Source organism: Cannabis sativa, chromosome 1 (genome assembly GCF_029168945.1).
Source record: "Cannabis sativa cultivar Pink pepper isolate KNU-18-1 chromosome 1, ASM2916894v1, whole genome shotgun sequence".
NCBI classification, from domain to species: Eukaryota; Viridiplantae; Streptophyta; class Magnoliopsida; order Rosales; family Cannabaceae; genus Cannabis; species Cannabis sativa.
The window spans coordinates 2604287-2676375 of NC_083601.1; the positions used below are offsets into that span (position 1 = coordinate 2604287).

The 72089-nt window shown below is 30.7% G+C and overlaps 4 protein-coding genes across 4 annotated transcripts in view; 2 read left to right on the plus strand and 2 right to left on the minus strand.

Moving 5' to 3' along the window:
• Positions 1–138, plus strand: part of LOC115707544 (uncharacterized) — a 5248-nt gene extending 5110 nt beyond the window's left edge. The window contains exon 14 of the mRNA XM_061102491.1: positions 1–138. This exon is cut by the window's left edge and continues 302 nt beyond it. The gene's annotated coding sequence lies outside the window, so the exon portion shown is untranslated.
• A 32570-nt stretch (positions 139–32708) lies between these two features.
• LOC115705501 (leucine-rich repeat receptor-like protein kinase TDR) lies at positions 32709–37705 on the plus strand. The gene is made up of 2 exons (XM_030632844.2): positions 32709–35851; positions 37079–37705. The coding sequence occupies exons 1-2, from the start codon at positions 33139–33141 to the stop codon at positions 37543–37545; spliced, it is 3180 nt and encodes a 1059-aa protein (XP_030488704.2). The 5' UTR covers positions 32709–33138; the 3' UTR covers positions 37546–37705.
• Positions 37706–42251: 4546 nt separating this feature from the next.
• Positions 42252–48840, minus strand: LOC115703663 (QWRF motif-containing protein 7). Its single transcript, XM_030630903.2, has 5 exons — positions 47969–48840; positions 43271–43507; positions 43081–43170; positions 42891–42998; positions 42252–42422 (listed from the first exon to the last, which is right to left on the minus strand). Exons 1-5 carry the CDS (start codon positions 48566–48568, stop codon positions 42351–42353), a joined length of 1107 nt encoding a protein of 368 aa, XP_030486763.2. The 5' UTR covers positions 48569–48840; the 3' UTR covers positions 42252–42350.
• A 6294-nt stretch (positions 48841–55134) lies between these two features.
• LOC115703664 (zinc finger protein ZAT1-like) lies at positions 55135–56058 on the minus strand. The gene has a single exon (XM_030630904.2). It carries the CDS (start codon positions 56045–56047, stop codon positions 55223–55225), a length of 825 nt encoding a protein of 274 aa, XP_030486764.2. The 5' UTR covers positions 56048–56058; the 3' UTR covers positions 55135–55222.
• Between the last annotated feature and the right edge of the window lie 16031 nt (positions 56059–72089).

Below are 72089 nucleotides of genomic sequence, written 5' to 3' on the forward strand. Positions count from 1 at the left end.
GTTCTTATTTTAGGGATTTAACAGAGTTTTTTTTTTCTTACAGTACAGACGGTTTACTAATTAGGCTACACAGAGTGAGTTTTTTGTCCTCAATTTGAACTTCAATCATGCTATTTATTTTGAGGCCGGTTTGGCTTATATCTTGCTTACTGAGAACCAAATGAAGCACACAAGTTCATTAATAGCTTTTGACCATGAGAAAAAGAAATATGGTGACAATAAATTTCCCATATAAGTTCAACAATGACTTCATCTATTGGTTTTAGATTTGAACAATGTGGGAAAATATGGGGATTCAAGCCAAAGATTAAGGAATCAAGATGTTGTATTTGACTCTCTTACACCTTTCTCTCAAAAGCCAAAAGAAAACCAAAGCAAAGTTTAACGTTCACTTCTTAAAATGGGATTTTCTTTTTTAGGGGAATTTGCATTGCTGATTCTAATGATGATCTGTATATGTTTTGTGTTTCATGCTTCATCATTTTACTTTTCTAAAAGAGATTTTAGAGTGTTTACATTAGCAAGCATAGTATCCTTCCCACTTGAAAATATTAGAAGCTTAGCTTAGCTTAGTAAAAGAGTTAGGTGGATTGAATTAGAGGGCCAAAAAAGGGGTAAGGATGATGATTCATAGGACTCCCACGGGTGTATGGGTTGTCCTCCATTGTCACTAGAAATGACCTACAATGGTAATTATAACCTTTGAAAGCTTTGGCAAAGGGGAGTGGGAAAAAGGGGGGAAAAACTACTAAAAATTATGATTAAGTTGTAGACTATGGATTGGACAAGTGTCCAACAAACACATAAATTAAAGTGAACTTCCATCTTCCAAAACAAAATGATGGTATTTTTTTGTGATTTGTCTTAAGAGGTTGAATTTCTTGTCACTTATTGTCATGCTATTTATTAGTCTTTTGCTTCAAGTTGCATGAAGGTATATGCTTCCACTATGCAAACTTAAGAGAAATCAATTTTTTTCTTAAAAAAAAAAGGTGGATGGTTTATACACTAGGATTCCCAAGCTAAACAAACAAGTGTTTAGCATCTTTCTCCGTGTCATACTGTTATTAACGTAATTAAGTATCCGATCTTATGTAACTTAAAAAAATAACTTTTAAAAAATATTGCTAACTAATCGTGGAACACTACACAACGTATAAAAAGTACTGAACACCACTAATGGCCAATAAAAATACTCATATTTCCTTAACACAATACCTTTTCTTAATTTTCTTTTAGTATAAAGCTACACGCCTTGGCATTTACAAGCATAAATGATTATACTACTGGTGTTCAAATTACCACCAAGCCAAGCTACTCTTTTCAATTAATATTTACCTACATTTAATGACCTTCTAATGTCAATGTGTAGTTGATCTTCTCAGGATTTTTTTTTTTTTCTTGAGGAACTTATCAATTTAATTTGCCAAATTATTCTCATAAAACCAATTCCTGTCAAGTGCAAAGAAGACAAGGACTTCAGGAACTTTTCCCGATTCGAAGAAATATTATGAATTTATGTCACAAAAGATAATTTGAAACAAGTTTTCAAAAAGCATCAACCGACGATTTTCTTTATTATTCTTTTATCAAACCAAGTGTGTTGATGACAATGATGAGGGGATAAGTGAACATGTCTGCTTCTTTGAAGATATAGATAGTCTTGAACCCACAGAAATGTTAAAGGGCTTCTATGGTACTACTTAGCATCTTTGTAATGTGTAATATTATTTTTGGTGCAACTCAATTTTAATAAATATCATACAAAATTACTAACCAAACCAATTATATAATGAGCCTCCTAACAATACTTTATCAATAAAAGGAAAGACACATATAATCTCCTGATATATTGTTTCATTACTAGTCCTAGTACCTACTTCTACCGACTATAGTACTACTGCTATATCTACCCTTCATAATATAAGGTGGGAACAAAAATAAAAAAGAATTTTCTGAAAACATACCTTTACCCTTTCTAAAAGAATGAATTAGAAACTTACAAAACTTGCTCTATTTTTTAGGACCTAAAAGTTAAGTGATCGGAATTTCTTATTTGTTTTCGTTATTAGAACTTTATTTTGATGTAATTCTGTTTATTTTGGCCAGTGCTTTTCTTAAAAAAAGAATGAATTAGAAAATAGTTTACATAGTATTGGTTTTAGATAAAATCATATGAGCAAGCCATCAGGAAATGCAAATTAACTACTTATTTAAGCTAAACATTAAAGAATAATATATTATGGGGATGAAATAAATGAGTCAATGATATCAGGTGAAAATATTTTTGTTACTAGTTTTGGGAAATTTCCCAAAACCCTCCCCAACATTTAAGTTTACCTAACTTTTTCTTATCCTAAGCTTTAGAATGTCTACTAAATCATTTATTTTCTAAGTTTATATCACTCTTTCACATTCTCTCAGGATGTGTGGCAGTGCTTAGCTCTCAATATATCTTAAGCTTAAAGCATATAAATCTCTTTTAACAAACACCAATTGAAGAACATGGCATGCAATGATACTATGGGTCCCTTTTGTAGTAATCCACTTGTTATATCTTGGATAAGTTTCTCACTAAGGCACAAAACTTCATCAACGGCTTTCAAATTAGTGATTATTACATGTAAATAGTTCATTAATCACATGGATCCCTCTTAATTGTCTTGTTTTAATTGACCTTTTTTTACTGTAAAAAGCTTTATTAAAATCATTCTTTTTTACATTGTACTTTGATAATAAAGACAAAACTTTACCCCATCTTGTAATTTACTGACACCTACCTATATCTACATCTTTCTATTTACTAAAATCCAATAGATTATTAGACATATATAATAAGTTGTAAAATTTGTTTACCTTATTTTCCCTTTTAACTCATAAAGAGATCACCGGATCAAATGGTAAATTAATTGATATAATATCTCCAAATGGACCATACTAATTAAGATTTTGATTTTTTAATCCATTATAGTTAAACCACATTATGAAATTTGCATAGGCAAAAGTGACTTTTCTTTTCCCATCCCAACACAACAAATTCCAATTGAGTAAGAGACTAAAGACCATATTGGTGCGTGTAGATCACTCTCTCTTAATTGCATTTGTAACAACTGATATTTTATTGAAGATTTAATTAATGAATCTAAATCTTGACTTAAGAGGGAGGTCTCACATGCTCATATCACTCACCTTCAAAACTTAATAATGTTGTTCTCCACTTAATCAGAAAGTGTTATCTATCATGTGAAAAGAAAAGAAAAGAAAAAACAATCACTCCCAACATTTTTCTTCTCTATTTTTGTATCAACAATCTTGTTTTCTATATTCTAAATCAAACTTTTATTATATTACATCATTTATCGTTTATTCTATTTATTTTTCTAAATTATTTAAATATTATATCTTTTAATACCTTTGATTTATTTTCAATATTTTATAATATATAAATATATTATATATAAACTAATTAAGAAACTTATGAAATCAATTTAGTACAATGAATATCATAGGGAAATTTTAGACACCCACACCTTCGTATCCAAATAGATTAATCTTAATTGTTTTATAAATATTTAATACATTTTACAAAATTCTTGAAAACTTTTAAAAAAATTAACATGTGAAAAATAAAATTCACATAATTTGTTGTAGGCATTTTCTTAAATTATCTTATACAAGTATGAAATATACTATTTTAATCATACTTTTAGTAAATTATTTCAAAATATTAACTACAATATATACTAGACCAATTTACGGCCAAATTCTCTTATGCTTTGATTTTTATACACTTAACCTCTTATTTTTTTTAGTGATAAAACCCCCTTATGTTTTAATTTTTATACACTTAATTCCTTTATCTTTTTTTTTTTTTTGTGGCAAAACTCCCTTATGTTTTAATTTTTATACACTTAACCCCCCCTTTTTTTTGGTAGCAAAACTCCCTTATATTTATTTTTCTTTGCAAATTTGACACACTAGTTAAATATTACCGTTAAATATCAACTGGATGACTACTGTATATAACTGTGTATATGTAACAGTAAAACCTCGAAGTCGATACAGTAGTAATCCAGTTAGTATTTAACGGTAATATCTAACTAAAACTTTAAATTTACAAATAAAAGTAAACTTAAGGGGTTTCGCCACAAAAAAAAAAAATAATAAGGGGTTTAAGTGTATAAAACCTAAAACATAAGCGGATTTTGCCACAAAAAAAAAAAAAAGATAAGAAAATTAAGTGTATAAAAACTAAAACATAAGGGGGTTTTGCCACAAAAAAAAAAAAAATAAGAGGGTTAAGTGTATAAAAATTAAAACATAAGAGAATTTCGCCACAAATTAGTCTGTATACTATCATATACAAACATTAATATTAAAACTGTTCAATTATTAAAATATGAATAGTATCGGTACACCTTAGGAGGTACACTACACGGTAGAATTATTGGTATAAAATATAACATATGGCTAAGATATATTTTGAATAATAATATAATTCCTCTTATTTATTTTAGAGAAAACCAGTGGATTCATAATTGTTTAAGAGTTAATGAAAAATTGAAATATAAATACAAAAAAGGTGACTGTGAAGTCAAACACTAGTTAAGACTGTAAGATATAAACAGTGTCTTTTTCTGCAGAAAGAATGTGAGACCATGTCCTACCAATATATATGTCCCACTCTCTCCTATCTATCCAAACTTTTTTCAGTCACTCAAAAATCATATTCTCTAGTATCTTCAATTTTTCATCATTCTCTCACGACCCCACCTTTTTTTTTAGACTTTCACCAACTTGGATGGAGAGATTGGGGATCATTTTCTTCACATGTTATTAACATTTTTTTTAATGCCACGGCTTCAATTAGATTAGGTACTATAATTAACCATAGCTAAAGTTTTGGGAATGTTTGATGGTGTGTTATTACTAAGTAGTAAGTACTAACTCTAACTTTCCAACAAAACAAAACTAACTGCAACTTGAGCTTGCAGATAGTACTAGTAGTACTATTACTACGTACTATAGCTATAACTATAACTGTTTAGATTCAAATAATATATACTTTGTTTTGTGGTTGAAATGTTCTATATATTTATCTCTGTGCTGTGCACAACTGTAGAATGTGTCCTGAGACAGAGTACAAGTAATATTAATATAAATATATATAGGTATTTAAATGAAGTTTTGGGTTCATTGGAAAGGGAAGAAAAAATCATTAGAGAACAAATAGTTTATACTGTATGGTATTATACAATGCCAGAAGTAGAAAATTCAATGTGAAAATTCATTGACCCACCATCACTGCTGTCACTATTATGGGAATATTCAATGTTAATAATAGAGGTGTTTCTCTATAAGTAGACAAATTCAATGTGAGATAGCTCCAACAGCAAGAGCTATAGTCAGTTTCAATTCAAAATTAAAATGTTTATATATATAATGGTGCTATATTTATAAATATATATTAAAGGTAAAAGAGGTACAATAGTCATATTCATGCATGGCCATGACTTCTTTCTAAAATTATATATTTCAAAGTAAGATTTATGGGAGTGACAAGAAAGAGAGAGAAATGTCTCAATCTCATGTCCTGTAGATTCCATTATTATAAGATTTTATTTTTATTTTTTAAAAAAGAAACTCATATAAATATTACAAAGTGATATTTCAAAGTTGATGATATATACTTGACAAATGACATTGCAAACTTAAATAATGTTATAACAACGACCTTAAACTCTACTCTCTTGGATTATGCTAATTGGTGCATCTTGACATATTAAAATTAAAGCTATCTAAATATAGAAAATACGAATACATCAAACACTCTGATTTTCAGGGGTGCCTCATAATTTTTTTCAATAAATATGTACATATATTTATATAATTAGCCTAGTTAACAATAGAAAGCAATGATCACAAATAATGTGTTAGAATCTTCTTCTTATCGATCTCCAAAATGAATAGAAATTTTTTGTAGAGAGTACAACAGTGATCACCTAACTCATTCACTCACTCATGAGTCATGTAAATAGCTTTTCATTTTTACCCTAAAATATTTAATTTATTATATACCATGATGAATATCAAATTATATTATATTGCCCAAATCTTGTAGTTAATTAATATATCTAATTTTTTTTTGTCTCACTTTATATTAGAAGCTTTTTCAAAGTACATGTAAGCTGCATGAAAAGGATGAAGAAGTAAAATGAGAATTGGCAAAAAAAGAATAATGAAGAAGAAGTTTGATGAGAGGAAATCACGCGTTGGCGTGGGGTAATTTAAGAATGGGATGATGGCATTGGCTGTAATATATAATATTAATTATCAATAAAATAAAATATTATTTCTAAATTACTTCTTTTTTTTAAAAAAAAAAAATAAAATATCAACTTCATTAAAATAATTAGCATTCCGAATACATAAGATTTTTTAAGTCTTCTGTAACATGAAAAACAGAAATGCTACAACCAGTATTGAAACGGAAGTTCCTAACAACGTAATGTGTCACCCGATTCTCTGATCGTTTAATAAAGAGTAACTGAACATTAGGTAATGTAGAGAGTAGAGCTTTGTAATCCGCAACAATCAAACCAAAATTTGAAAACATTTTTTACTGACTGCGTATAGCTTGCACTGATAACAAGCTGTCTATCTCAATTATTACCCGTTCCTTGGCCTTTTACCCAACTGAGTGCCTCTTTGATTGCCATGACTTCAATGACTTCAGCAGCAAAGTTACCTCCATAACAGCTAGCGAGGGCAATTATAAGGTTGCCACGGTGATTACGAGCAACAATACCGAAGCCATATTTGTCCTCTTGTTCGAAAGTCGATGCATCAACATTTATCTTGATTGAGTTTTGTTCAGGTTTGGTCTATAGCTCAGCTCCATCACCCTTGTATTCGAGACACAGGGAATTTAGAGCAATTTTATCTTGAGCTTTTTTCCATTGATCAAGACCTGTTCTTGCCGATGCAATTACTTCCATAACAAATGTACTTTTCTTCTTCCAAACAGTTTTATTTCTTGCCATCCATAAAGACCAACATACCATTGCAACGCTACACACACTTTCCTCTGGAAGCGTTTGGAAAATCAACTCCAACCAGCTGCGAAAACTTCCACCAGGGTCAAAAACAAAATTAATCCTGAGTCTACGCCAGCAAGCAAGGGCGATTGGACAAGAAGTGAAGACGTGGCTTGTGGATTCAACTTGAGATGAGCACACAGGACACATCGTTGAGATCTCTACATACCGTACTCAAAAAAAAAAAAAAAAAAAAAATAGAACTACATCCCCACCACACATCATTTTTATCTAATAATACACTTGGGACCAAACAAATTATAATTTAATTAAAATGTTATAACTAAATAAAATTACACTAGAAAACAAAAATTAAAATACCAAAAAAATATCAATACAACAACCACAACAACCACAACAATAATAATAAACAATCATTAATACTATATCATAATAGAATTATTTTAAAGTAAATATAATGTTTCTACATGTATTACAATCAGGGTCGATCCTGAGTTGAAATAGGTCATAAACAAAAAAAAAATTTACTATAAAAATAAATAGTATTTTTAAAAATTATTAAAAATATATGTATACTTTTTAAAAGGTATTTTTTTTTATTTGGGCCTCTAAAATGAGTAAGCCCTAGGCGTGAGCCTAGCCCGCCTATGCCTAGGGCCGACTCTTATTATAATTGGAATAAAATTACTAATTTTATGTAATAAATTTACAAAATATATGTATGTATTTTATTAAGATGTAATTATTTTTATATAGAGGTACACTTTGTTAATATGAGACTTAGAAAATGTATAACTAATTACAATTTAGAGGTTATTCTTATTTATAACTAGCTCAAATTAAAACTTGATTTTTTTTATAACAAACTAGAGGTACGTTATTCTTTAAATAGAATATTCTTAGATAGAGGTTTCACTATATAAGTTAATAATTTAAGAGGTCTTTAAACCTTTTTATTTATAGTTATTTATCAAAAATTTTAAAAACTTAATATAAAAAAATAAAAGCTGAGAAAATGAATTAAATAAACAAAATAGAGAAAGAAATTTTTATGTGGTTGAGATATTAATGAACCCTAATCTATGAGTTAATTGTATTAGGCTAAGTAGCATTGAAGTATTACACCAATTTTCTTGACAAACTTAAGAACCCAAGATTTTTACTAGTAATAAATTTCCAACCTTTTGTATGAAGGTATAATGTAGTATTTATAGGCTAGGATCTAGGTATGGGTATACCCGAGACCCGCTAGGGTTTGCGTGTAAACTTGACCCACTGGGATAAATACATATAATACACTGACTTTGAGCCCACAAGCTGAGGCCCAGCCCATGGGACTGTGATCTTCTGTACGATGGGGGACCACTTTGATGTCAACAGGTGGCATGCGTTTGCCAACTCTTTGTGTTGTAGCTGTCAGAGTAGTGGTCGTTAGACAAAGCGTATGTTCCCTTTGATTGTGTGGGCACTCTTATGGACTAACGCATGGGAAAAAATCCTGACATTGTGGGATTCGGTGTTAGAAGATCGCCATGTCAACTTTAGCTTTCGAGACGTCTCTTGGAATGCTCATCCAAAGGGCCTCTATGATTTTTTTCTTTTTGGGCATGATGCCTTCTCGGAACCAGAGAGATCCAAATCAAGGTGTAAGCGGTCGGTATTCTGGATGAACTTGCAACCCATCCCTTTGTGTGGACTCAGCTCATTACCTCAATTAGGCCCATGTTTGGGCTTCAGTTGACTGTCTTTGATTTGGATGTTCCACGAGTCCTCCTTTCAAAAACACGAATAATATTTACCCACAAGCTTTCAGAACTTGAGAGTTGTGAAGGCTTGGAGTATTCCATCCAAATTATTATGGAAATGTGAGAAATCTTTGAAAAGGATAACATTTTTGACTTCTATACTTTTAATTGTGGACATCTATGAGTCTTTTGATTCCAACAGTTTAGGGAGGAAGATTAGAATTAGAGATTGATAAATATTCTAGAGCCAAAGATAGTTATTAAATCGTTAGCATCACATAAAAATATTCCTAGTCTATTGATTCCAACGGGTGGATTACATGTGGCCTTAGTTTCTTGGTCTGTGAACTTCATGCGTGTGATGCCTAGATCAGCACGATGACGACCGAATCATGTCAACGTGTACCAAGGTGAATATTTTTCATTGAAAGCACCTCGATCCAATGCTTGACATTTAATGCTAACTTTTTTATTCTCAGACCGTTATATTCTTGTATTTTCTTGGATGTAATCTGAACCATTGATTAAGGGGCATGAAAATCACCATTTTTCCTTATAAATAGAGTGAAAAACCTTCATTCACCACTTTTGCCCATTTAACATTTTGAATTTAAATTTTCTGAGAGAGAAAAGACGAAAAGTGTTTTTGCTAATGTCCAACCATTTTGACGTGTGCCTCCATCTTCTTCTTCACATTTGTGCACGATTAAATCCAGGAGCACCACTCCCAGACCTGACGTTTCCTCCTTCAGACCCATCAAAACTATTGGATTTCCAGGCAGAAATAGATAGACTTATAGCTCGTGCTTGCAAGATTCAGTCCAATCAATTGTATAGACAATATTTTTGTTGTTGTGTTGTTGTTGCATCCACCACACGACGTCCAAATTCCTTCCTTGAGTCCTTCGTCTTCTCCAAATTCTTCGCTTTCATCATGCAAGTATCTTTTACACTTCTGGAATTTTATAATACGTTTGAGATTTAGGTTAGAACGAACAATTTTTTTGAGAATGTATTTGACCAAATTTTATTGCTTGCATGTCTACTGTATGAGATAGTGAATAGGGTTTAGGCTTTCGGGGTTGTCTTGAACGTCCTTGAAATTAGAATTTTGATTTTCCCGAGTCCTGTTTGTAGACAATATTAGGTTCTATAAAATTTTATCTTTTTGGTGATTTTTTGCTTAAACACTGAACTAAGAAAAATGGTGTCGAGTATGGTAGAATTTTAATCTTCTATTAGTTCCAGATGAAATATTTCAAGAGTTTTCAATCAAATTCTTGTGTTCTCGATCTGATCATTCTGGCGGGGACCTCTCTAATTGTACATCAATGATGCTCAAATCTGCAAATGAGGGATCCTCTACCATTTTGGACAAAGATAAGAAGAATACTTAGAGCAAAATTTTTGTATGGGTATCAGAACCTTGCGCACCAGGTTGAATGTCAACCTAGGTGCTGAGACCAACCTTGGAAATGGCCCATGTTGACAAAGTGTCAACCTGTGCGTTGAAGCCTAGCCCTAGGTCAATTGGGAGCTAAGTCAGCTTCTTGGCCGCCAAACGGTTTTGTTTGTTTCTCGAAAGCACCCATGTCTTAATTGTTAATGAAAACAGAGAATATGCCTGGAAGACTTCGTTAGTATTTCTGTTGGAAGTGGTCCAGGTTAATGAAGTATTTGTAGACTCAGAAATATGGATAGAGATTCCTAAGTCACATCTACTCGCTAGATTGGCAAAAATGAGATATAAGTTACGTATAAATAGAGAGACACAAAAATAGCTACTTCTACTTCGAATTTTTATTCTCACGAGATGGAATTACAAAAAAATAGATAAGTGTTTAAGCTTTAATTTCTAGAGAGAAAAATTAGAGAGAGATGCTCTGACCTTATGGCTACTTTTCTGAATGTAAAAAATAAACTAGAGGAGCTCTTATTTTATACGTGAAGGAGATCCTTGAAAATAGGAATAAAATAATCCAAAAATATGAAAAAAAAAATACAAATCGAATATTTTTGACTGTATACGATGATCTAATGGTAAAAATTAACTTCTGAGGTTGATCGACAATTTTTGGAGCTCGGACCGCGACGACGGGACTTGCTCCGGGTTAGCTGTAGCTTAAATTCATAACTCTCTTAGAGTGAAATTTAGAGTCAATAACTTTAGAATTGTGATTGAAGTTCTAGACATTACTTAATAGAGCATTGAAATTGCTTCAAAAAACAAGTTTAATCGTGTCAATTGGATCACTATTGAGTGAGTTATGTCCATTTTACTGAAGGTTGTTCATGACCCAGCGCCCAGGTTGACGTATGATGTCAACCTGGATGTTGGGTGAGTGGAAAAACATCCTGGGAATGTACATTTGAATGTCTAAGTGATATTTTGACATCACTTAGTTTACTTCTGTGTTCTGGCAAAGCTAGTCACCAGTTCTCAAAGATGTCGCTGTTCTGCGAAGATAGGAGACTCGAAACTCCTAATTTCCAAGTAGTTTACCATGCTTGGAAACAAGAAATGCAAAGTTGTAAATTTGAATATGTTGACTTCATTGATCTTAGTTATTGTAAAAAACTAGACTAGCTTTCGAGACAAAATTAAAATCAAATAAGTGAAACCCAGCGCACTATTTATCAATCTGGGCGTTGGTTGCTCATTTTCGAGCTTCCAGGATGTAATTTTGATACTTCTAAGGTTCAAGAACTTAAGGTCTCCTACCCTATTTTTGACCATTTCAGAGAGAATGATCAAATCAGAATTGACATTTGAACGATCAAAACAACGCACCAAGTTGATTGCCAACGTAGGCGTTGGGCTTGACACCAGGTCAACCTGGGCGTTGGGCTCAGTTTCTAGGGCCTCGAGTTTGTGGTTTTCTCCCCAAGTTTTCTTGTATCTTTGATATTTTTTATGACAAAAAAAATTCCTAGAACACTTTTTCAAAAAAATGATTGGAAATGGCCCAGGTTGAATATATGTCAACCTTGGCGTTAGGTTCGAGTTTCGGCCTCCTAAAAGTTTTGTTAGTCCCAAAAAATAGTTAAATCTTAATATTTTCTAAAATCAAAGAATATTGCGATAAGATTTCTTAAAAAACATCATTAGAATTGGCTCAGTTTGACAAAATATCAACCTGGGCGCTGAATAGCCCTAGGTGTCAACCTGGGCGCTAGGCCTTGATCTTAGCACCTAGGAAGTGCTATTTTTTCCTCGACAGTACTTATTTCCCCATATTTGATAAAGGCGAAGAAGATGCATGAGTTGGATTGTTGATTTGATACTTGGAAGTTGCCCAAATTGATAAATTATCAGCCTAGGCGCTGGGTGCCTAGGCATCAGGTGCCCAGGTTGTTCAAAAATGAACTTTCTCTGAATCTGATTTTGATATCTCAAATATGTTCGTGGTATGTCTAGTTCATGTCCCAATTCAAATTTTAACCCATTTGCATTAAGAGAGTCCCAAAAATTGAAACCATAGTTAGGAATGTCAACTTGGGCGCTGGGTGAAACCGTCCTAGGGCCTGAATGTGACTGCTCCATGTCTTCATGGTACAAAATGCTGAAAGATAATGACTTGGAAATGTGTTATTGAGGTCTGAACTTCCATTCTACAGTTCCCAAAGTCAACCTGGGCGTAGGGCTAGGGACCCCTCCCAGGTCAACAGCTATGAGTTGGGACTACTCAACTCTGAAATGTCATCTTTCTTGTCACGTGTCAAATATTGATGTTCATCTTAATGAACTCACCAGTACTTGCACTAGAACTTTAAGATTAAGAAACTCGATTACTAGGGATAACGTCAACATTTCATTAAACCATAAAAGTACTAATTGTATTGTGATTTTCTTTGAATGCTCATGTTATCATAGTAGGGTGTATATGCCTTTCCAGTGATCGAAGAAATGCTTTCATTGGTCACTTGACATACCAAATTTTGTTGGGCTTTCTTGATCATAAGTCTCAGAGGGTTGTCACATGCTGAGCATCTATAATGCTTATTCAGAGATTCATAAATTATTAGTTTTTACTCACTGAAGAAATAACTGGAGTTACCTCAAGACTCCGATAAGCTTTAATCAATGCTTGGGAGCGTTGTTAGGTTTGTGAGCTGTAATTAAGTAATAACAATGAAATATCAACAAGCTTTACTTGACATTTTTATTCATTAGATGTTAAATGTAATTACATAGCTTGAGGGGGGATGCACACCTTTAGCTAATTTTGATAAAAAAAGAAATAGCATTTTCAGATTTACAATTTTATCAAAGAAGCTAAGTAAAACCCTACTACACTGATGGTCTGTTCGACTAACAGTGTAGGGGCCATAACTTGGCAATGGAACCCTTATCTTACAGAGGACTTTGCTACATCTTTTCAGCTTAAGAGGTAATTGATTCACTTACACAAGGTAAAGTGAATCTCACTTTGAAGCAAAATATTTAGGAAACAACTTCTTTAATTGTAATATCATCTTAGATGCACCCCAATCAAGTACATTGGTACCGACACTGGATTCAAGTGGTAGTCATAGCGGGCCAACTTGTATGTCCCAGGTTATAACACTTTTGTGATGACATAGGCATCCTCCCTTTCTCATTGGGAGTCTTTAGTGGTTCTCTCTTAGTCAACATTTTTAGGAGACTCATAGGATACATCTTTACTGTTGCTTCCCTATTTCTTATATTCAATGGAAATAGAGGGAGAATCTTCGTTACTGCCCCCTGTCTCGAATCGTCTTGGGAAGTAGGGGAGATTCTTTGTTAATTCTCTCCGGCTCAAGATCATCATGAGAAAAAGAAGGGTATTCATTGTCATTTTCTCCCTGCTCGAGTTCGTCTAGAGAAATAGAAGGACAATCTATTTCACTGAAGGCATTAACTGTTCATTCTTCTTCACCTTTCAGATTAATGTCAATTTGGAACTTAGGAGATAAATAAACAGTGTAATTTGTTGCTTCTAATTGAGAAACTCCTCTAACCTTCTTGACAAACTTTTGAAGCTTGAGGAAACCGTCAACTTTGACTAAAAACTCTTGAATAGTGTGTAGTGATTTGAGTTTCAAGTATTTCTAGAATGGACTCATAACAGTTAGTCCAACTTCCATTTCCATATCCTTAGCGTCTTCACTTAGTATCCTTGTTTCTGTGGCCACTTCTAAGAATCATTGTTGGTAATCCTTTAGAGGGTTGTCTTCAAACTGCTTGATACAGACCAAATTGTTGGGCTCGATCGGTCTGTGCCTTGATGGGGAGAATCAGTCATAAAATACTTGTTTGAGTGTTTCCCTAGATTCTATAGATCCTGAGGAAAGCTTGAGATACCGTTATTGTGCTATTTATGATAGCATGGTTAGAAAGATTCGGCATCAAGAATCCTCTCGAATGCGTTGAATGACAGGTCAGAAGCTAACATTCAAAAGAGCTTCGGAGAACTCTTTGTAAATAAGAACCACGATCATCATAAGACGTGCATATCGACCTCGAAAGGAAAAATGGCCCCGGCTCGCTATTATGATCCTTGGAACCAAGCTTCTGTCGAGATATTCCTGGGTACAACGATTAAAGACATGTTTAAATACACGATTATTTTGACCTGGTAAAAGCGGGAAAATCAAAGCTATATGATTTTCAAATCATAACCGCATTTACACTGCGTGATGTGTAATCAAACCCCATGATTTTAGGGGATGATTATTTTAATAAGATTACATTCAACTTTGTAATTAACTGCCCGCTATGTAATTATAAATAGTGGCCAGAAAGATCAAAAAGGGGACGGAAAAATCATACAAAAAAGGCTCTGAGGAAACAATCAGAAATCTGAATAAGATTGACTCGTGGACTATGCAGAATTTTAATTAGAAAACCACGTAAAAAATCCTGTGTGTTCATATTTTTCCTTTTACAGCTTTTATTTTTTCTATGTGAAATTGCTATTGTGAGGCTCAAATTTGGTTAACGAAAATCTGCGTTAACATAATTAAAACTAATTATGAACTGACACAAGGAGGGCTAATCACTGGTATTGATTATATCAATGGATACAACAATTAAACTTAATAAATATAATGCTATAATTACTAACAGTTTAATTTCTTATTTATAGTAGAGTAATCATGAAATTAATAAATATGATTATTTAATTGATGAGATTTGTTGCCCTTAATTGTGTCCAAAATACGTGGACCAACGCGACTGCGACACGTGGATTTGAGGAGTAAGGTTTTGAGATAATTCGACTAAGTCCTTTTAATTTAAGAGGATCAGCAAGAAATATACCTCCCGGAGAAGGTATGAGGGATCCACATACTCCTGGAGGGCAAAGCTATAGCAAAGCACCTCCGGGAGGTATCAAACCCCATCTGAACAGTCACCTCGCATTTAATGCCGCATGGGAGAAGGCATATTGGAACTGCCATATGTATTAAGGCTGACGGCGTAACCCCCTTTTTGCAGCTATTACGCTATGACTAATAAGCCTAGTGACGGCTACTTTATGAGAAATCACATCAGTCAAGAAGGGATAATGGATTACATCCACTTAACCCCTAAAACACCTAGGGTATAGACCATGCATTTCCTATGTTACACTCGTTGGGAATGTGTGCCTCTACTGAAAAATACAGAAAGACATGTAGCTCGGTTCTAGGGATCACCCCAAAAAAACACTATAGATACCCCCCAAACACATTAAGGCAGGGGTCGAGAATTTTGGGTTTCAGAAGAACCAAAGAGAGAAAAGCTACCAAGAACATTCTCTGTAATAAATACTCTCATAAATACTAAAGACTCGTGAACATGCCCCAACCACGTAAAAATCTCGTACATTAATCTTCCTACAGCTTTTTTATATATTATTAAGTTGGTTGCCGAAAACCTCGGTCAACAAGATTCAATAAATAATCTAATTTATTGGAGTTTAGTATATAGGTCCACGGTCCCCTGATTGCCATCTTGCAACATTGTCAAGGGTATATATAAAGCTAAATAATTATGTTTGTTGACCGAGGTTTTCGGCAACCAATAAAATAATATAAGATTAGAGAATTGTAAGAAATTAAGAGAAGGATTTTTACGTGGTTGGGGCGTTAATGAGCCTTAGTCCACGAGTCTGTGTATTTATGAATGTATTGAATACAGAGAATGTTCTTGGTGGTATTTACTCTTCTTCCAATTATGCAACCCAAAAATTGTCTATTTATATTTTCATATAACATAAATTGTCTATTTATTTTTCTTTTCTAAATTAACAATAATAATGTAGAAAAAAATTGATTTTTTTTTTTATGTCTTCAATCAATTTTTACAATTATTTTTATTTATAAACTTATAATCAACTTTTATATATGCAGTTGGCATTACAATTATCAATTACAATAGACTTCTAAAAAAAATATTTTAGGCACATACAAAATAAGCTCTAGCCCAACTTACTTTATTTTTTGGCATCTTAAATTATTAATTTTTTTTTTAATATTGTAGGAGGTTCTATTTTTTTTTTTTTTTTGAGAGAGAAAGACCATTATATTAATTGTAATAAATTACATAATATTAATAAGTGGAGGTGGAAATTCCTCTAACAAAAAACAGTCAGTATCCACCGTAAGAGCAAATTTAGCCATAGCATGGACGTAAGTATTAGCAGATTTAGAAACATGATTGATTTGTGCTCGTGGAAAAATACTAAAAAGTTAAAATCTTTCAAGACAGTGTGAAAAGCACAATTACAAATATTAGTAGCTTTCGATCCCTAAACCACCATAAGTGAGTCTGTTTCAATGTATTCTGTAGATAGATGGAGAGAGATAAGCCATTTAAGAGTTGGAGCAAGGCCTAGAACTTCCATCTCTTCAGGTTTGAAACAACTCTAAGGGGCTTAGATAAAGTAACAGTGATAGAGCCTATAGAATATCTTAATACTGCCCCGATACCTACAATCCCATTCGTTTTGTTCTAGGTTGCGTCAATGTTGAGTTTGAGCTTCCCTGTTGGTGGAGCTATCCATTGAATCTGTGTTGGAGCACCTATTGTGATATCAGCTGAAGGCATATCAGTAATAGCATGTGATGAAGAATTCATAAGTGGAGCCTTAACAACATAATATTTTTCCAGATATGCAGTAGCAAAAAGGAGAATTGCAGGTGGCTATTTTACTAGTTTACCATGGTATTCAGCATTGCGTTCGTACCATATACTACAGCAAAGTACAAGAAAAAGTTCAAAGTCTTATGCTGAAATGTTTGCAGAAACATACAGTAAAAATTCCTCACAGGTTGTTATTGAAGCCAGCTTAATATTAAAGGACAGGTGAGAGAGGTGCCACACTTCTTTGGCCCTTGTACATAAAAAAGTGCATGATTGATGGTTTCATTATGTGTTTTGCACAAGGGACATATTGGAGTTGCAACAATATGCTTTCAATTCAATTTTGCAGCAATATATAAGACCATATGAAAAGCTTTCCATACGAAGATGCGAATTTTAAGAGGGATTTTTAACTTCCAAAAAGTTGTCCACCAACTCTCAAGAGAAGAGTTGTTGCTTATTTTCTTTTGTTCAACAAGAGAAGTAGCAAATTAGACAAATATTCCACACCAACCACCAAGCACTTAAAAAAAATGGAAGCAGACAGTAACGAAACTGAACAAAAGAGATACAAGACCAGTGCAAGAAAAAAATAGTGGAGAAACAAGATGACAAAGAGAAGCATAAAAGTTCGCACAATCTCATGCTGTTGTTTGACGCTCACGCATCATGCTCTCCAGGAGCTTACTTCGTTGAAGTGATAGAGAATTGCTCTTAATTCACTGCTTTGTAGTTCATCGGTAGTTCTGCAACTTCTACAATGGATCCTTCCAGTTTTTGTAACTTGTTTGAGGACTCGGTCCAGATATCGCACAACGACATTACTTTCGCACTTAATCCAGGAGAGGTAGATGAACCTCAGGAGGCCAACCAAGGCTTGCTGGGAAAGATAATAAGTTGCCAAAGGTTTGGAAAAACAGCCATTCAAGGGTCTCTCAAACTCTCCTGGAACTCCATAAAGGGCTGGAAATGGAAAGAAATAGAGGATAGCATCATTCAATTTACATTTGCAAGCAGAGAGGATGCGTTGAATGTATTAGCTAGGCGACCTTGGTTCGTCTCTGGTGCACTAATTGTCATCATGCCATGGCCGGCTTGGTTATCCCCAACTGAAGTCAGATTCGACAAAACCCCGATGTGGGTGCGCATTGAAAGCATTCCTCCTTTCTATTGGAACCTTTCTAACCTTAAAGAATTAGCCTCAAAGGCCTCCCCTGTCTATGAACTCCCTCTGGCATTGAGGACACAGTTGGCATGAGTACCCTCGCTTCCGAGCCACTATAGATATCAAGAAACCTATTTTCTCGGGGTTCTTTCTCAGGTGCCAGCGTCTCAAGGATCTGTGGCTACAGTACAGATATGAAAGACTTCCTAAGTTGTGCTTCAAGTGCGGAGTATTAACGCACGATCGGAGTATCTGTTTCAAATCCCAAACTGTCATCAAGGATGCTAATAAAAATTTCTACCCAATGTTTAGGGTTTGGTTAAAGAGTGATGCTCCAGAAAAATCCACTTTCACAGCACCTCTCACTAAATGGTTCCAGGATTGGGTACTACGAAAGAAGTTATCCAATGATCTACTCTTAGAAACCAGATAAAAGTTCATAAGGCTATACAGAACAGTGAGGCAGCTGAAATGAGGGAGTGTAGAAGACAATACCCGGGGAAGAAGAGGATTGTCACTGAGGAGGATGAGACCACCGGTGACCCGAAGTCCGATTTGGTTATTACCCAAATTGCCCTAGTTTACCTCCCAGGTATTGGAGAGATTGCCCCTTACGGAAATAATTCAAAAATTGTATCCATCCAAGAGCTGCAAGAGGCGGCTGAGAAATTTGCAGCTACGAAGGCCAATAATAAGGCCTGCAGTGTAGGTGAAGAGGCGTCATCTAGCATGCAAGCTGCAACGATGGAGATGGAGACAACTGGGAATAATTCCTCTTTAGAGAAGACCATTACTTATCGCAAAGAAAGCTACCAAACAAATATCCTAATAGAGAAGTTGACTGGGGAAATGCCAAAAATTCTTGAGGAACAAAGTAAGTCTTTCGTCCAAAACGAAAGTGAGAGAATCGAGGGATCCCACTAACCACTATAACGACTCTCTCCTGGGATCACAAGCCCAATTCATTAATTGGCCTTCTAAAGAGTGTTGGGCCCAGCCTAAGGCCCGTGAGTTATTATTGGGTGCTTTAACTGTTGATAAATATCATAGAGTGCCAACACTCTTTAACCATATCCTTGATATAGAGGATTTCAAGGTCCATGAACACCTAAATGGGCCAAGAAAGAGAAAGGCCTCGGATGGAATACTATACAGACCTAATGCTCAGCCCGACCCAACTCAAACTCTATCCACCCAAACGAATTATGCTGAGAATGATGTCCCCAGCAATCGCGATGTACACGATGAAGCTGCTTCCCAGACAAAGAACATCCCAGCGTCGAACACTGAAGAAATACTGAATGGTAGAAGCTTTTCACATGGATCCAATGAGGAACCGAAGCCATCATCGAGGAGAGGAAAAGGGAAAGGAACAGTTCGGGCGGCCATTTCTGAAATGGGCTCTCGTAAAAGAAGAGGGAGACCCCCAAAAATTCAATCCCCCCTAGCTGCCACGCCAAAGTCATTTAAAGGGGGAAAGAATGCTAAAGCAAGAACGGGTGGAAAATTTACAACTACCAGTCACTGGGATGATAGAACCTTCGATCTCCAGGTAAACTTGGACAACCATTTTGTTATCATTGAGAAACAGCAAAATCCAAGCACTAGCTACACAATCACTGAAATTAAAGAAGGTCGATAAGAGACGATGGGGATTAACTGTTCAGATTTTCAGTTTGGGGCTATGGAGACTTGCCCGGAAAAGTCTCCAATGTCGCCATGAAAATCTTAGCTTGGAACTGTCGCAGGCTCGGGAATACCGTAATAGTTCGTCAATTGGCGCATCTTGTGCACCATCACAAACCCGACTTGATGATCCTCTCTAAAATTCATCTTTCGCCTGAAAAATTTAACAAAACATGTTTTCAGCTCCACTTTATGGATACGCATTACGTGCCTCTTGTTGGTCTTTCGGGGGGTTGGGAATGTGCTGGATGAAAGGAGTCAGGTGTAACGTCCAAACATCTTCTAAATTCTTAATCATTGGAGAAATTTCCTCAGATCCTCCTAGAATACCGCAGCTTCTGCTGGGTACTTATGGGTCGCCCAACAGTATGGATAACGAGCAGTTTTGGCAAAATGTGGGAGACTTTGCTCTAAAAGCTACGTATCTGATACTTATGATGGGTGATATGAATGGAACATTAAGGGACAATGAATGCTTCCACTACCAAGGAAATATTTCTAGATACGCTTTTGACTTCAGGTGCATGGTCCATAGAGCGGGATTGATTGACCTGGGATTCCAAGGCCCGGGTTTCACTTGGGCTAAAGGTGGGAGAAACTCGGGGGGTGGAAGGGCTATGAGGAGGGCTAGACTTGATCGTGGACTTGCCTCAGCTAATTGGAGAATTTTGTTCCCCAATGCGGTTATCAACCATCTTGTGGCCTCTGAATCTAATTACTGGCCTTTGCTGCTCAATACTATGGAGGGTGCTAAGTGCAAGGGGCGTCAATTTAAGTACGAAAATATGTGGGCACGCGATCCCCGATGTTTTTAAGTGGTCAAGGAAGCTTGGAGAGCGAGGTTACATGCCAATCCCATGGTCAATTTCCACAAAAAGGTGAAAGCCACAAGCAGAAAACTTCAGAATTGGAACAAGTCACAATTCATGAATTTATCTCAGCAAGTTCAAAGAGCGAAGTCCCAACTGCAGGAGGTAGAAAAAAAGAACCCATATAATCTTGATGAAATCAATACTGCAAAACAACTACTTTGAGAAGCTCTACTAAGGGAAGAAATTCATTGGAAGCAAAAATCTAGAGTACAATGGCTCCAAAAAGGGGACATGTGTTTTAAGTTTTTTATGGCATCTACTATAATAAGAAGGCGGAGGAACTATATCCAATGCATCAAAGACACTTCGAATGGAGATTGGATAAGAGACCAGGATCAGATTGCCCATTGTTTTCTTCATAAGTTTAAGGAGATCTTCAAGAAAAACCATCCTGACCCCGCACCTCTATGTGAAGGCATGTTTCAGAAAATCATTTCGGAGCAAGATAATGTTCTCTCGAACGCTATCCCGCAGGGGGAGGAAGTGAAGGCAGCAATTTGCGACATGGGAAAGGACAAGGCTCCGGGACCCGATGGCCTTTCACCAAGCTTCTATATTCATCACTGGGAGACAGTCAATGAAGACCTCACAGAAATGGTGACCCACTTTTTCACACATCTAGAATTGCCCAAATTCATTAACGACACATCATTGGTTCTAATTCCAAAAAAGGACTCTCCATCCTCAGTCAATGATTACCGTCCTATTGCTCTGTGTAACGTGGCTTACAAAATAATTTCAAAAATCATCGCTTCAAGGCTGAGATATATTCTTCCAAAGATTATATCTCCAAACCAAGCGGCGTTTGTCAAAGGAAGACATATTGCAGAGAACACAATGATTGCAAGAGAGGTGGTACACTCAATGAACAAAAAAAGGGGAAAGCGTGGATTCATGCTTATAAAGCTTGACTTGGAAAAGGCCTACGATAAGCTCAACTGGGACTTTGTCATCTCCGTGCTACATCAAATTGGGTTTAGTAGTTCTTTCACAGATTGGGTTAAAGCTTGCATCTCCGTTTCTGAAATCAAACTGCTCATAAATGGTTCGGTGGTTGGAAAATTTAGTCCAGAGAGGGGATTACGACAAGGGGATCCGTTGTCACCCTCTCTATACATTGTGGCTGTCGAACCACATTCTCGCCTTCTGGTTAGAAAGGAGAATGAGGGTCGTCTCAAAGGTTTTAAGCTGACGAGAAATGGGGTCCCGGTAACCCATTTGATGTTCGCTGATGACATCATACTCTTTGGTTAGGCTACAATCCGAGAGGCAAGATCATTCTTGGATTGTTTAGACTCCTACTACAGAAGTTCGAGTCAGACAATCAACTTCTTAAAGTCCTCTGTTTTCTTCTCCAAGGGAGTGTCGGGTAGAAAAGCCCAAGTAATTTCACAGGCACTTGGAATGAGGAGAATGAATAGGAGGGCTACTTATTTGGGACTTTCTCTCTTCAGATCAGTAAAGAGGACAGAGAATACTCAACATATAGTAGACCGGGTTTTGAAGAGGATACAAGGGTGGAAAGTTAGGCTTTTGTGAAATGCTGGCAAGACTTGACAAATTGTTATGAGACTTCTGGTGGGGCGATACTGAGGAAAAACGAAAACTACACACAATAACCTAGGCACGTCTTTGTAAACTGAAGATTGCTGGGGGATTGGGGTTTCGAACTACAGAGACAACGAACAAGGCGTTTCTTATGAAATGGGCTTGGAAAATTCTAACCAATGAAGATTGTTTATGGCGCCAGGTTATGAATGACAAGTATATTAAGAACAGGATTTCCTTCAATTGGAAGCCAAACCGTCTGACACTTTTCTTTGGAAAGCAATACTCCGCACCCGTAGTGACCTCCAAAAAGGAATATGTCGGAAAATTGGAAATGGAAACTCCACGTCCATTTAGTTTGATCCTTGGGTGCCAGGAGATAATCGGTAGCCGACCCCATGTGTAGATGCCTCAAAAGGAGTAAGTCTGGTAAGTAGTTTTATCACTAATTATCAATGGAATGAGGAATTAATTAGGAAATGGTTCAGGAGGGATGATGCCAAAAGAATACTCAACATTACTCTACCTAGTAGTATGACAAATGACTCTTGGCTTTGGCTACCGGAACCAAATGGAGGGTTCTCGATTAAATCAGCTTGCGAATTGTTAATGAATCCCAACCCAAATGTGGAAGTGGATAGAAAATGGAGAATCATATGGGGGCCAAAATTCACAATAGGCTCAAATTACTTTAGTGGAGAATTTTGTCTAATTGTCTCCCCACCAAAGGGAAGGTTGGCTCCATCTTTCAAATATCTGATGTTGTATGCTCTTTCAAATATCTATTGAGAGTAGCCTACATTTGTTCTGGGAGTGTAATTATGCAAGAACAATTTGGTTCGGTTGCAATTGGAGCATGAGAACTAATGTCACTACGGTTTCAAAGTGGGAGGAGTGGTTACAGTGGTTTTCAAAGACGGATAACAGGCCAACCAGCCTGGATCTCAATCAGTTCCTGGGAGGAGCTGCTCTAATTTTTGAGAGTATTTGGAAAGAGAGGAACTCACTTGTCCATGAGAGGAAGTCAACTCCAATAAAGGTACAAATCGATTACATCAATAGTAGACTTCGAGAATTGGTCACAATCCATGAGCCAGGCGGCCTCTCCAACTCTAAATAGAAACCACCTCCTGAAGGATGGGTGGCTTGCAACTCTGATGTTGCTATTGGGAACTCTCAGTCAACGGGGGTGGCTGTCTTTCAAGATGCCACTGGAGCCATTCTCAACATCCTCTCGTTCCGAACAAACCACTGTGACCCTTTGCCAGGTAAGGTTTCTGCTATCTACGAAGGAGCTGCAGCTGCTGTCAAGCTTGGCTACAAAAATATCATTTTCTAGAGTGACTCTTTGAAAGCGGTTACTGCATTGAAAAGAAATTTTACTGAAATTCAAAAGTTGCATTTTAACATTCAGGATAAGGTAAAAAATTTCCTTGATCTCACTGGAAACTTCAACATCTATGAGGTCCTATGGACCCCTCGTTCATGCAATGGTGTGGCCCACTCGGTGGCTCAATGGGCAAATCGAAACAACAAGTTTGGTTTTTTTGATTTGGCCAATTTTGATGATTTCCTGCAGGTGATTACTGCAAATGGTCATGTCTCCACTTAATCTATTTCCTTTCCTCTGTTTTGTGTTGTAGTCGTTTGGTTTTAATATGACTGTTTTTTGTTACTTATGTTGTAGTCGTTGTTCCTGGATTTGTTTGGCCTGTTTTGTTTGGCTTATGGCCTTTTTTGTTTTGATTCTCGTTGTAACCTTAATAAAAAAAAAATAAAAATTGATACCCTAATTTTACTGTGTAATCTCCTGAAGTAGTGCCGTTCCAAACCATGATATCTTTTGTGGGGAAAATACTTAGAGGAATGCGAAAGATTCTGTTGATGTCAGTATGGCCAAAGTTAGCAGATAAAGCTGTTTAATCCCATTGTCTATGCTGGTCAATTAGATCAATAATTTGCAGAGCTGGATTTGAACCTTCAAAGTAATAGGGAGTGAAACAAGTATGGTCAGGAAGCCATGAGTCTTCTTTACAATTAATTGAATCACATGTGCCCACCCTCCATCGTAGTCCTTTGATTATAAGTTCTTTTCCCCAAACTATGTTTCTTTATGTCAAAGATGGACAAGCTCCCAAGTCTGCTGTAAGAAATTGGTCATTCAAAAAATATCTATGATGCGAAATGCGACTGAGAAGGGAGTTAGGAAATTCTAACAACCACCAAGCTTGTTTGGCCAAGAGTGCTTGGTTAAAAGGTATGAAATTATGAAAGCCTAACCCACCATGTATTTTGGCTTTACAAAGGAAATTCTAATTTTTTCAATGGATTCAGTTGCTAGATGATGTAGAGCCCCATAAAAAATTAGCCATCGTACTTTCAATTTGGTTACACAATGTAATAAGGAATCTGAAGCAACTCATTGCATATACAGGAATGGCTTGTACCACTGCTTTCAACATGACTTCCTTTCCACCAACAGAAAATAATTGCTCCTTCCAACTATTAAGGAGCTTCCATATCTTATCCGTGATTCCACCGAAGTTTCATTTTATCACGTCCAGCAAAAGATGGTAATCCAAGATGTTGTTCATGACAAGGTTGTATTGGCATATTGAGAAGATGTTGAAAAAAATCCTGATCTCGATGTCTTGTATTAGGTGAAAAGGAGAGTACACACTTGTCAGGATTAATTTCTTGGCCAGATGCTTTGATGTAGATATCCAAAACTTTTTTAATTGACCTTGTTGATTGATGATTTGCACGACAGAAAAGCACACTATCATCGACAAAAAAATAGATGTGACACAGATGGAGCTGATCTAGAGACTTTTAATCCCTGTAAAGAACCGATGCTTTCTTCATACTGCAATAGCCTTGAGAAACCTTCAGCATAAATGAGGAAAAGAAAAAAGCGAGAGTGGATCGCCTTACCGTGTACCCTTGGTTGGAACCAAATCTCCATGTACACCTCCATTTAAAAGAAAAGAATAAGAAACTGACTGTAAACAACAGAGTATAAGCTGTACAATAGTTGTTCTAAATCCCATCTTCAACATTACTTGAGCCACATAGTGCAATTCTACACGGTTAAAGGCCTTGCTCATATCCAATTTAATTGTCGCATAACCTTTTGAACCACGTTTCCTATTCTTAAGAGAATGTAATAGCTCAAATGCCACAAGAACATTGTTAATAATCAATCTTTGAGACAAGAATGCACTTTGATATTCGGATATAACCAATGGTAGAAACGGTTGGAGCCTAAGGAGAATTGATTTGGAGACTAGCTTATAGAGAACAGTACACAAACTGATGGGACAAAATTGAGTGATGAGGTTAGGCTTCTTAACTTTGGGGATGAGTGTTATGATGGTCTTGTTTAGTATTGCAGGATCTGCACCATTATTGAGGACATCAAGTACTGAAGGAGTAACAAGAGAGCCAACAATGTGCCAATAATTGGTGAAGAACATCATAGACATTCCATTATATGCAGGGCTTTTATCATTACTCATAGTATTCAAAGCATTTAGAACATCTAAAGCCGTGTATGCCTGTATGGAGCTAAAATGATATGCTGGGAATTCTCATCAATTATAGTTGGTATGGTTGCCAATATGGTATTAATAGCTTGGTCATGGCCACCTTGGCTGCTGAAGATGGTTTGAAAGTAGCTTTAAATAATATCAATCAGAGCAAGTGTACTGGCTTGTGTGTTGCCATTTGAATCCTTAAGCTTTTTAATGTGATTATTGGTAGATCTGGCATTAGCACGCTGATAAAAAAAATTTGTATTAGAATCACCTGACTGCATCCATGTAATTCTAGATCTTTGATGCCAACAATCCTCTTTTTTTGCTAACAGCTCATCCAAGATTGACTCAGAATTCCGTAGTGCTGTAAAATGGTCAGGATCAGTTCTAGTAGAATTCTGGAGAGCAGCAACATGGTCATGAGAATCTTTTATTTCTTTCTTCAATTTTCCAAAAGTAGCATATTGCTATTTCTGCATATCAGTTGCACAATTAGAGATGTTGGTAGTCACTTGAGAAAGTGGGTTAATGGTGTTATGGTTCCAATTTGTAAGAATGATATCAGAACACGTTTTTTCCTGTAGCCAAATTTTCTCTAAGCGAAAACGAGATCTATAAGCTGGTGTGTTAATCTGGTCAATTAGTGCAGTAATGGTTGCTTTGATAGCCCGATGATTTGATTTATAAAAGTCCAAATGCTTCAAAGATGGAGCATGAAAAGTTGATTCCCAGTGAACATTTATAAAACCATAGTCAAGTCGTTCCTTAACATTACCATTCCCCTGACTTTTGTTAGTCCATGTTATTCTTTCTCCTTCATATGGAATTCGACAAAGATGACAACTATCAATAGTGGCACAGAAGGCATCAATTTGTGAGATACTTCGCCTTGGACCCCCAATTTTATCTTCATTTGAAATGACTTCATCGAAATCTCATAGTACAAGCCAAGGAGACTGTGGGGCTATATCAAAACATCTTCTTAACAGTGTCCAGGTATAAGTTCTCATAGTGACACAAGGATGTCCATAGAACCCACTAAAATGCAAAGATGGCCCATCTTAACTTTCCACAAATCAATCAATGTGGTTGGATGAAAAATTATTTAGTGATAGGTTGACATGGGAATTCCATAAGAGCATAAGACCACCACCTTGCCCTTGTCTTGTAACCTCTAAGTTGTGAGTGAAGTGTAATTTATTACGAAACTTATTTATACTACCATACTTTAACTTAGTTTCCATAATAAAAAGAACACAGGGAGCCTGCTCTTTGACAAGTAAGCGTAAATGCCTAAATACACTCAGGTTCCTTAAGTCCCGCGCATTCCAACTTACAAAATTCATGGTTGTGAGTGGTGTTGCTTAACAACAACCGCTGGAAATTCAGACTGCTGCTCTCTTGAATCTGAAAGATTGTTGGAAACAGGCAGGGCCGAAGAATAGTCAGTAGGTGTTGAAGAGTCTAACTGACCATGAATGGCATTAGATCGATAATATTTGAGAACATTCCTAAGTGATTCAGAGTCGAATTGGCATTTAAACTGTTTGTTAGGATTGATATTCTCTGAGTCAACATCAAAGGCAATGACAACTTTGCCTTTGGAACAATTCTGATAGACATTTGATTCAATTGAGGGTTGAGTTGTGACAACATTGTTGTATGAAGGACGGATCGATAGAAATGGTGTAGACAGGGGTGGAAAATGGTGGAATTCTTTATTCAAAGATGAAAAACCGTGTTTTTGCAAATGTCAGTTATATATACAAAAATATAAAACTGTATACGTCTGCGTAAGCAGAATGTAATTTTGATACTGCAGAAACCAGTTTTGCAGTGACAAAACCGAACAGGCAGAATATAAAAATATTTGCAGAAAAATAAATAACTTGAGACAAGATATTTATACGTGGTATCAGTGTTCTCCCAAACAATTTTAGTCCACGGGGCCACGCCCAGAGAATGAAATCAATTAATAAAGTATCAAAATTACAAAGACAATTGACTTAAACAAGTTTAGACTCCCTCTAAAGTATTGCCGCAATCCTTTGTAATCCATTTTATGAATCTGACTTTTGAAACACTTTCAAGCCTGAACTCCCTTCGTCTTTGAAGTGTGAGTGCTTACTTCCTCCCGAAGTAAGGCTTCAACAAGTCTTCTCCCGAAGACCAAGTGCTTACTTCCTCTCGAAGTAAGGCTTTATCAAGTCTTCTCCCGAAGACCAATCTCTTGTTCAGTCAAGTAGTTCTTCACAACCTCTAGGACAGAGTAAGAACAGAAATAAACAACTAGAACCTAGATGAACAACTAGGCTCTCACAAAACAAAGAAAACTCTCTTCTCTCAAATAAGATAAATGCAAAAAATGAATAATGGATGAGCTAATTCGAATGGCTGCTCTCTAGGCTCTGTTTATAGAACATAGAAACCTTAGAGACAGTCACAAGATCGAATCTACAGCTGTACAAAAACCTTCCTAAGAAAACACGATCTGCAGCATCAGATTCGGATGCTGACGCTGCAGATCAGACAAGAAACGGGAAATTTGCTATAATCGGGTCTGATCCTCTATTAATACTTGATTCCTGCCAAAAACAGATTAGATATTCTGATTGTATCAAGATACAATCGAAATCAATAAGGAAAAAGCAATAATCAAAGTTTCCTTAAAAAACCAACTTTCCATAAGAGAATTGCTTATCTTACAAAAAGTTTCCAAACAAAGGAAAGTCCAGCTGAAAAGTGCATCTTTCCTAACATAGAAAAGAGCAACTAAAAACCGAATATATAAGGTAAGAAATCAGGCATGAGTGCAAAACAATCTTACCATAAAGGAAAAAATATTTTGTAAACTAACTTGCCAAAAAAGGACTTTACAGAAGAAGTAGCAGGCGGGTAAGTGACTATCATTGGTGAAATTAGAAGATAAGAAGGGAATGGGATAATGACTGTCTCATCAACAATAGTGGTATCAATATGGGTTGGATTTGTTGGTGGAATTGGAGAAAGGATGCTAGTAGAAGTAGTATGATGGTTATTTTGTGCCATTGCAATTGTAGAATTTTCTCCCTCAGTTAAATTTGTTGGCAGTGGAAGTGGTCTTGTGGAGAGATTAGGAATAGCAGCACTGAAATGATTTTTTTTGCAAGTCTAGTCATTAATGGCCATACTCCACTTTTAAAGAAATCAATTATGTAACGGCCATAACCAGATTCAGGCAGAGGAGAACCAATCATAGAAGGGACATACGCTAATGATGGATCAATGCCATTGTAGATTTATTTCAAGAACTTATGACAAGATTCAAAGGAACTTTTATCCAAAATCTAATATTTTTGTAAAAATAAAAAAGAAAAAAAATAGCAGGTAATACACTAGTAGACATTATCTACGTACAATGAAATGATTTCTAATTAGTCTCGATTAGATAATTATAAAATTTAAATACGCATTAATGCATGTAAAAAAATCCGTTACTATTTGTACTATTTGTGCTTACCTAACATTACTCAATTTTATTTTTTTTAAAAAAAATTACCAATCAATTTTTATATGGCTAATACTTTTTTAGTAAATTTAATCACACTAGTAATATGTGGTTTTTTATCACTGGTTGTAAATATACAGAGAGGTCGTTAGCTATAAATAAGACAAGGTGAGGGTACATAAGGAGACAAAGAGATTGTGGGCCGGCGTTTTGTGGCACACTCTCCAGTCTCCACTTCAGTTGGGCCCACTCCATAACCAATTCCATTCTACGAACAAAACTAGTGGACTCACGAGTCTTTCTTCACTATATCTCATATATTTTTCCTCAATTATAATTATTCTTCAATTTCCAAAGGGTTTTATTGGTAATTGGAAAATAATTTTCATTTAATTTTTTTTGATTAGTGGAAGAAAAAAAGGGCAATTGACTAAAATCAAGATAATGATTATTCATGTCGTTTTAGTCCATCACGCGCCTTACCTACGTGGAAAGTTCAAAGTGGTCACCTATCTCTTTCCATTTCAGATTTATTTTATTGTCGTTTCTGGTGATAACAGTGATCATATTCATATCATATCATATACTTGAGACTTTTTCTTTTTGTGGAAGCTCTCATGAGGCCAGGTGTTTGATCACTCCTACTCATTACCATAGAATTTGTTGGTTGTTTTTTGGGAAATTTTTGTTTATCATAGATTGGGCCATTTATTTCAATTAGTAACTATATTTAAGGGGCTCATTTCAATGACACCATAGCTTTAATATACTTTAATTCAAAATGATATTGATTGACTAGAGGAGTAGAGTAGAATGCTATTAGAGAAAACCACTCCAAACTAACATGCATTTATGGTAATAATAATCATGCCTTATCATATTTGCAATAAGATTAAATTTAAATTATTATAAGCCAAATTTGAGATTTTTAGAGTTTGCAACCTTTTATAAGGTATCCAAAGCATTATGGGCAATTTGATAGTGTGAAGAGTGTCTAGCACGCGCGGCAGAGAGATCTGCATAAAGCATGTCCACACAAAATTCAATTTACCATAATACCCTTTAAGAAGGCGACAGTACATAAGTATTCCATACATAATTGTTTTTTTTTTTTTCTTTATTTCACTTTATTCAAAAATATTTGGTTTGAATTTATTTTAGTTAATTTGTTGTTTCAGTTGGAAAAAGGAAACTTCTATTTGGGAAAGAGAGATATGTTGGCTGACGAAAGTTTTGGTATATTGTTCTGCAGCAGCGAAGGAACTGTCCCTCTCGCTCTTAACAAAAATATATGTTATTCTTTCTTTCTTTCTTTTATTATTATTCTTTTGTATATATATATATATATATATGATTATGAATATTCATGATTCTAAACCGTTCGATCATGATCTTATTCTCTTATTTTATTTTTGTATACATTATAGGATATGATATTAGGCTGGGTCAGTATTTTAATATAAGAACAAAACAAAACTTTCATTCTCATTTTATAGTTTTCATCAATATTATATGAGAGTTGGCACCCCTTTTGCAGTAGTGCACGAAAAAAATGTTTTCATGTATATATATTAGTATTACATTCAAATTTGAAATTTAACGTATTTAAAATTAGGTTGTAATAATAAGTCCCCTCAAACAAAAAAAAAAAAAATGTGGAAGAGATGCATTTCCTTTCATGAATATAATAACTCGATTCAGTACTATTAGTAAATGACTTAACACCATTATTAATGTTCTTGCTCAATGATTTTAGGGGAGTTTTTTATTCCCAGCAAAAAATTATATATAGGCAATCTATTTTATTAATTTTTTTTTTGTATAAAATATCTATTTTTAATTTATACTATTTTTTTAAAATAAAAAATCCTTCACATATTTTAAAAACACATATATAAAATTAAACAAAAATAAATATATTTTAAATACAAAGAAAAAATAAAAATAATATATAAAAAAATTAAAAAGAAATGTACATTCTTTATAAAAAAAATTATATGAAAACAAATTTAAAAACATTAGAGAGATTAATACAAAATAATGTGAAAGAATATTTTGAGAAAAATATTTAGAGTAAATTTTAAAAATTAATTTAAATTTTATATATATATATATAATAATATTAGAGTTTTGTATAATTTCATGCATAACGTCCTAATTTTGTATATGTGATCAAGAATCATGGTTATTTAAATATAAATTTTTATATGTATTTATTTATTGAATGAACACTCATCATTATATTCAATGAATGATATGTGATTATGAATAATTCAATATATTTGGCTGCTAATCAACATAATGAAAAGTAATTTTTAAAATTTATTGTGGTAACTTTTTCTTAAAAATAAAAATAAAATAAAGGTTTATTGTAAGTGTTATAAAAGAAATGTTTATTTTTAGCTTTAGACCCCATTAAAATAAATTAAAGCCAATTGTACTCCAAGTAACAAACATCGATAATCGCATAGGTAATCTACCAAAAAAGATGTTAAGTGGAAGTATATGCAAAAAACAAAGAATTTTATTCCATTATTATTATATATTAATTTTGAATAATTTAAAATGATTGAGGATGATTGTGTTTGAAGCTTTATTCTTATCTTAAGAAATACTTTAGCAACATTAATTATACAAAGTAAGTAAGTGGCTATCATGGTAAAAGCTTTACCAAAGTCAAACTTAGTAGAAAAAGCAACAATAAGTATATTCGTCTGTATATATATTAACAAACATTAATGACCAAAATAGATATATAGAACCAAAACAAATCATCTGATCCACAGTACTACAAGTAGAGGATATTCTTGTCATTTCAATCAAGTTTCAAAAATCCGCGCCAATATTTTTCATACTGGTTTGATTTATATAAAATATAAAGCACAATCATAGTGTGACAGACACCCAGAGATAATATATATAGTGAAACTGAATGCCACGATGAATGAACCACTAATTGTGTGCCCACTATATATGGGTGTCTGTATGTTTTTGGATTATTAGAATATGAAACTGCTGACATTTTTATAATATGAATGTGTTTCTGGGTACCTGAAAAGGCTGCTGAATATGAACATAATAAGTCTTAATTTTATATATATCCAGATTGTCATACATAATATATATATATATATTTGTCTCTTGTTCATGAATGATTTGGAAGTAACTAGCTAGTAAATTCGTAATGTTTCTATTGTTGTTGAATAAAATGATACATGTCTAGAAATTACAAGAAGATATATATGAAAAGAAAAGAGTAACTAGGAAGAATAAAAGAAAAAGGTGGAAATAAGAATTAAAGGGATAATAAAGAAACAAAATTAATTAGCCAAGGGAAGAAGTATTTAAAATAAAAATTGAAAAATAGTGGTTTGGGTTGGGTAGGGAATATGGTGGGAAATTGAAATGACTTTCTTGGATCCTGTGAGAGACATGGTTACTGTTACACATGTTGATCAATTTAGTTTTGGCCAACAAAAAATAAGAATAAAGGAAACAAGGAATGATGAAAAGTAGAGGCAAAAGAAAAGGAAAATATTAACAAAAAAAAAAATAAATAAACAAAAGTATTCTTGGTTGGATATCAGACAAAGGTAGAATACATATTCATATTTTCATGTAGCCCAAAAATAAAACTAAAAAATAAATAAATAAATAAAGCAAACAGAGAGAAATAAATAAATAAATCTTACTAGTTGTACCTGATACTGATACAGAAGAGAGCCTCTGAAGGAGGAGAAGAAGAAGTTGTAGGAGTAACTGTATAAGTAGTTTCTCTCTCCTATTCCATATGCCCACCGAAGAAAACAATCATCATGAAACTCCCTCTGCACCCAGCACTCGGGAAAAGTATTTTTCTCCCTCATCAAAACCTTCCTTCCCTTAAATTTACCTCTATTAACTCATCTTCTCTCTCAGTAGTACTATCCTTTACCACTGCAATTCCATAGCCATGAAACTTTCTTTACCTTATTTCTTTCTCACTACCTTCTCTTACTTCTTTTTTCTGCAAATATCAATAGTGTTTTCTTCATCACCGTCTCCTAATACCACTTCTCATGATCATCATCAGCTTCCGTTACAGGTCATTGCCCTCCTTTCTCTAAAATCATCTCTTAATAAAGAAACTCAATCAAACTCTTTCCAAGATTGGGACCCTTCTCCAATCCTCTCCAAGCAGCCTAATTTAGAAGACCCTCTTTGGTGTTCTTGGTCAGGAATCAAATGCCATGACAAGACACCAAGAATTACAAGTCTCGACCTCTCTCACCAAAATCTTACTGGCACAATACCTTCTGAAATCCGTTACTTATCGAGCTTAACCCACTTGAACTTGAGTCGAAACAGCTTCAGTGGACCTCTTCAAACGGCCATTTTTGAATTAACTGAGCTCAGAGTCCTTGACATCAGCCATAACAACTTTAACTCAACTTTCCCACCTGGGATTTCCAAGCTCAACTTCTTGCGACTCTTTGACGCTTACAGCAACAGCTTTACTGGACCCTTACCTCAAGACATTGTCAAGCTTAGGTACCTCGAACAGCTCAACTTCAGTGGAAGTTACTTCAATGGCAGCATTCCGAAGTCTTATGGGAGTTTCCCAAGATTAAAGTATCTGCTTCTAGCTGGGAATTTGTTGACAGGTTCCATACCACCTCAACTGGGCTTCTTATCGCAGCTTGAGCACTTGGAGATAGGCTACAACCAGTTCTCAAATGGGCTTCCATCAGAACTCGGATTGTTATCAAATCTCAAGTACATTGATATTTCAAATAATACATACATTTCTGGGCCAATCGCTCCTCAACTCGGCAACTTAACGAAGCTGGAAACGATGTTAATGTTCGGGAACAACCTTTCGGGAGAAATCCCAGCAAGTTTTGGTAACTTAAAAGCCATGAAGATTCTCGATTTGTCGTTTAATAAACTGTCAGGGAGTATACCAGCAGAGTTATCTAAGCTAAAAGAGCTAACGATCTTGTCGTTAAGCACTAATAAGTTAAGTGGTGAAATTCCAGAAGGAATCGGTGAGTTCCCAAACTTGGACACTTTAATTATATGGAATAATTCCTTAACTGGGAAAATCCCACAAAAGCTCGGTTTAAGCGCTAAGCTAACGAAGGTCGATTTATCCACCAACTCACTCGAGGGACCAATACCATCAAACATCTGCAATGGTAACAAGCTCGTCAAACTCATCCTCTTCTCCAACAGGTTAGTCAACTCGCTCCCTGACTCACTGGGGAATTGCACTTCCTTAAATCGGCTCAGAGCCCAGAACAACAACCTCACCGGTTCTATTCCTTACGGGCTTTTGTCTTTGCCCAATATAAGCTTCGTCGATTTGAGTAACAACAGCCTTTTCGGTCCCATACCTGAAGAACTTGGCAATGCGGAGGGAATCGAACACTTAAACGTCTCCCAAAACCCTTTGAACTCAACTCTCCCTGATAACATTTGGAATTCAACTAATTTGAAGATTTTTTCTGCTATTTCGTCCAAGCTCCTAGGCAAAATACCAGAATTTGTTGGTTGTAGAAGTATGATGAAGATCGAATTGCAAGATAATATGTTCCAAGGTAATATCCCTTGGGACATTGGTCACTGCGAGAAGCTACTTTCCTTGAATCTCAGCCTCAATTCCATCACCGGTATAATTCCCTGGGAGATTTCCACACTCCCTTCCATCACAAACGTCGATCTCTCTCACAACAATCTCACTGGAACGATTCCTTCCGATTTTGGAAATTGTAGCACCTTGTCCACCTTCAATGTCGCTTTCAACTCGTTAACCGGTCCAATTCCGACGTCCGGAGTCCTGTTCCCGAACCTCCATCCGTCGTCGTTTTCCGGCAACGAAGGACTTTGCGGCGGAGTTTTACCCAAGCCTTGCGCTGCAGACGACACTCTCGGCGCCAGCGCCGTCGAGGTCAATCAGCAGCGACCGAAGCGGACCGCCGGCGCTATCGTCTGGATAATGGCGGCGGCGTTCGGGATCGGACTGTTCGTCCTCGTTGCCGGAACCAGGTGTTTCCGCGCTAACTACAGCCGTCGATTCAACGACGACCGTCAAATCGGACCGTGGAAACTGACGGCATTTCAGCGATTGAACTTCACCGCCGATGACGTACTGGAGTGTTTGTCGATGAGTAACAAGATTCTTGGGATGGGGTCCACTGGAACAGTATACAAAGCAGAGATGCCAGGTGGCGAAATCATAGCCGTTAAGAAACTGTGGGGTAAGCAAAAGGAGAACATCAGACGGCGTAGAGGGGTACTTGCTGAGGTGGAGGTATTGGGAAACGTGAGGCATAGGAATATAGTGAGATTGTTAGGGTGTTGCAGTAACAGGGAGTGTACCATGTTGCTCTACGAGTACATGCCTAATGGTAACTTAGACGATTTGTTGCATGGGAAGAACAAGGCTCAAAATTTGATAGCCGATTGGGTCACGCGTTACAAAATCGCCTTGGGTGTGGCTCAGGGGATTTGCTATCTTCACCATGACTGTGATCCAGTCATTGTGCACCGCGATCTCAAGCCCAGTAACATCTTGTTGGACGGTGAGATGGAGGCCAGGGTCGCAGATTTCGGTGTGGCTAAGCTCATCCAGACCGACGAGTCCATGTCTGTTATCGCCGGTTCTTATGGCTACATTGCGCCAGGTACGTTCTTTGTTTTAAATTGTATGAACAGTGTTAACGGGGTTGACCTTTTCCGGCGCACGTTAGTTAGATTAATATTAATATGTCATAGTAAAATATGCTTGGTATGGTAATCTTTTGTTTTACTTGCTTTTTGTTTTCTATCTTAATAATGATGATTAAAGCTTTAATTTACCCTTTGAAATTAAGACTAGTAATTAATTAAGAATGAGCCAAAACTATGTAATGTTGTTGAGTGGGACAAGTGTTGGAGTTATGGTTTGTCTTTCTTAGATCTTTATATATGTCATTGTTTGTTTGGATTAAATAATTATATCTATTGTTGCATCTACTAATAAGGAGGTGTGGATGCAAAAAAATAGTCAAAATTGTATCACAAATACTTTCCTTTTTGAAGATATGCAATAGCTACTATATAGATCTTTTACAAAATATATATTGAAAACAGGATTTAATTAAATAATTTTTCAGAAAAGAAAAAGGTTAATTTAACATGTCTCGCTCTCATCATAAATGGTGGGGTTTAGGTTATAATGAGTGTATATCTTTGCCATAATTAAAAACATATGTTATTATATTATTCTCTATCTATTCATCACTTAATATAGCTTTCAAATATTTCATCCTAAAAGAAAAAGAAGAGAAGGAAAAAAAAAAAGTCGACATGACATTTTCTGCATACATACCAAACCTTAGGCTATTAGTTTCCCACGTCAACCGATGTGATTAACACACACAACTAATACTTCATTACAAAAAAAACACAGTCATTATTATGAACATGTCACTGAAAAATGGTGGGGTTATTAAGTTATGTGATTTTAATTAAATAGGGACAGAGTCGGCCAGCAGCCTAGTGCATGCGCAGTACACTCACAAGTCCTTTTACTTCTTTTTTGTTAGTTTTGTTTTTGTTCACAATTTCTTTGAAGCAAAATATTGTTTTTTCGGTGATTGTAGCACTAGCAGTATTGCGCATGGTAGGAGGGTCATATATAACTTTTCCTTTATTTATTTCTCCTTTTTCTTTTTCCATATAGATCCTTTTTTTTTTTGTGTATGTTTATATATGTGTACGATTATTTGTTATCATACTATGACCCCACCTTAGATTTTGTCCCAAATTGACTTCCCATGCATTTGTATTATTTACTTTTACGTTAACTGCAGTATATATTTATATAATACAATTAATAAGCTAATTAATTAATAACTAATTATGTGCAGAGTACGCTTACACTTTACAAGTGGACGAGAAGAGTGACATATACAGCTACGGCGTCGTTTTGATGGAGATACTAAGCGGGAAAAGATCAGTAGACGCAGAGTTTGGTGACGGGAACAGCATTGTGGATTGGATGAGAACAAAGATTAAGACTAAAGATGGGATAAGAGATGTGTTGGACAAGAATGCTGGGGCGGCGTGTTCGCCTGTGAGGGAAGAGATGATGCAAATGCTGAGAATTGCGCTGCTGTGCACCAGCCGCAGCCCCGCGGACCGGCCCTCGATGAGGGATGTGGTTTTGATGCTGCAAGAGGCCAAGCCCAAGAGGAAATTGCCGGAGCTCACCACAACTACAACTACTACTACTCATCATCATCATCATGTAATATGCATTGGTGGTGGTGGTGATAGTGGGAGCGATCATGATAGTATTCCTTTGCCACAAAAACCACCCGCGGCCGATTGTTAATATATGATTTTACTAATTTTATATGAAAATGGTTTTTTTTTCCTTTTTTGGGGCTTTTTTTTGTTATTTTTCATATGTGGGGGGGAATTGGTATAGGAGAAGTGATTTCTTATTTTACTTTTCAATGGAAGCTTAATTATCAGGTGTTCTATTGTTTTGGTAATTCCTTTTTTTTTTTAATGTGTGTAGTGTATGTGTTTATAAGTTATAACTATATATCGGAGATTAACATAAATATGGATGCTCGTAACAAGAGTAAACAGGCTTAGGCACCGTACGAATACGGAGTAGATGATGCTCACAAGACGTACGACATAAAGGAAGTTCATATTTAGGGTGTTAATTAACATACTAGTGAGTAGATCTAAGATTTGGAAAACTATAATTTCCAACAGTCTGGTCGTGTTGGACCTTGCCCATAATTCAAAGGTCATGCCTAACCTAACCCATAAACAGGAATTATTCTTGCTAAGTGGGGTCCATATCAGGCTTAAACGGGCCATCCCATTTTTGTAATATGGACCAGCCCATATTTATAATACAAACTATATGAATGTGTCTGATTTATATTTATAGAAAATTGGTAATTTTTTTTATGCTTTTCAAATTAATTTTTAATTTTTAAGACATAAATGAATTGTTTCAACAAATAGATCTTCTATTATTTTGTTTTTAAAAAAAAAATCACTTTTGCCAACAAGAAACCATATGATTAGGAATTTAGAATTTTTTTTATAAATAATTTAAATATTTTAGAAAATATACATATAATTTTAATTTTTTTTTTAAAAAAATGTACATTTTTTATAAAAAAAAAAAAAATAGACGAATTACTAAATAAAAAAAAATTGGTTTTGTAGATTTAATTCTTGATTTTATTTTGTGTTTATGTGTCGTGTTTTTGCACTAATACATTCGTGCTTGTTGTGTCATGTCCAGTCTCATATTTATTCGTGTCATGTCGGACTGAAGCTCATATTTTTTTTGTACCGTGTCCTGCTCGTGTCGTGCCAAAAAGTTTGCCCCGAATGTACAACTTTACCTTTGAATAACAATATTCTTGAATTAATTGAGGAATAAAAGTTTAAAAAATTGTATTAAATAGAGAAATTTACATCTGCACACTTTAAAATACAAATAATTACTCATTTATCATAAATGTCGCATAAGGTTTTTTCTCTATGTTTTGCATCTGCTGCGGCTTGGTGTCTTCGTTCTCCCTCTTCGACCATGATTCACCAGCTCTGGGTTTGGTGTGTGGCCATGGTCAGGGGGATGCTTTGTTTGGCCTTTGAGACTTGGTTTTATGGTGGCTATTATCATGGGTTGCCTTTTCGTTCCTACGATGTCTTTGCTGGTCTGCGATATCTCTTTGGCTGTGTCGTGTTAATTCTCAAGCGATGGGTCACATGTTTTGCCGAATCATTCAGCGGTGCTAGCTCTGGGTTGGGTCGTTCTAAGAAGAGTTTTTCCTCTTTGGTGGTCCATTTTAGATCTGATTTTTTAATCAATGATTTCGATGAGACTTTGGCAAGGACCTTATGGCTCGTATCTGGGTTTTGGAAATTCTCAGTCTGTGGTCAAAGACAGTTGGGGTGTGGTCGGTGAGACAATGATCAATTTCGTGTGGTCCCTTTGGTGATTAGTGCCATTGGTTTTTGCTCTCCATTTTGTCTTGTCTTTCTTTATGTAAGGGTTTTGGTGTTTTATTTGTTTCTAATAACATTATTTTTACACCCCTATTCGATCTCTAGTCTGTTTTGGTTATGGATGCATAGGTTATTTTAAAATTTTTACCGATGTCTTTTGACATCTTATTTTATGATTCTTCGAGATTTATTTTTTGAAATTTTTAACATGGTCTATCATGATTTTTTCCATTATTCTAGTAATTGGGGTGTCTTTATCCAATTTTTATTAGAGGATCTTTGTTTTGTTATTGATAGGTGTGATTTGTCACATGTTCATAAAGAGTGAAAATTTAGTTTTCTTCACATTATTTTGATGCTTCACATCTGGCGGCTTATAAGTCATTTAGTTGAAGATGATATTAGGATTTTTGTTCTTTTTTAATATAAATAGCTTCATTAGCTTATTTTTATTGATTCTACTCAATAAGCAATATATACATGTAATAGACTTAGGATCGGCCCTAGGCATAGGCAGGCTAAGCCTGCGTCTAGGGCCAATTCATTTTAGGGGCCGAAATAAAAAAAAAATACCTTTTAAAAAATATACATATATATTTTTTTAATAATTTTTAAAAATACCATTTACCTTCGTAGTAAGGGCCCAAAATTATTTTTTTGCTTATAGCTCATTTCAACTCAAGGTGGACCCTGAATAAACTACATTTGGTTTACCTATTAATGGAAACTCTATTTACTTTTAAAAAAAATACAAATAAATAATACATAATAGAAATTTTATTATACCCATATTATAATATCAAATAGCTTAATTAACCAAATTTCAAACTTTAATAACTATTTTATCATACTATTAATTACTTTTATTAATAATATTTTTTTTTTCTAAGCATTTATTTTATTTTCTCTTTTAGTTTTGTTTTTTCAATTAACTATTATCCAGCTAAATCTTTTCTTTTGAAGACTTTTTTCTTTTTCTTTTCTTTTCTTTTTAATTTCATTTGAAAGTTTAATGAAGTTGGGTGTTTAATGTAAATATATTGTTTTAACAATATATGTTCTCTTACTTTTATCTATTTGTTGGTGTTATATGATGATATTAATTAGTATCATATATAATTTAGTACTAATTGGTGTTCAAAAAAAAAAAAACACAAACCGTCCAAATTAAATCAAATAAATTGATAAAAAATACAACTTGAAATAATTTAGTGAAAATTTAAATTGCCAAATGAATATATTATGTGGATTAAAAATTATTTTAAACCGTCGAATCAACTCGAATAAATCGAATTAAACCAATATATATTTCAATAAAAGTATATATATAATATATTACATAAATTACATTTATTAATTAAACTATGTTGTATTTAAAGTTTGTACTTTATAGTACTTAACTTGAAATTTAGACTTTAATAAATTTTATTGCATTTGAATATTAAAGTTAAAATTTAAAATCTACACCATATTATTATATTTTTTTATAATTATTATTTTTTGATGAATATTTGTTTTTTTTTTTTTTTTTTGTATGTTTACTCAAATATACTTACATTATGTTAAAGTTCTTAAATTTAATTTAGACTATATGATTTTTTAGCTTAAAATACGAATAATATATTTTTATATATTTTTTAAAAATTTAATTATTTAAATACTAGAAACTAACAATAATAATTATATATATAAAAAAAAAAAAAAAAAAAGAAGTGAAGGTCGATTTGGACCAGTTAAACTATTTCTTATTTTTAATTGGACAGGTTACCATCAAATATTTACAACTCGATATTCATATTAAATTGATAAAAATATACTATAATTTGACTAAATTAGTCGACGTACATACAATTATATATTTAATGGTGTCATGTTGTGTGCTAGTTGGTATCTAAATAAAATAATAATAAAAAAAGACTTCTAATTAGTATCTGATAACATAGAACGAGTAAGAAAAATTAACTACAAACTCCATATTATGTTCAGGATACCAATTTGTAGAGTAACCTCTTCAATGGTCATGGCTAAGTGACCTAGGCCAAGCATGGTTGAGTGGCATTCTCCCTTGGCTTGGCTGAGTGACTTCAAGGTCATCTTGGTCGAGTTACCTCTTGAATGGTCATGGGCGAGTGACTTAGGGCCAAGCATGACTGAGTGACCCTCTTCAATTGCTTGGTCATCAAGTGACTTCAAGGTCATCTTGGTCGAGTGGCCACCCTGGCTAGGGTTTGTCGAATGGCCCTGAGATACATGCGTTGACTTGGTCATTTCTCGAGCAACTCTTAAAGTTGATATCTTTCCTTTCTCAAAACTAATCGTTGACTAATCTCGAGAATTAGCCTTATTAATTTTCGGGTTTGACAATTGGTACAATTTAATACTGTGTTCTACATATTTTAATTTAATAAATAATACAAGAAATTACTAATCATGCACCACATCAATATAGTGTTTAGCACTTATATATGCCCAGATTAGTCCTAAACTTTGGTGGGCCATAGAAAAAAAAAATAAACGCTTATTTAGAAAAAGAAATATGATGTTTTCAAAATTAGTAAAAAAAAATATACATTTTTAAAAAGATTTTTTTCAAAACTCCTGAACTAAATAGGTCCCAGTCATAAGTCTAATTTGCCTATAGTGGGTTCTCAAGGTGCTTACTAGCAATACTTATTATTATTATGACGCGGTTGAAGAATTCAAGTGTCCTTAACTTAATTGTAGGTTTCATCATAATAGTGCTAAACTAGATAAACATATGTAATATGTATATTCATGAGGAAATTACACTCTATACTCTTTTTATATTGTCCTCTTTTATTTTTATCTTCTTTTTTAAAATCTATCATTTTTACCTCTTTTTTTAAACATTGTACTAATTTTGCCCCTGTCACTTCAAGATACTCTCCATGTGATTCTCTTATGTAAGGGTATTTTGGGTACAATACATATAAAAAGAGGTATGTTTCAAATAAATATAAAATTAGAGATAAATTTGATTAATTGATGAATAAAAAAGGCATTTTTCAACTTACCCCTATATTCATCAAAACTATATCATATTGTAGAGTAATAAGGTAAATCAGTTGAAAGGTACATTCAGACTTGTTTGCGCTTGACCAAATAAAACAGGATTTACTACGTACGTAGTACTCATCAACAAATTTGGCATCTCACAGATTCAAAAGCTGCTTCCACATATTGTGCTCTTACACTCGTCTCCTTAACCTGTTAACAAAACAAAGGACATACACATGTATACATATAATTTCCACAAAAATTCACACAGACAATAATCTTCAAAAACATTCAAATCAACCAACTTTTATTCAAAATAAATAAATAAAAACCTACTTTGAAAGCATGAATAAACATGATAAAGTGTCAATATTGTAGGTTCCAACAGGCCCTTATAACAAAGTTATCTAACAGGCCCATACGTTATGGCCACATGAATGGACCAGGGTAGTACGTTAAAGGAAAAATAGGCCTACCTTTGTCTGTGTGGTGGGCTCATATTAATAATAATAATAAAAAAAAAAGTTGGCAATAGTAGCCATTAAGACCTTTAATATTATTGCATAAAAAAAACCCTTAATATTAATTTTTGATAAAATTCAATTTCTAATGGGAAATTCTGGTATTTCTTTTTTGAGAATGATAAAAATCCTGAATAGAAATAAGAATGATACTCACCAGTAGTGTAGTAGCAAGTGTAACAGTTTTCTCCAGCTCCTCAAGATTTTCTATTTGTTGTTTTGTCGTAATAAGAAGCTCTGTAACCATGTAAAGAATTCTCTCAACCTAATAAGAACATAAATATTATTATATTATTTATCAAGTATGCTAAATTAATATTGTATCCCCTACCTTAACTAATAATTACCTCAATAAAATATTTAGTAATAATTGATTCAATGCCATCCATAGCATCAATGGCTGTGTACATGGCTTCGTAGATTGACATAACATCAGCCTGTGCACAAATATCAATATTAATATACATGTTCATTTATTTATTAGATTTACATGAAAATTAGATAGGGATAATCTTAATTAATTAAATATGTATGTACCTTAGCACCATTGATCAAAGGAAGTTGAATAGAAATGGCTGACAATTTTGTGGCCAACTTTCCCACAGATTCTTGATTTCTTTTCTCCAATTTGGCCCACTCATTGAGGTGCAAAACTTGAGGATTCAAAATCTGATACAACTTGATCTCATGTTTAACCCTCTGCACCTCTATTTTCTTTTCCATAATTGAGTTTCTCATTTTAAAGATCCAGAGCCACACTGAGAACAATTTACTCTGAAATAACGTTAATTAATAATTAATTAACAGTATATTTTCAAATAACATTTCTATATTATTCAAAGGTAAATTTGAAAAATAGGATTATGTAGTCTTAGAATATTAACAGAAGAGAATTATTGAACCTTTATTAAAAAAATATATAATATTTTTGAATACCAATAAAAGAATATAGTTTTTTTTTTTTAAATATTGTTTTGGTTCTGGTTGGGCCCGTGCCTAGCCCAAGCCCAGCCCTGGATACGGTGTCCATTTGGAATAGGAAAATTTACATGGTATAATAACTTTTGTTATTTTTTTTACAAAAATACTGTCAGGCGGTATTTTTTATTTTTTTACTATATTTTTTTATAAGTTTCATACTGCAGTATACTGTGTTAATTTTTCACTGGTGTTCTACTAGTATTTTTTAGTTGTTCAACTGTTGTTTTGAGTTGATCTGCTTTGTGTTTTACTAGTGTTTTATAAAAACACAGTATTTTAAAAAAAAAATTATCTGTGACAGTATTTTTGTAAAAGTTAACTCAAATTTCAGTATTTTTGTATGTTTCCCTTTGGAATATCAACATGGTAAACAAAAAGAGAAAATTACACTCTATACCTTTTTTATATTGTCCTCTTTTATTTTTACCATCTTTTTTAAAGTCTATCATTTTTACATCTTTTTTAAAATATTGTACTAATTTTGCCCTTGTCACTTCAAGATACTCTCCACGTGACTCTCTTATGTCAGGGTATTTTGGATGCAATACATATAAAAAGAGGTATGTTTCAATTAAATATAAAATTAGATGTAAATTTGATTAATTGATTAATAAAACTGGTATTTTTTAACTTACCAAAAAAAATGGGATAAGTTAAAAACTACCCATTTTTATTACACATTAACCAAATATAACTCTAAAATAATTTTAATTGATAAATACCCTCTTTTATAATCAAAGTACCAAATATAACCTCACAAAATTTATCAAAATTAGACTTCTTAATGAAGGTAAAAATTAAAATATGAAACAAAAAGTAGGTATAGAGTGTAATTTTCTCAAAAAAAAAAATTTATATCACATACTCAAATTTCTAATTTTTTCTTACTGCGGGGTAGAATTTTTTTTTCAAAAATACTGTATATTTTTTTATATTGTGTACTATGCTAATTTTTCACTATCGTTCTATGGTTGTTTTTTAATTGTACTACTGTTGTTTTAATTGTTCTGTTTTGTTGTTTTACGGTTATTTTATAAAAAAATTCGTGTGACAGTAAAATTATAAAATTTTATTATCTAAAATCTAATATTTTTGTAAAAAATCAAAAGAAAAAAAAAATCTAAAACTGCATAAATTAATAAATGAAAAAAAAAAAAAAAAAAAAAAAGACATGCTACGATTTGTAAGTTTCATTAAGAGCCATCTCCATATAATAAAAGTTAATAATATAATATTTAAAAAAAATGTACAGTTTATTCGTAAATATATTAACTTATTATATATACTCATAATATATCATTTTTTTAGAAAAAAAAAATGTATACATACAATATGTAAAATAAAAAATATATATATTATAAAAATATATTTTAGAATATTTTAAAAAATTGCCTTTTTTTTTTTTTTGTAGTGAAACGAATTGTATATTTTCAATAAAAAATCATCTTACAAGAATCTTATAAAAACTGTTCCAAATTTGCCACAAAATAAAATATATATATATTTAATTTTTATTTTACTAATTATATTATAATGATTAAAAGTAGGGATGTTCACAAAGTATCCGATCCAATCCAATCCGCACGATCCAATCCAATCCAATCCGCAAAATGCGGATATCCGCACTTGTGCGGATTGGATTGGATTGAAAAATCTAAAATCCGCACTTGTGCGGATTGGATGTTGTTTGACCTCAAAAAGTAACCTATCCAATCCAATCCGCACTAAATTATATATATATTTTTAAAAAAATATAATATATAATATATATTAATTAAAAAAAGACACAAACTTCTAATTTATTAATCTTTTTTAGTAATATATTGAGTTGGTGTATTTTATTTATTTTGTAATAAAAAATACAAAAAAAATAATTCTTATTCACATAGACACATACACATAAAGTTTAAACATATATATACTAGCTTATTTATTTTAGTAATAGATACATATATATTTTAGTGTAAATCTAAAGATAAGTATATATATATATAATGATATATATGTATATTGGTTTAATTTGTATATAAATAGAGATGGAAATAGATTATTATTGGAGATTAAGAAACAATAGTTTTTTTTTTAATTTTTTTTTCTATGAAATATTAAATAATTTATTATGAAAAAAATAACCGATCCAATCCGCACTATTGCGGATTGGATTGGATTGGATTTAAACTCTTATGCGGATCGGATTGGATCCAAAATATGAAATCCGCACTTAGTGCGGATTGGATGTTGTTTGACCAAAAAAGTGCGGATTGGATCGGATGAACACCCCTAATTAAAAGTTGTTTAACTTTTTATATATTTGTAATTTAATATATTCTTGATAAACTTTTAATAAATATTAAATAATATTTGTTGCGACTGCACTATTGGATCAGTTATTTTAAAAAAGGTTATTTGCGGCAAAACCCCCTAAAGTAGGAAGATTTTTGCAACTAACCCCAATTCTAAATTTTTTGCGGTAAAACTCCTTAAACTCAAGTTCTGTTAGCACTTAGCCCTTTCCATCCATTTTTGGCCGTTAACTACTATGGTGGAATGTCCACGTGTACACATTGTACACGTGACACAATTTTATTGGTCCACGTAAATAAATATTTAAAAAAATAAAAAAAATTAATTATTTTAAAAATAAAAAATTAAAAATTAAAAAATAATTTTTCTTTAAAAATAAAAAATTAAAAATTAAAAATACAATTTTTTTTTAAAATAAAAATTAAAAAAAACCCCAACTCCCTTCTTCTTCTTCTTCTTCTTCTTCTTCTTCTTCTTCTTCTTCTTCTTCTTCTTCTTCTTCTTCTTCTTCTTCTTCTTCTTCTCTGCTAAAAAAATGACCCTAACTCCCTTCACCCTTCTTCTTCTTCTCTGCCAAAAAAATGACCCTAACTCCCTTCTTTTCTTCTTCTTCTTCTTCCTTCTTCTTCTTCTTCTCTGCTAAAAACCCTAACCCTAATCCATAATAACCCTAGAATCTCCAAATCCCCCAAACCCAGATCACCGAATCTCCCAAACCCAGATCGCCAAAACCCTCTTGATCTCGATCAAAATGACGACAAAGTCGACGACCCAGAACCGGCTCCATCTCCTCGAACCAGCGAGAGCAATCTCCCAAATCTTCCCGCTCACCAATGCCTCTCTCTCTGCCAACCCACATAACAGAGAAACAACCCCAAACTAAAATCCCAACACCGGTGGACGCCATACCCATCTCTGCCAAGCTTTTTTTAAAAAAAAAAAAAAATCTGCCCCATGGTCAACAGTGGAGTGTTTGTGTTGTTGTTGTTTGTTGCAGAGAGCAACAATGGAGGTTGACAGATGATTTTTTCTTTGATTTGGAGAGAGAGGTTGGATTGGGTTGGGGCGTAGAGTGGGTGTTTGTGGAGAAGGCTTTTGTTGGGTTTTGGTGGGATTAAGGGCATGTTCGGTAGACAAAATGAAGAAGAAGAAGAAGAAGAAGAAGAAGAAGAAGAAGAAGAAGAAGAAGAAGAAGAAGAAGAAGAAGATTGTGGTGGGAGATTGTGGTGTTTGTGTTGTTGTTGTTGTTTGTTGCAGAGAGCAACAATGGAGGTTGGAGTTTCCAAAAGAAAGAAAAAAAGAAAGAGGAAGGAATTAAAAAAAAAAAAAAATATATATATTTTTTTAGTAAATTAATCTATTTATTAGGAAATTAGGATTTATTTTAATTTTTATTTTTTAAAAATTATTTTTTTAATTTTTAAGTTTTTAATTTGTAAAGAAAAATATTTTTTTAATTTTTATTTATAAAATAATTATTTTTTTATTTTTTTAAATATTTATTTACATGGACCAATAAAATTATGCGTGTACACGTGGACATTCCACCATGGCAGTTAACAGCTAAAAATGGACGGAAATAGCTAACTGCTAACAGAAATTGAGTTTAGGGAGTTTTACCGCAAAAATTTTAGAATTGGAGGTTAGTTACAAAAACCTTCCTACTTTAGGGGGTTTTGCCGCAAATAACCCTTTTAAAAATATATCTAACCACGATTTTTATATTATTAATATTGAACTCCTCCATATTTAATTATTTCATTAATTGTAATATAACATGTATTTGTGATAATGGATAATTTTTTTAAAAATGTGTATATATTTAATTACTAATGTTAGACTTTATAATTAGCTAGCAATTTTACTTCTTACTTATAATTAATAAATTAAAATATTTACTCCTAATTTCAGCCAAATTTGAGGACTTATGAAAAAGGTGATGCGACTAACCTCGGCAATGTGCTCAGTAGCAGCCATGGCAGCTAGAGCTTTAGCATTAACGAATCTCCATTGAAGCAGCCCATTATGCAAAATCCTAAACCGATGAAAGTCCTCCTCTTGAACCCGCGAAACCTTCTTATGCCTAATAAAATACTTCAAAACTCCACCACTACTACTACTACTCGACTTATTATTAGCCTTCACCTTCACCGAACCCGAACAGGATTTCGGTGGCGCTGCCGCCACTGCAAACGGAAGAGACCGAGCCGGCGAAAGCGCCCACGCCGAAGACGAACCCGGGACCGGTTTATTATTAGGGGCCTTTGTTGCACCACCAAAGAACTTGGTGAAAGAAGTTGATGATTGATCTTGAGCTGGTTGTTTCTTTTGCACGTGTGAATTAGTAGAATTTTTGTAGTAATTGTAATTATTATTATTAGGTGGCCTTGTTGTTGTTGTGGATTTGGAACGATTGGTAGTAGTAGTAGTAGTAGTGTTGGGGCTAGTTATGGAGGAACTCCCGCTTCGGGTTCGGACAAGGCGTGGTGAAGGTGAGGATGGTGCACTTGTACATGGATGCCGCCGATAGTATGATGATGTCTCCATCATATATGATTTATTATTAATTGCTTTAGAATCATACCCTATAAATATATATATATATGTTCATGCATGCCTAAATATTATAAATACATGGTGATCATATTTAAATATTATCATACACGTAACAACAACACAATATAAAATGGTTAGGAATATATATATACAAAGCTTAATGAATTTTGGTAGAGCAAAAAAAGTAATTGATGGCACGTTTTGGTAATATATAAAACTCAATCAATTAATGTCATCTCATCAGCCCACCATATACTCTTTGACTCTTTGCCGCCCCGGTTTCCACGACTACACAATTGGTTGAAGGGAATAATAATTTGGAATGTGTAAATCAATATAATAATTTAGGGCTGATTAGGATGTTTGCATTCGAGTTTTGACATGTATTAAATTAAATTTTTTTATCATTAAAATTTTTTTTTGAACAATTGAGATTGTTGAACTTAAGAACTTTTGTCCAATTTTAGTAAAGAAAATCTAACATTAATGAAAGTGGCATGATTTGACACATATCAAAGTACGAGGAGCGTGATTTGGTAGATATTAAAGTTTGAGGAGCATGATGTAATACATAAACAATCACTAAATTAGTAAAATTAAATGAAATTAGACAAAAGTCCTTAAATTCGATAATCTCAATAATTCAGGAGAATTTTTAACGCTAAAAAAAATTCATGAGACATAATTTAGTATATGTCAAAATTTATGGGACAAAATCTTAATTAGTCATAATTTATTTTAAATCATTTTTTTTTTTTTTGGTAGGATTGATCTTGGTTTGGTTGAATTGAGAACTTTTTTTACTAATTCAATTTAGCATTGTTTTTTGAATTGCCACTATTGAAATTGGTTATTGGTTCTTCATCCTATTTATTCGGACCTCAATATTAAAATGAATCTTATAAACTAAATAATTTAACTTTCTGCTCAACTTCATTTTTCTATTAAAAATTTTATAATTCAATAGAATAAAGTATAACTTAATTCTAAAATAACACAAGTGTTGACATCGCTTTTAGCCAACGACAGTGAATCAATTAATAAGCGATTAAGAATATAATTAAAATAGAGCAAAAACAAATAAGTAATAAAGAACACCAGATTTAAAAAGGCTTGGCCCCGTGAGTGTGGTAATAACCTACTCCCCTTGAGCTGTATTAACTTGAGAGAAAGAACAAAGTGTTTTTCTCTCTAAAAGCTCTTACAATGAATCTCTGAGTAATTCTCTTAGATTTCTCTCTGAAGCAATTCTTTCGATCTCTTTCACAGTGAGGCTAAGTCACTATTTATAGGGCCTTAATGCATGAGAGAAGGTTTCCCTTTTGCTTACAATGTATAAAATAGAAAATTACATTAATTACATAATTATGCAAACACGAAATAGGAGATTAGAACAAGTTGTCATATTTCTCTGATTCAATCCCACGATTGTAAGAATTGCCTTCGTGCCTGGACTTCACAAGATCATTCTGAAGTAGTTAAGTCCTGATAAGTAGTTCAGAAAGTCACATTTATACCTGCTCGGATAATTTGTCTTTCATCCTGCCTGGGTAATCAAGAGTTATACATGCTGACATACCTGTTCGAAACATTCACTTCCTCCTAGATACAGGAAATGCAGGACACGTGTTATTTAAGTATTTTGCCACATCGTTGTGCAGAAAATGGGATAACATTTGTCCCACAAGTCTGCGCGGGACCTTCTTAGTCGCACGTGGACTTCACTCGGTCTGGATTTTTGTTTGAACGGGTGGCACATGTCCGAGGTGTTGATTGATGACCCGATGTGACTCTAACCTATGGTCTTTTCAATTTCGGCTCAATTGCTGACTGACATATACCTCGATTCACGCCTTAGAATTAGCACGTGATGACGGTTGTTCTTCAGATAATTGAGTGCATAACGTACACTTTTGGGGGGGGGGGGAATTCGAGGTATTTAAAATTTTGAAATCAGTACTCTCCTTTGATCTGCTTATAAATAAGGTTAAAAATCATAATCAACCACTTTTAGCCATTTTCACTCTCGAAGAATCAGAGCAAAAAAACCTTCTTTCTTTCAATTTCTTCGAAGAATATTCGGAAAACATCGACCAGCTTCGTCCGAGCAAATCCAAAGCTTTGAATCAGTGAGTAAGTTCTTCATTTCCTTCCTTTTATATGTTTGCATATTTAATTTTTTGGGTTTTGTTTATATTCAGTCATGTCTCAAAAGGTGCTCCAAGCCTTGAAGAAAAGATCTAGCGACAATTCTGGCCAGACCCCTTCGCCCAAACGACCCAGGGGCGAAGAGGTTCCATCTAAGGAGAAGGGTCTGGCTGAAACAGTTACCGACCTCTCTGAAGAGACGGTGCCTACTATGGACCCTCCAACCCAGAAGGTATCTGAATCTAAAAGTGCTAAAGGGGGAGCTCGAATGGATCTGGTCCGATCAAGGCCTCTTCTACTGTCGTGGTGCTAAGCTCTAAAGCCAAGAAAGGCAAGGAGATACTCAAGTACTATCTTGATCGGTCACTCCCCGAGGTGAGCGATCAGCTGTCCGGGGCAAACAATGAGTTGTCTTTGGAGCTAGTGATGGGCGGGGTCCTGAAGGAAGCAACTCGTGTAAGTATTTTCTTCTTTATTTTTATCCTATCTTTTTACCAATGCAGGCTTTAACTCTTTCTCGTGCAAGTCAATCTGAAGATAGATTATGCCTACTCTCGAGCCAAATCTACGACCATGAAGAATATCACCACCACCAAAAATTTGCAGAAGGAGGTGGATTCAGCCAAAAAGCAGGTCGGGGAGGTAAGAGCTGAGCTGGGAGAGGTGAAGAAGAAGCTTTTTGCTACCACCAACCGGGTCGAGGAGTTGACTAAAGAGATCTAAGAGATGCCATCAACCACCCAAGTCGAGGCAAACAATGACGCTTTAACCAAGGAGGTCAACGGGCTCAAGGACGAGAGGGAGGGCCTCCGTACTCTTCTCGCGAATTTAACCAAACATAAGACGGACTTGGAAAATGACGTCAAATCTAGGAAAATGAGGGAAGAAGAGCTTTTGAAGGAGGTCAAAAGCTTGGAAACTGCTGTCCTGGAAGTCTTTTATGAATTTTGGAAGGCAAACCCAACAAGCAATCACTACTACAAATATAAGAATTCGCGACGGTCCTAAAAACGAATTTTTTGGGGACCGTCGCTAAAAAAATTAAGTAACTATTTTAAACCGTCAGGAAAAATTTAGTATTCCCGACGGTTTAAAATCGTAGTAAACAAAATAGGCGACGTTTTTTTAATAAAATGCGATTTTTTAATGGATATCCATTAAAAAATCGTCGCCTACTTCTCGCCACATTTCCCATGTGCCCACCTACTTTTTTTTCTATTTCCCACATGCCCACCTAATTATTCTCACCTATTTATTCTCCATTTCCCACACCCTAAAACGAAAAATCTTAACTCTCCAAAACCCCACCCACGCATCCGCACCATTGACCTCATCTCTCATCGTCTTCCTCCCTCTCTTGATCTCCCTTTCTTCTCATCTCTCTCGTCCATCGATCTCCACCCACCCCTCCTCTCGCTGGTCTCCCTCTACTCTACATCGCATACGTCGGACCACCACCACCTTTCATCGGTGTCTCTCGCATCTCTGTCTCATACGTCGCACCACCACCACCTCCCGTCCGTCTCCCTCTCTCTCTCTCTCTTTCTCTCTCTTCGAGCTCGGTATAAATATATTTATTTATACTTTTTTATTTATTATATATATTTATTTTGTTATTGTATAAATTTAATGTTTTTTAAAGTTAGTTGTTATTGTAACAAAATTAATTAGTTGTTTTATTTTAATTTAGGTAAAATTATAAAGCTAATGCAAGAAAAAAATTGGAGCAAATAGAAAAATCTGTATTTTTTTCTCTTTTTTTAACATTCCCAACGGTTTAAAATTGTCGCCTATAATAGGGTATAGGCGACGGTTAATGTATAAAGGCACAGTTTTAAACCGTCGCCTATTTTGCCCGTTTTACGACGGTCGTATAGGCGACGGTTATAGAAACTGACAGGAATACTTTAAACGACTGTTTAAAAATGTCAAGAAAAACTATTTTTGTAGTAGTGAATTTTGATTACCTTGGAGATACCAAAGAGGCATATCTTAATTACTGTGTGAGTCAAGCAGCCAAAGAAAGCCTTAAGGCAACCGATTCCACAGCCCCGACCGACCAGAGCAATGAGACCTCAGCCCCTTCCGTCTAGAATATCGAACCTCCAGCCCCTTCTAACCAAGCTGATCCATACAAGGAGCCCGGGACCCTTGCAGTATGAAACATTTTTCTTTTTCTTTTTTATATCTGTTTAGCCCATGGGCCTTTATTAGAGACAAAATAATCAACCAAGCGGTACGAAAAACCTACATCCAACCCCGACATTAAGAGACAGTAAAAATTTTTACCTTCGAAATCGAATACAGTGATAGAGGCTTCAATTTATGCTATGCTGTAATTTGCTGTGATAGAGGCTATAAGAGATTTAGGAATTATCTAAGTGGAGAGAAAGAAGTAGAGAATGAAATTTGTGTTCATCGTTTCATTGAATGGTAAAACCCTACCGTATATATTCAACTGATTAGATAAAATCTAGGAATTTAAAATTTAAACTCAGCTATACCTTTTCTTTTTAAGGAATAAAATATTAATTAATTACTATATAAAATTACTCATAATTTAAATTTAAATTCAACTAAGTCAAATATCCTAAACTAACTTCCTCATTCTCACATTCTCACGTGTCCCTCTCTCTTCCACTCTCTATACATCTATTATTATAGCCTTTACAAATATATATATATATATTTTATTATCAAGCTTATACAAAATATATATACTAATAACTTATTCTCTAATATAATTAATATTAATTAATACTTAATCTAATTAACTATATAATTGTACTTAGCAAATACCAATAATATTCATATTTTATTAAATGCAACAATAAAATATCAAAACACAATATACTTGTACTGGATATTACAGTTCCACACTAGTGACTTTATCGCTAAAAATACGACTTAGATATTTATCTCCTATTCGTCATAAAACTTAGGTATTTACACCGTAAATTACTCAAATTATAAATACAAAGTCTCATATTTTAACGATAAAAAAAATTATTAAAATAAATTATGACAATTTATTTTATTTTTTGTTCTTCTTTTGAAAAATTAAAAATGAAAACAACTTTATGAAATATGTTGTTTCAAAATAATTTTACTTTTCTAAAGAAAAAAATAATAATAATAATAGTTGCCCATCCTTAATTTGTACGTGGTTAATATATTGGAAATTATGAGTGGGGATTCTTTCCGGGGGGAAAATATAAAATGAAATTTCTCATTAAATTGCTATATTTTATCTATAGGAAAACACGATTCAAATTTCAAATTTACAAAGTATTCAACAATATTAAACATGTTACAAATACTGATTTTGAAAAAACAAAATATAACAATAATAAATAAACACTCAATTTTAAAAGTCATATACCTAATATAATTTATCTTTTTCTTTTTTATTTTTTGAAAGGGTATACCTAATTTATCATAACAGCTAAAATAAGCAACTTAAAATATCATTTTGCTTTCTCATTATTATTTTCATATCAATAAATTAATTAACCAATAAAAATCTTATAATTTTTTTTAGTAAGGAATGCGAAATAAAATTTCAAATCATAAATTTTGAAACTGTAAATCAAAATTCCCGTTTTCTTTCCTCAGAATTTTTGAACCAAGAATCTTTTATTGTTTCTATACATTCTTCCCACGTCATCTAGATTAATCTAGAATAATCTTCATGTAAATTCTAAGAAGCTTCTAGAGTCCCTTAAGCTTGATAACTCAGCTCAACTTGTAAAACAATAGCAAGTACATTGGTAATATTTACTCACAACAATAACTTCAATATAATCTATCTACCTATTTAAATGGATATAATAATCATACATGAAGAACCCTCCTCTGCACATGCCTTTGTTGGGTTAGAGGTGTTTTAATGGACCGATTCAATAATTGCGGTTTGAAGAAACTATAAACCGTTTGGATTAGAGATGACTTTTTAGATTTTAATATTTAATGATAAAATAACTTAACATAGTGTATTACACAAAAAAATAATAGTGCTATAAAAAAATCTGAGGTAATGGTGGTATCATTAGATAACAAAATTAATAATAGTAATTAATTCTCGATCTTAAATTTGTTTGTAAAACTAGGAGGATAACTAAGAACTACAGTTAGTAATGTAATAGTAATTAATTCTCATCTTAAATTTGTTTGTAAAACTAGGAGGATAACTATGAACTACAGTTAGTAATGTGTTTTGGTAACCCATAGGTCAATGAGTAGCCTATGGCCAAAATGATAGTTACCACATCGATGATTGTTCCATTGGTGCAAAATGCGCCCACAATATATAAGCAAACATTAGAATCTAAAAATAAACGGAATAGGGATGGAGATACATTGTTATTATAATATTAGTGCAGATAAAAAAAAAATAATTAATAAGCAAAATGTAACATAATTGAAAATATTACTCAAAATATCAGTAATAAATTATTTAACTGAAAAAAAAAAATGAAATAACTTTCATTTCTAAACATATCATTCAACTTCTAAAGGAAATTGATTAAGATCTATCATCAATTTAATCTTTCTACTTGTAGTAGAATCTAAATTATTTGAATAATGAACCTTTTTGTGTCCACCGAGCGCTTGACCAGAATTGAAAACTCTTGGACACAACGAACAATGAAAAACTTTTTTCATTTTAGACTCCTCCTCTACTGTTGTACTATTTTCTTCATCCTCCTCCTCTACCACATCTTCATCCTCCCCATATTTATCTTGATCATTTTCAAATTCGTCCTCCATGTGATTATACTTCTTGATTTTTTTATGATTTGCTTTGTGTCCACCAAGAGCTTGATAAGAACTAAATTCCTTTCTACATGTACCACATTTGAATACTGATTTGATTACTGAATTAGATTTAGATGTTGAAACCTTCTCTTCTCCTCTACACCATCTCTCCTTAGAAAGGGATACCAATAACATTGCAGCATCTTGTACCGATAGAATATAGTCATCATGGTCACCCCTTTTGGATCTCACCTTACCCTTCTTCTTGCCCTTATAGGACGAGTCATCACTCTCAGTCTCACTTTCCGAGGATGCAGACCGAGACTTAGACCGAGACTTGGACCGAGACTTGGACCTAGATGGGCGAGGAAGAGCAAGTTTTACCATGTGAGATCTCATGTGGCCACCCAAGGCTTTGCCATTGGAGAAACATTTGTAACAGATCTCACATACTTTCATATTAGTGTTGCTAATAGGTAACAAGAGCAGTACTACTAATGCTCTTATTCTTATAAATGTACTAACAATAAGAGAAAATGCTAAAGGAAGCATGTGCATGCATTCCATAAAAGATAGCAACAAAATATATTTAGTTTACTAATATATATAAGCAAGTCGTTAAATGGTGATATTATCAATGATATTCTCTATTATTTCTTCATTTCAAAAGTTTTTTATTAAGAAAAAAATCTGTTTTTTTTTTATATATATATATATATGAAAATCTGAGTAAAATTCTCAACAGAATTATGCCTTTTTTTTATAAAAAAAAAAATATTATCAAAAGGAAAAGAATCCTCTTGTGAAGATAAGTTTTCCATTTGAATGTGGAGCTTATCTCTTTGAATTCAATAAAAGTCACGCTCTTCTTTGTCATAAACAATAAAAAAAAACAATAACAAAAAAATTGTGCATGTAGATTTGTTGACATGTATATAATTAATCAAATTTATTTTGTATTTTTAGAGAAAAAATTTATTGTAGAAATTAATATGGTTGAATATTGCTTACCTAAAATGGAAGATTCTCAAATAATGATTAACCATTTTAAGTTTTGCTGGACCAAAAATATAATTATATATTCCTTCAAAAAAAAAAAAAAATATAATTATATATATTGTAATAAATATATATATATATATTATAAAGTTTATATAATTTGGTACCTTGTATTTTAGTCAAATATCAGTTTAAACCTTACCTATTTAAAAACTCCATTTTTGATCCTATATTTTTTTTAAAAAAATTACAATAATCTAATATTTGAAATATGATCATAATATAAAATGATGACGGATGAGTTAAACGATGACTTTCATTTCAAAAAAAAAAAATATGATCATAATATCTTTTATTTATGTTAGTCCTTTAACTCTTGCATTATTTTTTTTTTTTTTAAAAAAAAAAAAACTATCTTTATTTGAATATTAATTTGTTTATTACTCTTCATTTATAAATATTAAGAAGGCTACGTATTTGGTGTTTCTTGAAAATATTTTGACTATAACTAATTTTAGAGACCAAATTTTAACCTTAAAAAAAGTAAGATTTAACATAGGATATTTTTATTTGCACCCGATAAAGTAGTGTTGTAAATACGAGTTAGATTTTTTGATACAACACGAAATCAGTACAAGCCTGGAAGGTACGAACATGACTATACATGAAAAAAATATAGGCTTGAATACGACACGACACGATGCTACGAATTGGCACGACACGGCACAAAAATATGTCCTTAAGCACGAAAAGACACGAGAAGCACGAAAGGCACGACACGTAAGCACGATAAACTAGTCTGAAAAGCACGATGCGATGTATTAAAAAATTAAAATTTATTGTTAATAATAATAAAATATGAATTTATCAATTATAAATAAGTTAAAATAATAATAAAATTTAAATATAATACTGAATATTATAATTCTATAATTAAAACTATAAAAATATAAAAAAACTAAAATTATATATTAATTTATTTATAGGGTGTGAAATAAATACTTGAGTATTTATAAGTAAAATATTCAAATTTTAGTGATCTTAATAATTTTTTTATATGATTATTTGTAAAATATTGTTCAAAAGTTATATAAATATAACTAAAACTTTTAAATATTCATATAATTTTGTAATTGTAAAAATAAGGTAAAGCATGAATTTAAGTCAAGATATGAAAACGAGCTAGCCCGTTTTAAAAATACGGGTCGGCACAAGCAAATCACGGTATGAATCCGAGCACGATACTAAAATATCGGGTCTACTGGCCGTGTCAGGCCTACCCTTTAAAAATAAGGATTATTTCACAAATACACAAAAATTACAAAAATACAGTTTTACGAAATTTTAAATATTTTTACGATTTTTTTATTTTATTTACAGAAAATACCGTATTTTTATGTTGTACTCTTGTTAATTTATCGTTGATTTTTTGTTACATATATGTTACTTTTTGTTGTTGTTTTGACTTTATTTAGATTTATTTTCATATTACTTTTATGTAGTTTTCTTGTTGTTTTCGTGTTGTTTCTATAAAAAACCGTAAAATTGTTAAAAAAAATATTTAAACGTAAAAATGTAATTTTTTTTACATAAAATAGTGCATTATGTAATTATCCCTTAAAAATATTGGCACGACATGACACAACTCATATTATTTTGTGCCACGTGACGACACGACCTATTTTATAAAAAGCATGGATAAATATAGGTTGGGTCAGCACGACACGCATGAACTTACAGCACTACGACAAACGATAAAGATATAAGTACACCCAATATTAAAAAATCAACTCAAAATAATTTTTAAAAATTATTTTTAATACTTTTTAAATTTCTTTTTTAGATGTATATTTTATATAAAATAAAAATTATTAAAATGAAATATATTTATAATTTTATGGAGTATAAATAAAATTCTCCTTTAATATAAATATTCTAAAAATGTAGGTTCTAATTAAATTTTTAATGGAAAAAAAAAAAGGTAGGATTCAAAAACTTCAACTCTTACCTATATATAATTATAGGGTAATACTATGGTAGGACCTAGCAAAAGTTCTCTACCGGTAGGGAACTTTTTTTTTTACCGTTGATTTTAGATCTTGTGGTTATTATGATGTAAGGTATATACTCTTACTATAGGACTGCTTGTATATAATTAAAACTTTATACATATTATAATAATATTTAATAATATATTTATTTTAAAAAATAAAATAATATTATTAATTAAAAAATTTATTAATTTTTATTTTTTTAATTATAATTATTATTTAAAATTAATTTAAATTATTTTTATATAGATATTTATTTTCAAAAATTCTTCTAATGTAGGATTGCTTGAATGATTTTAGATGCTCTTTAATTGGAACCGTACCAACTTGCTTCTCCTAAGCTCAATTTTTTTGGCAGAAAAAATAATATCTAACCGAATTAATTATTATTTTTTTTTTATAAGTGGCGTCTCAAAAAAGCAGCCAAACAACAACAAGATAAAAACCACTGAAAAAACAGTTAATAACACTAGAACTACGCACAGCCTAAAAGCAAAACAAAGAAAAGACTAGGTGTAAACATAAAAAAAAACCAGCAGTAAATTATAAAAAGCCAAAAAAAAATAAATTTAGAAAAAATAATTCTTTTTTGAAAATAAATACCAATACAAAAATAATTCAAAGTAACTTAAAAAAATTAATAATAATTCAAAATAAAAATTAATAAAATTTTTTAATTATTAATATTATTTTTTAAAAAATAAATATCATTAAATATTATTATAATATGTATAAAGTTTTAATCGTATACAAGCAGTCCTATCGTAAGAGTATACACCTTACATCATAATAATAACTACATGATCTAAAATCAATGGTCAAAAAAAATTCCTTACCGGTAAGAAATTTTTGCTAGGTCCTACTATAGTCTTGCCCTATAATTATAAATGAGAATATTTTGGTTATATTGAAAAATATTTAGACCATACAACTTAATTGTAATCTCTATAAACTACTAGATGTAAAATAAAATTTTAAAAAATGTAAAATTCAAATTATTAATTAATCAAAGTACAATGTCAAAAATATTACAAATTATATATTATATAACTTTTTGGATTTGGATGATAATCATCCAATTATACTTGGATTAGATTATGAAAGTTGCACTCTAATTAGATTTTTAGTGAGTAGAGAAAAAATCCAATTAGATATCTAATTGAATATTTTTGTTACTATTTCATATATAATTAATTAAGCCAGCCCCCACTAAATTTTTTCTTTCATTAATACCTTATTAATTTTTGGGATTTTTTCATTTTTATACTTCAAACCTGTTTTTTTTTTTTTCTTGTATTTTTACAAAATTCTACATAGAAACCCCTATTGCAATTAGCGCTGCAACCTAAATTGCAACAAAAAATCGTTAAAAACTCTTATTGCAACTAGCGCGGCAACCACTTTAGAAACCTAAACCGTAAATTTGAAAAAAAAAATAAATAAATAATATATAGGGTAATTCTCCTTAATTTTTTCATTTAACAAGGCGTAAGGTAACACATAAATGGCTCAACTAGCCAGTCCAACCAATAAAAATATAGGTCGACAAATCAATACAACCAAGTCATAAGTTATAATGTTCATGGGGCAATCTTATTGGGTTGGAAATGGATTAGGTCCAAATTAACCCAACCCAACTAGGCTGAACAACATACTTTTAAGGGCTGAAATGCAAAATAGCCCTAAATGTAGAAACTAAGTTAATAAATATTATTTTTTAAAAAAAAATTAAGAAAATGGTCAAATATAATAAATTAGCTAATAAAAATTATAAAAATACATTTATCACATTTTTTTTTTATAAAAATATATTATAATAAAATTAAGTTATATAATTTTTTTAGTATTGCATATTGTTATATTGTAACAAAAATAAATAAATATATTAGATCATTAGATATATACAGCAGTATTTCATATATCGTATTTTACTAAATATTAATATACTGTAGTAATAAAATTATATACCACAAAAAAATTATAACAATACTAAATTAATACTCAAAAAATATATATCATGCTAACAAAATAATATATACCACTATTAAAATATGAATACATACCAAAAAATCTATATATAATAAAATAGAAAATAAGTATTATCATAAATAAATGATATAAATATACTATAGACAGCAAAAATAATATACCAAACAAGAAAACGTATATACCTACAATAAAAAATAAAACAAAATAATATAATATTATTAAAAAAATTGTATATATCATATTAACAAAATTATATATCACCTTTATGTATAATAAAATAAAAACTAAACATGTATTATCTAAAATAAAATGATATATTATACAATATTTAAATATGCATAGAAATAAATTTAAAATTATTTCATATCAATTTTATTGTTTAATTAATATTTATATAATAATTTAAGTGTCGCATGAGACTTATTTTTTTAATTTTATATAAAATAAAAATTATTAAAATAAGATTTGTTAAACATTTATCCATATAATTTTCCTCCCGCTTTTAAAAGGGTAATGATATTAACAATTATTATTTGCTAATATCTTCTTTCAATTTTGTTTTTTTGCTTTTCAATTTTAAAGGGGTAAATTTCAATTTTAGTAGCATTTGGTAACACTTTTTTTATCAATTTTTTATTTTTAAAATTGAAAAAGTAAAAATATTTTTCAAAAATATGTTCGATAAAACTATTTTTACTTTTCAATTTTTAATTGAGAATCAAAATTTTAAAAACAAAAAAAAAAGTCACTATCAATATTTTTTTAAATAGTTTTTTTTTTCTTAATTAATATTTTAGACTCCAACCAGATTCGGACCCAAATTCCCTCACGGTCCTGGCGCTGAACTCGGACTCTCATTGAACTTGAATCTGACCTCAAACCTAGACCCGATTTAAATAAAATCAAAAAATGAAAATGAATTTTACAAAACACACTTTTATTTTTATTTTTAAAATTGAAAAACAAAAGTGATTACAGAACGCATTTTTATTTTTTCAAAAATAAAATTTTTAAAAACAAAACTTTTAGTTTGAGGTAATAAAATACGATTTATAATGGTAAAAATGGAAAACAAAATACAACCGACACTTTGTTTTCTAATTAAAAAAGGGAAATTTTATTTACACCCCAAAAATTTCTAAAGACACCCCATTTTAATAATTTTTATTTTATATAAAATTTATATATTTAATTGTATTAAGTTTTTTTTAATATTGTTCTTCTAATCTATATTCTTAAAAAATATACCTATAAAAAAATTATATTTTAAAAATTACAACAAAAAAATTATATGAATTTTTATTAGAAAAAAAAATAAAAATATATATATGAGTTAGAAAAAATTATTGAAATAAAATCAAAATAAGTATTAAAATTAACATAAAATAGTGTGAGGAAATTTTTTTTGAAAAAGATATTAAACGTAATTTCTAAAATTATTTAAGTTTATATCAATCAATATCTATATATCCATATATTAATATAAAGGAAAGCACACAAGGATATAGGTGGCTTTGTATAATTTTTTCTTCATATTTTTTTAATTTGTCCTAAAATATATATTTTCTTACATGATTAATTGATTAAATTAGTCTTATTCAATTTTTCATTTAATTAGTTATAATTTTTTTAAAAAAAATTATTTATTCTATAATCTATTACAATAATATACATTTTATATTTTATATAAAAATAAAATATATTTTTCATCTTATTTTTTAATTTATTAATATAAAAGAAAGCACACAAGAGTGTAGGTGTTTTTCTATAATTTTTTCTTCATATTTTTGTAATTTTTTAGAGTACTGTGTTAATGTACTAAAAAAACATGATTATTCAATTTATTTATTTTTTTTGTAATAATCCCACATTATTTAAAAAGTATAGTGGGACATTACATATACACTATAAATAAATGTTTTCTCATGCCATTTTAATTTATCCTAAAATATATATTTGAACTTGAAATGCTTCTTCTTTTTCAGTGTAAGTGTATCACTAACCTATATATGTCTATGACCACAAAGTGTATTTGTTATTTCTACTATTTTTAATATTTATCACAAAGTATCATCTTTATATATTTTAAAAATAATATGTTTCTAATTTCAATACTACTACTTACACATATAAAAATACTATATTTTAAATCGTATAACTCAACAAATATAATATATTTATATAATACATTATAGGAAAAGTTACACAACACCGCGCGAAGCGCGGCTTAGTTCCCTAGTATATATATAAAGGAAAGTTTAAAGAACGTAAAGTGGCATAATCTAAGAGCTTTCTTCTATTTTCTCTATTTTATTATTTTTTCACAATTATATCAATTTTTGTTATTATTTTATTATTTAAATGACTTGATTAATAATAATGTATAGCATTTAAAAACAAACTTTAACATGTAATAATTTAATAATTTAATAATAATTAATTTTTAACTCTTTGCATTCTATAGAAACTAAAAGTCATACAAATTAAATTTCATTTAAGTCATTCAATATTCCATTATGTTATGTGTTTCTATGTTAAGATCTTTACCTATATATGTATAGAGTTAAGCATAGAAAATTGCAAATGCTTACAATTTTTTATTTTTCAATTAATCCTTCTTTGATATTTTATGGTAATGCTCAAAAAATAGTTTTGAGAAATTTTTCTATTCTATATCTCTAATATATATATATATATATATATGTTCTATGTAATATGTAATGAGATTTTGAGATTTATAGAACTTTTATGTTAATTTATTTTCTTCTAACTTTTTATGTTGATCTATTTTTATTACTTGGCAATATATATTTATTTTTTGAATTTTTGGTTATGTTTTTTTTTTAATTCTTGATATTCTATATTTTCAGATTTTAGAAAAGATTAATCATTTGGCAAATTCTTCTCCAATGAATATTTTGCAGTTAAATTATTAGGTAATTTTTTCTCTTTTATGAAAAATTATATTACTTTTATTTTTATTTGATTTTTAATTACAATTTTTTGTCAAGGTTTTTAATTACAAGTTAAGTATTAAGTTTTTCTCCAATAGATTTTTTTCGTACCAAAGTCCTCTCATAATTTTAAAGTTTTTGTTATATTAATTTTATTTCTTTTTAATTCTTGATGTTGCCCTACTTTCACTACTTAGCAATGTATGTTCATTTTTTAAGTTTTTATTATATTTTTTTAAATTTTTTTGATGTTTTATATTTTTAGAATACTTGAAAAAGACTATTCATTAACAAATTATTCTCCAATGAATATTTTGCAACAAAATTATTGGATAATTTAGTCTCTTGCTTTAAAAGATTATATTACTTTGATATATATATATTAAAGTATCAAGTTCTTCTCTAATAGATTTTTTCGCTTTAAAGTTATTAGTAATTCTTCGTACTTTAAAAATTTATATTAATTTAATTTTTATTTATTTTTTAATTACAAAGTATATTAAAATGATAAATTTTTTTCTCTCTATATTAAATTTATATATATTATAATCTAAGAATAAAACTTAAAAAAAGACTACATATAACAGCTAATATGATTTTTTTTAATTTTATTTTTATACATTTTCATAATGAATAATTAAATTTTTATTATATTTCTCTCCTTCAATCATGAGCTTTAAATTTATATTATCTTAACTATTTTGTAATTAATTACATGCTTTTATATTAATTTTAGTGATGTCTTTTGATTTTTTTTAATAATTTACACAATATAACTAATTCATTGAAGATAATATATTAGTATTTTTTTTATTAATTTTAATTATTTTAACTTTCTAAAAAAAATCACATACCTTTATATTAATTTTTTATAATTTACATCATTTAATTAATGTATTGAAGATGATATATGTATTATTTTTTTTAATTAATTTTAATTATTTAACTTTCTAAAAAAGTATTAATTTAAGAATGTTTCTTTTGTTATTAATAACCTTAAATATATAATTTTTTTCATGAAAAAAAATATAACAATCCAATTAAATATATATACTCAGATCTTAATACTTCTTTATTTATGCAATTAACTAAATTAATATCACCCATACATATTCAACTTCTACCTAAATCAATAAGAAATTTATTGACTACTATTTATATTTTTTTGTCCATTGAATTCTTACCGTTTTTTCTTTCTCCTAATTATTTATTTTCTAATTAATTGATATAATTAATAAATACTTTTCAACTTCTAATCATGCAAAATAGTATGTATATAAATAGAGAACAACACAAATCAATCTTATATTAAAAGTAAATATTCTTAACCACTATTTTTTATATATTATATATATAACTTGTATATATAAATGATTCTCTCTTATATATTGTTTAAATAGATTTTTATTCTATTTGAAAGTCTTCTATAAAAATACACATGGAGATTCATGCCAAAAAAAAATACACATTGAGGAAATAAGGACTAAATTGTCTATTAACAGTAAATGTTAATTTAATTGTGGTGCTCCTTTAATAAGGCAATAATATATATATGAAAAATTAGTGAATTTTTTTACTATTTATATGTACTTTTAATATTTTTAGTATTAAGTTATAATTCTATTATTTTTTATGTGTAACAAAAAAAGTTGTGTTTTGTTATCCTAATAAAAAAATATATCTTTAGTGTGAATAAAATTTAATATTTGTGTTAATATTTTTTTTAATAATTATCATTCATTATCAATGGTGACCTTTTATTTTATTATTATCATTATTATTATTATAATTTTAGGGGAGTTGATGGCAACTTCTATGTCATTTTTTTTTTCAATCTTTCTTCTCTCAATTTTCTAGATTTATTCTTATTTTTAAAGATTTAATTATATATTTAGTCTATTCTTTTCTTTTAATTAGTACCATTTAAACCCATGAACTAATTTTAGAATTTATTACATTAATTTATAACATGCAAAAAATACAAATAGTTTTCTTTGTATTATTATTAAATGAAAGAATCAAAATCTATCTATTTATTTATCTATATATAATTTTCTTGCTAATCAAGGTGATGTGGCATTATATATGGATGAGCTTCTACTCCTATTCCTAATTTTCTTAATTTTTCAATTTTTCTATCATTTAAATAGTTTAAAATGTTTTTTTTTTTTTCAAAAAGTATAACTAATAATTATTTTTCAGTTTTGATTTATAAATGTGTGGAGTTACTTATATTAAAAAAAAAATTATAAATGTGTGGAGTTACTCTCTTTAGCTTTGTCTTCTCATTTCTCCATTAACTCATAGATGTTACTAAATATAACATATAAATAATAATAATAATCTATATATTAATATATAACATTTTGATTGTAATGCTATAGTTACAAGAAATGGGAATAATAATTAAAAATAATTATTTGTATTGTCATCAAATATATTAATTGTTTAATTGAGTAACTCATGTCCTCTAATAGTCTAATTAATACATTAAGGTTTTAATAAGTTTTTTCAAAACTTTTAATCTTCCCATCATAGAATCATCATATATAATTAACAAAATAGAATCAAAATTTAAAAAAATCAGAATATATATATACATATAAAAGAAAGGAAATTTCCACATGGTCAAACAATAGTATATATATGTGAGTGAAGAGTTTGCATAATTGTCATTTCTAACTAAATTCAAGTAAGTGTTTGTTAAAATATTTTAATTTATCTTTCTTTTTTCTTTTTTGTCCACAAATTTGCCTTTAGAAGTTATTTAGATTTGTATTGCACTAATATATATTATAGTTTTATATATTAAATAAAAATTATTGTATTGCTCACAAAAATATTTTTTAGTGTGTGTAATTTGTGTATATTTTTATTCCTTGTTTAAAAAAATGTTCTTCAATATTATAACATTATTAGGACATTCTTATGTCTACAAGGGGTTGAAAATTTTGGAAAGCTTTTGTCTCAACAGCACCAAACCAAATGTTTATAATAGGAACTCAAAAATTAACTATATATATTGTCTTTTTGAGATCCATGCCTGCATGTTTTATGTATATGCATATAAAAGTGAAGTAAAAGATATTAGGTTCTATTGAGATATATAAACTGTATGATATAATATTTCAAGTAATTTATTGGTTAAAAATATATTTACGCATCAAATATTTAAGATCCTATTTAGTTATTTTTACTCGAATTTCTATTCATTTTATGATGAAATTTTATTGAATATGCATTGCAGGAATGACCTTTAAGACATTAAAGAGGATCAAATGTCTGTAAGAATTCCAGACTTTTTTAAAGAGCGAGACAAAACTTTAAGCAAGTTCTTGCTCAAATATATTATTATGGCTGAGCAATTTATACAATTTTTCATTTTTGATTATATCTTACAACATTAATTTTATGGCCATTCTTAGAAAATAATTTGGATTATTTATTTTTTTGTGTATATTTTTAAATAAGTATATTTGTATATTCATATATAATGAAAATTTGAGGTTCGCAATTTTGATTAGCTACTTTTTTTAATTTTTTTTATTTCTTCGTAAATAATGGTACTTTTTTTATGTAGGCTTTGATATTTTAAGTTTAGGTACGAATCTGATAAATCTATGTTTGGAGGTAATGATAGTTATTATAATTACTATAATTTTAAATTATTTGAATATATATATTAATAGATTTTTATTTTTTATTTTTTATAATGATCACTATAAATTTTATTTTATAGGTCACAAATCATACACTTATTTTTTTAAAAAAATAATATATATAATAATTAAATACTTTTACAATTATATAAAACAAAATTATTTATCAGCAAAATTTTGTATTTGATAACATCGTATTATTATAATAAAAATAAATTGTAAAACTTTTTTTTTATATTCTTATATATCATGTTTTTCTATATTTTTATAATTTAAGTGGAAACATCCTAAATATTTCATTAAAAATATATCAATTATTAAAAAAAAAAATACTAATTCTAATATATAGTTTATATATTTGTGATAATTGTGAAAAAGAAAAATATAATAGAATAAGTATACTTTTACTTATTTTTTTTTATATAATTTCATCAAATTAATATTTTATATAATATGTGGTTATAGTATTTTAAATTTTATTTAGCATTATAAAGTAATAAAGAGAGAAGTAGGCATTTATGGGTACTTTTGATATAATAGAATAAGTATATTTTATATAATAGAATAAGTAAGCAATATTATATATAGGGGTAGATATGGAAGTAAGCAATATTAATCAATTTTTAATTCTAATATTAGTATGTCTATTAAAATTCCATATTCAATTCTAATAATAATAATATTAATATTAATATTAATATGTTATAAAATAAATTTTACTTTTCATATATTTAAAACAAATATAAATAACTATTCATATACCATATTAAATTTTAAAATATATATATATAAGTGCACTTTTAATGGGTATTACCCATAAATGAGTAAAATTATAAAATTTTGAGTTTTTATGCTTAATTTTTCAATCTAATTAAAAAAATCTCTCATTTTTATATTATATGGGCTCAGATTGTTCCATCGGTAAAAATAAAATAAAAAAAAAGGTTTTTAGCAAGAAAAATAAGAAAAGAAAAAGTTGAGTTTGAGTTAAATATTTTTGTATAAACATATTTTTGATATAGTGTAAAAGGAGATATTTTTGATATTTTTTTAATTAAGTAGTTAAATTAAGCATAGAAATTCAAATTTGTAATTTTATTATTCGTTATTAGATCAAAATTCGATGGTTTGATATTTTTAAAATTAATATTTATAATTAAATTTGTTTAGTAACCATTCATGGGTAATACCTATTAAGAAATCTTCCATATCAATCAATCAATATATATATAAAGGAATGCACAAGAGAGTTTAGGTGGTTTTTTACTTTTTTTCTTCCTATTTTTCTTATTTTGTGACACATTCTCTTATTTTATTTGAAAAATAAACTACACTACAAGCTAAAAAGTCTCACATTGTTTGGAGACATTTTAGTTGTTATCCATATAGGTTATGAATAGTACTTTTATTTATTTATTTTCTTTTGTCTTAGAAATATTATTTTTTTATGGGTGATTGATTAATGTCTTACCCAATAAATTCTATATATATTTCTATAAGTACTTATTTATTTTTTAATAATTAATTTTTTATTGTAATTTTTAATTTTATATATATTTATGAAATTAATTTAGTTTAAAAATTTATTTGAATATTCTAGATTTTTATATTTTTATTTGTCCAAGTTAAAAACATTATTTTACAACTAAATATTTTCTCTTAAATTTTAATTTGTTCAAAAGTTAAAAAATGACACACTTATATGACTATATATTTGAGCATTTTTTATCATATTTTTTTCACATTATTTATTTATTTTTTAATTTGTTTGTTACTTTTAATTTTATACTTTCTTTTGTCTTAGAAATATTATTTTGTTAATGGGTGATTGATTAATATCTTAGCCAATAAATTATATATAGATTTCTATAAGTAGTTATTTATCTTTTAATAATTAAATTTTTTATACTAATTTTTAATATTATATACATTTATGAAATTAACTTAGTTTAAGAATTTATTTTAATATTCTAGATTTTTATTTTGTTATTTGTTCGAGTTAAAAAAATAATTTACAGCTAAAATATTTTCTCTTAAATTTTAATTTGTTCAAAAGTTAAAAAGTGAACACTTATATGACTATATATTTGAGCATTTTTTATCATATTTTTTCACATTTTTTAAAAATTTTTTATTACTTTTTTATTATATCAATTTTAGAATACAAAATATATCTATTTCAACAAATTGATTTTTTTTTATTATTATTTTATCATTTTTCTTATTTTTATATTTTGTAAGTTTAGTTTAAATTATTTAAATAGTTAAAATTATTAGAGATAAAAATTGATGTTTTTTAACTTAAAAAATACTTTTTGTAGTTTATAATATAAATTAAAAACAAAAATATGAGCTTTAAAATGATTTATGTGGCATCTTATGTAAATTTTAATTGATATTTTTTTATTCATTTTTCTCATTGTTAATTAATAAAATAAAACAATCAATATCAATATATTTAAAATGATTCTAAAATTATGTTTAAATTCATGGTTGTACAACTTAAATTGTTATAAAAATAAACAGGTTTATTTTTCCTAAATTATTACTGAAAAAATCATGTCTTCAAACTATTATCGATACTAAATATTCTCCAAAATTATTCAGGTTACCAAGTTGTGACTATTCTTCTTTTTGTACTACATGGATTTTATTTTATTTTATTTTATTTAAATAAAAGACTCCAAAGAATGACTAAATTATAATGATATTTTAAATTCAAATTTTGGTTATTTTTCTTAATGGTTTATTTTACCAAATATTTAATTAGGTAAGATTTAGTTAATCACAGGAAAGAATAATGAGTGATATATTTATAAGTTACAAGTCTAAAATTAATCACATTTTTAAGCTATGTGGGATTTTTTTTTTTTTTTTAAAAAAAAAAACTCTATAGTGAATATTCGTATTATATAGAAATATAAAAATCCAAATAATTAAAGGTGAACAGAAATATTCAAAAAAAAAAAAAAATATAGTTGTTTTTTTATTCGTTTAACCAAATATCAAAGATTTTGTGACATCATAGAAAAATATACTTAAATGAGGTAAGATTAAATTAATCAATCATCTACAGTAAAAAAAAAAGAATAAGTGATATATTTATAGGTCACAAATCTAACACTAATCATATTTATAAGGTATGTGGGACTTTATAACATCATAAATTATACTTTTATAATAAAGGAGAAAATATATACTAATCACATTTTTTATTGAATATAGGGTATAATATAATATTTAATGAAATTTTATTATTTATTATTTTATATATAGATGAATTCACATACCTCTTTTAAGACAAAAGATAAATAAATAAATATATCAATATAAATATTCTTCTCTACAATGAGTCCTTAAAAAAAAATTATGATATTTAGTTAAACTTAAAAGGAAAAAAGAAAGAACTTTTAAATAACATAATATATTAATAATTAATTTAATTTAATTTAATTTTTTTAAATTAAAAATTTAAATAACATAAAAAATTAACTTTTTAAATTAAAAATTAAACAAAAAATACTAAAATTTAAAAGAAAAAAAATTATAATTATAGAACTACATTAAAATTTTTAACAAATATATTTATATCATTTAAATTTATAAATTCTATATTATATAGTAAGAAAATAATATATTTTTATAGGGTAAAAAAATTACTTGGTTTGTAATGAATATTAAACTCATTTGTATAAAATATATAAATTCATCACTGAAATTATATTACAAAAATTATAATTAACCAAGTACATAAATATATTTTTTTGTTATTATAAATGATAAATATCATTTTAAAACGTGTATCACAAAAGTTATTAATTTGCTACTTTGTTTTTTTAAATGACAATTTTTTTTTATAAATTTGAGGGAGGATTTGAATTATTTCTTTCTATTAAAAAATAGAATCTAAATAGTATTTAAAAAAAAAACTACACCAGTCACAAGCACAATTTATTAAATTCAGAATCTGTTATTGTTTTCCTTTATTTTCTTATAAAAACACATGCATTTTTTTTTTGTTCCACAATTTTTAATATTTTTCACAAAATTGTGATCTTTCTCTATATTTTAAAAATAACAAATTATTTTTCTAATTTCAATACTACTACTTTGTTATAATATACACATCAAAATATTATATTTTAGATTATATCACTTAATAAGTACAATATATATACATATATATGTGTATGAAAAAATTATAAAATTTAGACAACACCGCGCAAAGCGCGGCTTAGTTCCCTAGTATATATATAAAGGAATATTTTAAGGAGTTTAGGTGACAATCTATTTGAAGTTTCTTCCATATTTTTTATTTTCTAAATTTTTGTCAATTATTTAATTTTTTTTATTATTTTTCAGCTAAAAATTTATTATATGCTATTATTAATAGAGTAACTTACATACATATTAATTTATTATTAATGAAATGACTTAAGACTACATAATAATTATATGAAACTAATTTACATTATATTGATATGTCTATTTTAAATTCTAATATTAGTATGTCTATTAAAATTCTATATTCAATTCTAATAATAATAATAATAATAATAATAATAATCTATATCTATCTATAATATAAAGGAAAGCATCAACAAGTTTATGTGGCACTCTATATGAGTTTTTTCATCTATTCTTAATTTTCTCATATTTGTCATTTTTTTATTTTTTCAATTATTTTTAAAGTTAAAAATTTATATATAAAACATCTACATTAATGTATATTAGATATTAGTTCAGTTGGTTATTTCAGTTATTACTGTATGTACATATGTCGGTTATGTTGTAACAAACTCAGCTATATATAGCTGTTCCATTCCTGTACTTAATTCAATTAACTCAATTCAATAAAGGCAATTTTCTTTCCTCTGCTTTTCTCTGTTTTAGTCTTTGCCCACTATTATGGTATCAGATGTTCTAATCCAAGAACCCTAAAACAAACACAGCTTCC

What these genes read in the sequence shown, in the direction of transcription:
- LOC115703663 (XM_030630903.2), bottom strand. Translation starts at nt 48,568, where the DNA reads ATGATGGAGACATCATCATACTATCGGCGGCATCCATGTACAAGTGCA. An exon ending in CTACTGAGCACATTGCCGAG is followed by an intron (nt 43,508 to 47,968) that starts GTTAGTCGCATC and finishes ACGTTATTTCAG; the next exon opens with AGTAAATTGTTCTCAGTGTG. An exon ending in TTACTAAATATTTTATTGAG is followed by an intron (nt 42,999 to 43,080) that starts GTAATTATTAGT and finishes TGTTCTTATTAG; the next exon opens with GTTGAGAGAATTCTTTACAT.
- LOC115703664 (XM_030630904.2), bottom strand. Translation starts at nt 56,047, where the DNA reads ATGGAATGCATGCACATGCTTCCTTTAGCATTTTCTCTTATTGTTAGT.
- LOC115705501 (XM_030632844.2), top strand. Translation starts at nt 33,139, where the DNA reads ATGAAACTTTCTTTACCTTATTTCTTTCTCACTACCTTCTCTTACTTC. An exon ending in TTATGGCTACATTGCGCCAG is followed by an intron (nt 35,852 to 37,078) that starts GTACGTTCTTTG and finishes AATTATGTGCAG; the next exon opens with AGTACGCTTACACTTTACAA.